At 35.6% G+C, this 60948-nt stretch overlaps 5 protein-coding genes and 4 pseudogenes across 6 annotated transcripts; 5 read left to right on the top strand and 4 right to left on the bottom strand.

Annotated features, from left to right (window-relative positions):
• Positions 1 to 263: 263 nt before the first annotated feature.
• On the top strand, positions 264 to 2360 carry LOC120200886 (annotated as a pseudogene).
• Positions 2361 to 11297: 8937 nt separating this feature from the next.
• LOC120200869 lies at positions 11298 to 13179 on the top strand (annotated as a pseudogene).
• Positions 13180 to 14102: 923 nt separating this feature from the next.
• On the top strand, positions 14103 to 18141 carry LOC120200887 (peroxisomal membrane protein PEX14-like). Of its 2 annotated transcripts, none has more exons than XM_039201620.1 (12): positions 14103 to 14388; positions 14666 to 14907; positions 14990 to 15029; positions 15125 to 15315; positions 15504 to 15693; positions 15808 to 15897; positions 16537 to 16607; positions 16725 to 16767; positions 16864 to 16922; positions 17053 to 17097; positions 17184 to 17252; positions 17481 to 18141. In XM_039201620.1, exons 1-12 carry the CDS (start codon positions 14325 to 14327, stop codon positions 17985 to 17987), a joined length of 1611 nt encoding a protein of 536 aa, XP_039057551.1. In that variant the 5' UTR covers positions 14103 to 14324; the 3' UTR covers positions 17988 to 18141. The 2 variants fall into 2 exon arrangements, with proteins under 2 accessions (XP_039057551.1, XP_039057552.1); XM_039201621.1 differs by having other exon boundaries at positions 14105 to 14388; positions 14669 to 14907.
• Positions 18142 to 19768: 1627 nt separating this feature from the next.
• LOC120200889 lies at positions 19769 to 20405 on the top strand (annotated as a pseudogene).
• A 314-nt stretch (positions 20406 to 20719) lies between these two features.
• LOC120200890 (pantothenate kinase 2-like) lies at positions 20720 to 22933 on the bottom strand. Its single transcript, XM_039201623.1, has 6 exons — positions 22799 to 22933; positions 21973 to 22129; positions 21684 to 21767; positions 21166 to 21360; positions 20945 to 21016; positions 20720 to 20844 (listed from the first exon to the last, which is right to left on the bottom strand). Exons 2-6 carry the CDS (start codon positions 22012 to 22014, stop codon positions 20833 to 20835), a joined length of 405 nt encoding a protein of 134 aa, XP_039057554.1. The 5' UTR covers positions 22015 to 22129; positions 22799 to 22933; the 3' UTR covers positions 20720 to 20832.
• A 5728-nt stretch (positions 22934 to 28661) lies between these two features.
• LOC120200892 (pantothenate kinase 2-like) lies at positions 28662 to 29990 on the bottom strand. The gene is made up of 3 exons (XM_039201624.1): positions 29900 to 29990; positions 29314 to 29396; positions 28662 to 28773 (listed from the first exon to the last, which is right to left on the bottom strand). The coding sequence occupies exons 1-3, from the start codon at positions 29987 to 29989 to the stop codon at positions 28719 to 28721; spliced, it is 228 nt and encodes a 75-aa protein (XP_039057555.1). The 5' UTR covers position 29990; the 3' UTR covers positions 28662 to 28718.
• An 11455-nt stretch (positions 29991 to 41445) lies between these two features.
• On the bottom strand, positions 41446 to 42738 carry LOC120200868 (pantothenate kinase 2-like). Its single transcript, XM_039201606.1, has 4 exons — positions 42564 to 42738; positions 42191 to 42403; positions 41978 to 42036; positions 41446 to 41589 (listed from the first exon to the last, which is right to left on the bottom strand). The coding sequence occupies exons 1-4, from the start codon at positions 42736 to 42738 to the stop codon at positions 41455 to 41457; spliced, it is 582 nt and encodes a 193-aa protein (XP_039057537.1). The 3' UTR covers positions 41446 to 41454.
• A 3060-nt stretch (positions 42739 to 45798) lies between these two features.
• LOC120200867 lies at positions 45799 to 47551 on the top strand (annotated as a pseudogene).
• A 1037-nt stretch (positions 47552 to 48588) lies between these two features.
• Positions 48589 to 52243, bottom strand: LOC120200888 (triose phosphate/phosphate translocator, non-green plastid, chloroplastic-like). The gene is made up of 9 exons (XM_039201622.1): positions 51634 to 52243; positions 51039 to 51161; positions 50789 to 50941; positions 50433 to 50518; positions 50183 to 50267; positions 49893 to 50012; positions 49720 to 49788; positions 48900 to 49029; positions 48589 to 48798 (listed from the first exon to the last, which is right to left on the bottom strand). Exons 1-9 carry the CDS (start codon positions 52027 to 52029, stop codon positions 48728 to 48730), a joined length of 1233 nt encoding a protein of 410 aa, XP_039057553.1. The 5' UTR covers positions 52030 to 52243; the 3' UTR covers positions 48589 to 48727.
• Positions 52244 to 60948: the final 8705 nt, after the last annotated feature.

Below are 60948 nucleotides of genomic sequence, written 5' to 3'. Positions count from 1 at the left end.
CATATGTCCAAGTTAGCATCACATTTTAGCAGTTTTGGAGAAGCAAGCAACCAATGGCCAACCACAAAACTCCATGTGTCACTCGACACGTGTCCTACGTATGTAGGAGCCATGTGGATCCCAACCTGTCTTCTCCTAGTCAACTAGGTAGCAACAGACACTGTCATGTAATGCCACATGTCCCCCAAGATTTTCTCGTTATATTTTGGACTGGATTAACTGAAACACCTCACTAAGTTTTTGACAAGGTTTTTGGATTGTATGCACGTAAAAAGAAACAGAATCCTCTGCTGTTAATGATACAAAGAAAATCCGATCAAATTGACCGCCGGATGTTTTCGTTTCCGGCTGTTAATCCTTGCGAAGCAGTTTCTCCGGTCACCCTTCTCCGTTCCTTAATCATTCTAATATCAGTAGTTACCAATCAAAATCCCTGGCAACTCAAAGAAGAAATGCCCGCGAAACGATTCGACTAGTCGGGATACTTGTCGTGTTTTTCGAGGATATTAACGATCGCGGTTCGGTTGTTTCCGAGTCGGCTGTGCTCTGCTTCTCCGAGCTTCATCTTACTTTACAGAAAATTCGGTTCTTGTTGGAAGATTGCTCGCGAGAAGGAGCAAGGCTATGGATTTTAATGAAGTCGGAGATGGCGGCCACTCAATTTCGAGTGCTAATTAGAAGCGTTGCTACAGTCCTTGATGTTTTGCCATTGGATTCGTTTGATGCTTGTGGCGAAGTGAAGGAATTGGTGGAGTTGGTAGCGAAGCAAGCACGGAAGGCGAAAATCGAGATCGACCCTGATAATGAAAGAGCCGCGAGATGTGTTCTTTCGGTTTTGGATCAGTTTGAGAAGGGAATCGAGCCGGAATTTCAAATATTGAAATGGGTTCTTGATTACCTTGAGATCAGAACCTGGAGCGACTGCAACAAGGAAGTCAAATTCCTTGAAGAACAATGCGTTGAAGGTGAAGAAAGAGAGGTACTATATCTAAGTAGTTTGCTGGGGTTCATGTGTTACTGCCGGGGAAGAATGTTCGATACATTGGATGGTCAAAATGCTGACCAAACAGACGTACGACCGATTCTCAGTTGCTTGAACCCTGAAGACTTCCGGTGTCCGATATCACTGGAACTAATGATCGATCCGGTCACTGTCTCAACTGGACACACATATGATCGGAATTCCATACAAAAATGGTTGAAAGCAGGGCATACCGTTTGTCCCAAAACAGGGGAGAAACTAACAAATACCGAATTGGTCCCCAACGCAAATCTCCGCAAGCTAATCCATCAGTTTTGTTCTGATAATGGGATTTCTCTCGCCAAAACAGTAAAGAAAAGCCGCGACATAACAAGGACGATCGTTCCCGCCAGTCCAGCAGCCGCAGAGGCAATGAAGTTTCTGCCCAAACTCCTAGTGAGAAATCTGATTTCCGGATCGAGTGAGCAGAAAAACAAGGCCGCTTACGAGATTCGCTTGCTTGCAAAATCCAACGTTTATAACAGGTCTTGCTTGATTGAAGCTGGAACCATCCCACCTCTTTTGAACCTCTTGTATTCTTTTAATAAGTCCATACAAGAGAATGGAATTGCAGCTTTGTTGAAGCTTTCAAAGCATGCCAGTGGGAAGAAAATCATGGTCGAAAGTGGGGGATTGAGGTCAATTCTTGCACTTCTTGAGAGGAATGAGTTTGGAAGCAAAGCAAATAGCTGCTGCAACCATATTTTATCTCTCTTCCGTGAAGGCGTACAGGAAACTAATTGGAGAAATGGATGAAACAATCTCAGCACTTGTGGATCTCATCAAGGAAGGTACACCATGTGGGAGAAAGAATGCAGTAGTAGCGCTGTTCGGACTCGCTTTATATCCTGGAAACCGTCAAAGGGTTATTGATGCCGAACCGTCCCATTGCTCCTCGATATCGTCGCTTCGTCACACAAACACGAGCTCGTCACAGATTCGTTGGCACTTCTGGCGACATTGGCCAAGAGTTCGGATGGAACCTCGGCGATTTTCCGGGCATCGTCGTTGCCTCTAATAACAAGGATTTTACGGTCTTCAACATCTCAAGCGGAGAAGGAGCATTGTGTTTCCATCTTACTGTGTTGTTGTAACAACTGCGGCGGCGAGACCATCTCGTTATTGGCGAAGGATGCTTCGGTCATGAGCTCACTGTACTCGGTTACGACGGATGGCACAATTCAGGCAAGCAAAAAAGCTCGTTCACTAATTAAGATTCTTCACAAGTTCCATGAAACAAGTTCATCTGGACAAGGGTGTTGAGCATTTTCACATGAACAATCAGTTCATGTTTGATAGCAGCAATCAAGGATTCTTTTCATTTTTTTCTTCATGTAAATATATAATCATAGTCGTCAGTGTTGGATATATGAACTGCAAAACTACACCGTTAGCACTGACTGGAAATATAAAAAGTAATTAAAGGAACAGATTCGTAAACCGTGTCGTGGTATAACCACTGCCTTAGAAACGAATTCGCCCCGATGTGTGTAATCGCTACAGTAGGCGGACCATCCCCTGAGGTTAACACGGTCGCTCCAAATTCCGTACACCCAAAATCGGAGTGGACTGCCGGTGATATTGCTCTTCTTATCGGAAAGAACACAGAGAGAATATTTAGAAAATACTTGGAGAGTGAATTCTGAATGTTGAGAGTGAATTCTGAATGTTGAGAGTGAGTTGAGAAGCTGAATATAACCCTCTATTTATAGGCTAGAAATAGGGTTAAAATTGTCCATAAAATTTCTGGATTAAATCTCTTCTTTTGTAACAGCTGAAACATCTAGATGAACCTGACTCAAAAATAGTCCAGGTTCATTGCATCATTATTCAACTGTTATAACTCCCGAAATTATATCATGTAACCCCTGGAATTAAATCAAATAACTCTTGTAACTCATGATATTAACAGTTTGTCCCCTCTGTACAAAGCTGAAAATCAGTCCAGATACATCTTAACGTTTTTGATTTAATTTAGGAAAAGTTGTTTAATTTCTGATAACTCTCATAAACCAGTTGTTATCATTTGAATTTAAACAGTCCTCAGCAGCCTATAAATATCAATTGAAATCTTTCACATTTTCTCATTTGTTTCTTTCAAAGAGAAATTCCTCAAGAATTTTCTCTAAAAAGATAGTATCCGCGCGGACGTGTCGAAGACACGTATTACCACGACCACGACCATGAGCCGAGCCGAGCCGTGCCGAGACGAGACGGACGGCGGCGGCGGCGGTGCGCGAGAGTCCCCCTTGTTCTCTTTCACTCAACAAGGAAGTGGGGAATCCAAACCATAAATACTCATTCCCAATAGTATTTCCAATACTATATGGGATTGAGCATTACCAACATTCCCCCACTAATGCGAAAGAATTCTTCTGAAACTCGAAAACAAACTTTCCAGAAGAGCAATAGCGAGATTAGTTGCTTAAGCACTAGTGAACATATCTAGAACTAGTACATAGTGATTATGAGCAATCCTTCTCTTAGATAAGTGAAACTAGTCTGGAACTTTCTAAGATGGGGGTAAACTCATAACACACAACTAACCCCTTCATCCACCTGAGTCCTCGATGTGTAAGATATATATATACAAAAGTATATATTTGGCCATCTTACCTCAGATTCTAGTAAGTGTGCTAGAAAAATGGCCCAACATTTTTCATAGAAGGCGGCTAACCCATCTCACTTACATAGGTTATTTCATCAAGTTTATCTCGATATAAACCACCCTTAACAGGGATATGAAATAATTAAGAGCTTTTATAAAAGCTCAACCTCACAAAGGGTATGGTGACTTTCTTCAAGTTCATTATAAATTAACTACCCAAACTATGGGCTAAGAAGTCATTAAGAATAAATATTCAACCTCATTTATCGGTAAATTCAATAAGTCCTTCTCACTAGAACCATCCAAATACTTGGATTTGAATTTATTAAGAGTTTAACAAACTCAACCTTTCTGTCGGTAAGTTCATCATTTCCTACCCACTCACTCTGGGTTATGAACTTATTAAGAATAGATATTCAGCCAAAATCGGTAAATTCATCAAGTCTTTCTCACTAAGACCACCCAAAGCCTGGGCTATGAATTTATTAAGAACACTCAAGCTCATCTTGGGCATGCACATTATTCGTCATAGGGATAGGCAGTAGGAATGTGCACTATGAGTCTTTTCATGGTTTCGTTTGACCACATGGAACTTAGATAACTAAGTTGGGTATCCACCATGAATTTCTCAACCAATGGGCTTGAGACCCATCCCCCTCGACGAATCTAGGACCAGCTTCTGACTTAACCCTTTGGTAAGCGAATCTGCTAGGTTCCTTTCTGACTTCACATACTCTAAAGAGAGCACTCCATTCTTTATTAAGTGTCTAACTGATTCATGTCTTATGCGAATGTGTCTTTTCTTACCATTGTAAGCTTGGTTCTTAGCCACACATATCGCAGCTTGTGAATCACACAACAATGAAACTGGAGGAGTCGGTCTTCCCCACAACAAAATATCTGCTAACAAGCTTCTGAGCCACTTTGCTTCTTGCGTAGCTAGGTCAAGAGCTATAAAACTCTGACTCCATGGTAGAACGAGCAATACAAGTCTACTTTGATGATTTCCACGAGATTGCTACTCCACCCAAAGTAAAAAACATACCCGCTCGTAGAGCTTACCTCATCATTATCAGAAACCCAGTTGGCATCACAATATCCTTCCAGTACCGCAGGAAAGCCAACAAACTCAAGTTTCCAATCCAAAGTACCCTTAAGATACTTCAGTAAGCGTTTAAGAGCAACCCAGTGTTCACCACTCGGATTATGAGTATATCTACTCAGTCTACTCACAACATAAGCAATATCAGGCCGAGTATAGTTCATTAAGAACATTAAGCTTCCGATTAATTTAGCATATTCAGTTTGGGAAACGCTACTTCCTATTCTTAACAAGATGTATGCTAGGGTCATAAGGATTCGAACAGGGACGACATCAAAACTGTCAAATTTCTTTAGCACTTTCTCTATATAATGTGCTTGACTTAAAGAAAATCCCTTTTCAGTTTTGGTAACTCTGACTCCTAAGATTACATCAACTTCTCCCAAATCTGTCATCTCAAACTTAGTGGACAAGAAACTCTTAACTTTGTTAATGGACTTGATGTTAGAACTGAAAATCAACATGTCATCAACATACAGGCTTATGATGACACATTCACTGTCAAACATCTTCGAATACACATAAGCATCTGAACCATTCACAACAAAACCAAAACTAAGAATAGTTTTATGGAATTTCTCATACCATTGTTTAGGAGCCTGCTTAAGTCCATAAAGTGACTTTTTAAGTCTACAGACTTTCCCTTCCATACCAGGTGCTTTAAAACCTAGTGACTGCTCCATGTAAATCTCCTCATCTAGATCCCCATTCAAGAAAGCAGTCTTAACATCCATTTGATGTACCTGCAACTTTTGAATAGAGGCTAGCGCAAACAATGCATGAATCGTTGAGATTTTTGTAACGGGAGAGTATGTATCAAAGTAGTCTAAACCAAATCTTTGAGTAAACCCTTTGACGACTAACCTTGCCTTGTACCGCTGAATCGAACCATCTGGCCTTAGTTTCTTCCAGAAGACCCATTTATTGGAGATTGGTTTGAATCCCTTAGGCAAGTCAACTAATTCCCAAGTATGATTAGACATTATCGATTCTAGTTCATCATTAACAGTGTTTTTCCAAAAACTAGCATCGATAGATCTTATAGCTTCTTCAAAAGTTTTAGGATCCTCATCTAACAGAAAAATTTGAGCTATAGGATCTTAAATGGAGTCTAAATCATTTATCTCAGAAATAAAGGAAGTAATAAAGTCTGGTCCAAAAGGGGTTTCAACTTTTTGCCTTTTACTTCTTCTATGCTCAAAATCAATTTGTTCAGAAGACCTAGCAGGATTACTAGAAGAAGTTGATGGAATATATTCTATTTGTGTTTCGACATTTAATCTCGGTTCCTTTAAAGGAAAGGTATTTTCAAAGAAAACAATATCTCTTGACTTACAAATAGAATAATCTTGTAAAAGCATGAATCTGTATGCAACACTATTCGTAGCATACCCTATAAACACCGTATCAACGGTTTTAGGTCCGATGGTGGACTTCTTAAAGTCTGGCAAACCCACTTTAGCCAGACACCCCCACACTTTCAGGTATTGTAAATTAGGAGCGTATCCTTTCCACAATTCATATGGGGTGGAATCTAATTTCTTATGAGGAACTCAGTTCAAGATATGAGTTGACGATAGAATGGCTTCCCCCCACATGTTATCAGATAACCCTGAACTTATTAGTAAAGAATTCATCATCTCTTTTAAAGTTCTATTTTTCCTTTCGGCTATACCATTATGTTGAGGAAAATAGGGGGCTGAAGTTTCATGAATTATGTAACATCCTCAATACCGGGTTAGTGACCAAATTGTAAAGTTTCAGAATTTGGTGACTAAAGTATAAGAATGAAATAGTTTAATGATTATTGAATATATATGATGAAGGTTATTTTGTAATTATTAAAAGAAGCTAAGGGTTAAATGGTCATTTGATTAGAAAGATTTTTATCTTTCTTTTAAAAGGTAATATAAACGTGGGAAATGAGAAACATCCAGAGTTCTCTTCTCCTTTCTTCTTCTTCATACGTGGGAGCCAAGCTAAAGGTGAGTTTTCTTGTGGATCAAATTTTTGATGAATTTAAGGTTGCTTATTGATCCTTAGATAATAACTAAGCTTAAGGAAAGCTTAGATTATCTTAAAATTATAAGATGAGGAGTAGATGAAGAATTAAAGAAAGGAAGTAGAAAAGTGAAATCTTGAAGTAGAGTTCATTTCTTAAATTGGAAGTTAAATTTGACTTGTCAATGGTTAAATTAAGAGATTTGGAGTGATAGAATTGGATTTAAAACATATAGAAAATTTGGTATGATTCTTGAATCTCATAAAGAAGATAGGATTTTGAGGTTAAAGATGATTTACATGGATATAAGTTGGTTCAAGTAATGGTAATTGAGTTTAATGTCAAAATAGGGGCTTAGAATAGAAGAATTAAGGGAAGAGTTGATGATTTACGTGCTAAAATGTCAGTTCTGGGGAATGTGCATCGATGCACATTCATTGTGCACCGATGCATCGATGATAAATACCAGAAATTGTTTAAGGTGCATCGATGCACATGCAGTGCATCGATGCATGAATTTAAATAGAAAACATCGAATAGGATTTATGCATCGATTCTTAAGGAGTGCATCGATGCATCCCCATTAAATACAAACATCGAATAGGATTTATGCATCGATGCATGGTGTAGTGCATCGATGCATACCTTCATTAAAAGATGAAATTGGCTTTTCTTTGAGACTAAGGAGTGATAGTTTCGAATATATAATCAGTATACTGATAAGTATTAATGTATATTATGTAGATATAGAATGAAAGCTTGTTCCGGAACAAACTAAGGATTAGGATTGATTCAAACAACGAGGCCCAGGTGAGTGCATATTCAATAGTATATGATGTGCGATGGGAATAAGACTTGCGATGAGTCTATTTCCTGAAGTGTTACATGAATGCATGATTAAAGGCATGAATTGAATATGCATGTATGTATGCTTGATTATATGGATTGATCTGTTCTTTTATGTGTTAGGTGAGAAAGTATAAGTGATTACATAAGAAAGGTTATGAATTATATGAGATATAAACTATGTGATCATAGTAAAATATAATTATATTATTATATGATAAGTGAAATAAGCTAGATAATATTGATCTATAGGATGATGTGAGAATAGTACACTAACTAGGAGATTTGAACATAAATGATAATATCAACATATAAGATAAGCTAGATGGGAAAGATTCATATGTTTAAATAAAACTATAACACAGGGGTTGTATGATAGAAATTTATGAAGCTATATGAGAAGATTATAAGAGTTATATGAAATTGAATTAAGTAAACAGATTAGATTATATACATAAAGAAATAATAGAAGTGAGATGTGTTTATAAGTCTGACATAGATGAATATGAATATGAATTATAAGAGTGCTATATGATTTATATTAGGATAAATCTTGAGAATATATATATATATATATATAGGTAGATATGAAATGAAATAAGTTATATGAATACATAATTATGTGATGAAATGGTGGATTACCTGAACATGTGAATATATATATATATATATATGTCTAAGAGAAGGTATAAGATTAAGTTATAAGAAATGTGACTATAAGTATATGTGCTCTAAGTGATATGACTTATAGGTATTTCTATTATAATGTTACATGATATGTTATGTATGTTAAATGAATTATGTGATGGTATAAGAAATGATATGAAATATATATGTGAAAACAAGTATATGTTATGAGATAAGACCTATGACTATAAACTACGTGAAAGTGTTCTAGGTGTTCTATATTATATGAAGTATATGATCTTATGTGAACAAGATATGATAAGTATGTTTACATGAATAAATGTGATTAGGTGAGAAATGATAGAAATTATACAAGAACATGAGATATGTGACATGTGAATTATATGGAAATGATCTACGTGTAAGTGAACTATGTGACTATGTGATAATATGAAAAGAAGCTATGTGATACGTGATATGTGAAAGTGAATTACATGTTTATGTGAATATTTGAAATGAAATAAATGATAATGCCCATGTTATGTGTCATGAGAGCTAGGGTATAGTTGGCATGCCAGAGTCGAGGGTCTACGCGGTCCTTCGGGACATATGTATATTCTTTGGAACATTTATGAGGTCTTTGAGGCACATACTTGGTCCTTAGTATATGTATATGATTATTAAGGAATAATATGTGATCCTTATGAACATCATTATATGGCACTACGGTGCAATTCTACGCGGTCCTTCGGGATATATATATATTCTGTGGAACATGTGTGAAGTCTTGAAAGACACATACTTGATCCCTAGCATATGTATATGATTCTTAAGGAATTCTATGTGGTCCTTATGGACATTATTATATGGCACTACGGTGCAATTCTACGCGGCACTTCGGTGCAATTATACGAGCTGTGGTGACAGCATTAGTGCACAACCTCTATAGACTCACATATCGATAGTTCTCACATATGTACATGGGCTAATCCAGAGATATGAACAAATATATGTTAGTGGTATGATAAATGTTATAGAAATGTTATGATGTTGTGTGTGTATAGTGTTTGATTGAAAAGGTTAACCATAAAAGTATGTGATTACATGATAAACTGTTAATGATGAATTATGTGTATGTATGTATTTATTGTAATTAATTTGATATGATTTTATATGATACAAAGAATGGATGGAATTGGTATAACATGATAGAACATAACATGCATGTATTGATATATGTTATAAAGTGCATTATAAGTTGTTATGCCTCACTAAGTCTTCGACTTAGCGTGTGATTGTTTCACACGTAGGTTTCAAGAAGAGTAAAGAGGAATGCGGAGCAAGACATGTCAGTTCTCCTTACCAAATGTCAGATCAGAAAATATATGTACTGGTTATAGAGTGTAGTTGGCATGTAGTCTAATGATATAAATTGTATGAACTCTGATATATTTTGTAAACGTTTTGAATAAGTTAAATGTTATCAAAGTTTTTAAATTACTCACTATTTTATACGAATAAATGTTTGAAAAGTCAATGTGACACTTCAGACTCGTATCCGGGTCGGATACGGGTTGGGGGTGTTACAAATTATGCCATTCTTTTCACAAATATCTTTTAAGAAATTAGATCCATATTCACCACCTCTATCAGATCTAACCCGTTTGATTCTCCTATCTAACTTATTTTCAACTTCTAAGAAAGAAGTTTTCAGCTTCATCTTTAGTCCTTAGGAGATAAACTTTTGCATATCTTGAATAATCATCTACAAAAGTTATGTAGTAGTGTTTTCCTCCTTTACTTTCAGTGTTTCTAAAATCTGCTAGATCAATATGAATAAGTTCTAACAACTCAGTCTTTCTATTAGAAACAATCTTAAAGTGAGGTCTAGTATGCTTAGCTTCTACACAAATTTCACATTTGTTAAAGCTAGTTGTGTCTAGTTTAGGAAGAACATTCATATTTATCAATTTCTTTAAAACATGAATATTCACATGTCCTAATCTAGCATGCCACATATCAATGGATTCAACAATATAAGCAGAAGTTGTAGCTTTATTTTCATTAAATTGAGTTTCTATGACAAATAAACCATTGCTTAAAAAACCCTTTCCTAACATAATCACCATTTCGGGAAAGTACAAGTTTATCTGCCTCAAAAACTAACTTAATGCCTGCCTTATTCAGAAGCCCACCACTTATCAAATTTCTACGCAAGGCAGGTATATACAGAACATTATTTAAAGACAGAGTTTTACCAGAGGTCAGCTTGAGTAAAACTTTGCCTTTGCCTAGCACTTCAGAGCTGCTAGAGTTCTCCATGTACACACGTTCACCTACGTTCCCATCCTCGAATTCGGTGAAAAACTCCTTCCTTGCGCAGAAATGCTTTGAAGCGCCAGTGTCAACAACCCATTCCGAACTGTTTTCCACCAGATTGACTTCTGAGACCACCGCAACAATGATCTCATCATCTTCTTCTACAACGTGCATCTGTGGCTTGTTGTCATTCTGGCGGTCTGAGCGGTGTTGGCATTGGTAAGCTTTGTGGCGGGTTCCTTCAGGTTTGGCCTTTCCTGACTTCTTGAAGTTGGTAGCCTTCTGAGGTTTCTTCTTCTTGTCTTGATTCCCACGTTTCATGATCTTCTTAAATTTAGACTCAACCAAGTTAGCTCTAAAAGATAAATTACTCATAGAATTAGTAAGCTTATCTTTTAAACGGCTGGCTTCTTCAATCTTCATATGGCCCACGAGCTCTTCAAGCAAAATTTCTCTCTTCTTATGCTTAAGAGAGCTGCGGTAGTCGGACCAGGACTTGGGCAGCTTCTCAATGAGAACATTGGCTTGCAGCACCTCGCACATTTGCATCCGTTCGGCGATGATGTCAGCGACTAGGTTCTCATAGTCATGGACTTGATCCATTATCGGGCTTGTCATCAGTCATCTGGAATTTGAGCCATTCGCCGACAACGTACTTCTTGATGCCAGCATCGTCCGAACCATACTTTTTATCGAGAGTATCCCATATTGTCTTGGCATTCATTTCTCTAAGGAACATATCAAATAATTTATTTGACATGTGACTGAGCAGATGTCCTCGCACCATTTTCCAACTGATATAAAGGATGAATATATTCGTCTTCCAGCTAATATAAAGGAGTTGGAGAAAGATTCTTTTCTGCTACATGTTCCCAAGAGAAGCTTAGATAGTGATACTGGATAAAGCAAAGCATCCAATGTGAAAATAGCAGCTATTGCAACTCAAGGTGTTTCTGAGCTTATGCCCCCGGATGTTGCCAAGGCATTTTGGGGTTCAGATAAGGCTTCTTCTAAGGTGAGTTTTAAATCTAAACCACTGGATTCGGATAATTAACATTAATATTTAAATAGTATACCAACATTATTCTCATTGGTGTTATCAAAGGCCTTTTTTAGTGGGATAAGCATAACATAACTGAAATACTTCCAGATGTTTGATTCTAACGACTCTTTCAACTTATAAAAAGCCACACATCCTTTTATATGTAGTCGCCATGCTCCCTATTGAGTGCTGTTGAAGTGCTGAGTAGACGTTTTATTACCACTTTGTGCCATTTTAGAAATAGGAGGAAATGCTGATTTGAGGTATATTATATTTTTCTCAAACAATGGATGTTTTGTATAGGTAGATATTTGATAACCAAGTTTGATAAGTATATGACTAACTGTTAATATTATTTTAGGTTTCTAGAGATGTGCGTGAAATCAAACTTGCTGTTAGTCAGGCACCGAGGCAGAGCAGATTATCCGAGTTTACAAATTTAAACCGAATCAGCAGTGACAATGGAAATTTGGACCCATTTGAGGGTGGCTATTCTTATGGTATCTTTTTTTCTTCCCCTGCATACTAAGCATCATTGATAGATACCAGCTGTTTGAACTGCAGGCCTCTATGTCGGTGCATTTGGTCCTTATGGAACTGAAATAGTTCAACTGAGGTGTAAATATGGTTGCTGGAGTGATGCAGATGATGAATCTTCAGATGTTGAGTTCTTTGAGTATGTTGAAGCTGTGAAGCTTACTGGAAATCTCAATGTTCATTTTATTCATATCTTAGATAAATCTATTGATAGCTGTCCAGCTTATTTCTAGTATGAGAGTTTTAATTTTATGTTGTAATGTTGTTGATGGCACATGCCTGCGGTAATCAATATGCTTTTACGATCTTAGGTTACTTTTCGTGCCAAAATTGGAAGAGAGAGCCGCCTCCCAAACCGTGGGTTGTATCCAGATGAGTTAGGAGCGGTAATTGCTCTCGTTTTCTTTCTTTCAGTTTGTAAGTTTCGGTTACTATCTAAATTGTATTACGGTACAAGTTGCCAGTGATTTTCTCACTATGGAAACAAGCAGATCCTATTAAGTTGGAACTCTCGTTTAGTTGTTTACAAAATGTATGAAATCAGGAAGATCAAATAATTTACTTATAGGAATTTTAAAGCTGTATGATATGAAATAAATAGATAGTCATCCCATGACTGCGGAAGCAACTGACCAGGAAATCTTGTTAATCATTCAATCAATCTGTTTTTCTTCTTCTTTCAGTAAACCATTAATGGTACTGTGTCACTCATACAGACGAAAGCATGTGCCTTTTATTGGTTGACATTAATTTGGAATTGTGATTGATGGGGGAAAACTAAAAACACAGGTTGCATGCTGCAAAGGTCAGGGAAGAATAGCAGAATTTGGTTTCCATAATCCACGATGGGTTGAGGGCGAACTTCTCCAACTTAACGGCAAGGTAAGAAAATATTCGGGATTTCGGATTAGATGGGACTTGATGCAATGCAAGTGAAATCATTTTGTTGATTTTGCAATCCCCGTGCATGCAGGGCATTGGAGCGTATGTGAAAGGAGGTGATCTAGATTTCCTTTACATGGTGCCTGAACAAAGTTTCCTTGTGCTATTCAACCGTTTAATATTACCGGGTTGAAATCACCTTAGAATCTGAGGTATTTTGTGACTATGAGGATAATGCTGTCTTGTAGTTTTGGTTAACGGGAAGAGCAGATGGATTCTTTCTCTCTCTCTAAATTGCACCTCTCTTACTCTTTTTGGTGTTGTATGTGTATCAATTTTGCAGATTCATCAAATCTTATTCCTATAGAAACACCACTTTGTATCTGGCATGATAATTAGATTAGTGATGATGCTTGACGTTTCATAGGCTGCCATTATTAATCATTTTTATCCCCACAAATATTATCATTTCATTAACTAAGGTCAACTAGTTCAAAAACGTCTAAAAATCAACAGCTCATGAGATTTGATTAGATATGATCACCATTATAAAACCACCAACATTTCCAGCTCACGCTAATATGAGTCCAACAGCCCGAAAACATTAGTGTATTTCAATTAATATCAAGACATAAACAAAAATACAAAAATGGTTTAAAATATCATTATTTTATACATGAATCAATTTACTTTATTGGTTAAAGGGATAATTATTGTATCTGTCTCGAGTTCGATCATTAAAATCTACAAAGGTATTTGAGTGTTCATTATCAAATGATTTAAAATCTTTAAAACAAATATTACATTGTAATTTAATTAAAATACAAAAATATCACATGTATCCTAAACTCGAAAAAGAAAAAAAAAATAGATATGGTGCTGATTTTTATATTGGCCACGACGCCACTTGATGATGGTGAAGGGAGCGTGATTTTTTCATCTTTTTTTTTTTTTTGGTACATTGTGATTTTTTCATCTAATTGCAAAGGTCATCTCTTTATTTTCCTACCAACTAACATGTACTTTCAGCGAAGCCCATTACACAGGTGAAAATGTTGGCTCATGGTGTTGTTTAGGTTTGAAAGGTATAAAGTTTTCATTGTGTGGCCCCAAAAAACCTTGGATGTAATTAAAGCCATTGAACGGATAAAGGATGAGCAAAATTCCTGATAAGCAGCATCGAAATCAGCAAAAATCCTCTTTTCTGATTCCTTAGTTTTCATCATCAATTGTCAGCAGTCCCATCAACAAGCCTTTACTTCGAGTCTTCACCCTCTTCCTATTTTCCTTTTTTGTTGGTTCAGGTTTTTTTTAGTCTTTCTAACTCAGTGAGCCGCCATGGCTACGACTCAGTCCCCTTCTCCTCCCAATTCCAATGACGATAAGCCCCAAGCAGACTCAGGTTTTATCCCCTTTTTCATTTTTCTAAGTTATTTTATATAGTCTGTAATCTTCGTTGCGTTGACTTTCTACTAACATGGAATTAAACCCAAATCTTTTAGAGGAATTTGCTCACTTATATGCAGCGTCATAAGAAAAAGAAAATTCTGGGTTTTAGATATATGTGAAAACTGGGAACATATTGAAAGGGAAAGTGCGGTATATGTGAAGGGAGCTGAATAATTCTGATTTATTTTAACTTAAAAACAAGTGATTCTAATTTAAGATACCAATTTCAACAGAGGTTGTACACGAAGCAAATCAGGTTCAGCAAGATGTTGGGGCAGAGGCTGCTAAACATAGTGTTCCAGCATCTGTGTTTGTGAACTCCGAACCAATGAGAGAGGACCAGGTTTCGAATGCTGTCAAATTTCTTTCGCACCCCAAAGTTAGGGGTTCTCCTGTTATCTATAGAAGATCATTTCTTGAGAGGAAAGGCCTCACAAAGGAGGAGATAGATGAAGCTTTTCGGCGTGTGCCGGTAATATAATTGTTTTCTTCATTGTCTTGGTATTTTGATTCTGTTGATAACTGTCTATGAAGCACTCATTCATTGGTGACAGGACCCTACTCCTAGTTCACAGCCGGCTAGTTTGAATCAAGGTAATATATTGTATTAGTGAAGTGGGAGTCAAGCCTTTGTTTTCTTATCATTGGGTCACTGATGATATTTTGTTGCTGTATCATAATGGAATCAGATGGGCAAGAGAAGTCTTCGTCTAATGTTCAAACTCAGGCCCCAATTCAAACACCCCAGCCCGTGGCAGTTGCTCCTGCTGGTATTGCATCTTCGGTAACAGTTGCACGGAGGCAGTTTCATTGGAACCATGCTGTTTCTGCTGTAGGATTATTGGCAGCTTCAGGTTGTGGCACAGCTTTATTAATCAAGGTATGGATATCATTTACTGTTTCATTACCCAGAACAAAATACATCTTCTATCAATTAGTATTTGGTAAGATGTGCCATATGTTAATGCTGAATTCTTTCCATCTCTTCAAACTGCTTTTATTCGGCTTCAAGTGCAACCTCATAAACTAGACTTTTCTCACATTCATGTTACTTTTGTTTTGTTTTAGAAAGTTATTATCCCAAAGTTGAAGTTGTGGGTACGTAAAGTCGTGCTGGAAGAAGAAAATGACTATGCCAAGAAAATTGATGCAAAACCAAGTCTGGTAGAGGAGGCTGCAGCTGCAGCAAAAGCAGCAGCGGCTGCAGCTTCTGATGTTGCAAAAGCGAGCCAGGAAATGTTGAACTCCAAAAACGAAGGTGTTGTAAAGGCGTTTTTCATTTTCTGCTGACTGGTTTCATTATGTTTGATTGGTTTTTTGTTCTTGCATAAGTATCTTCTTGATTTACTGAACCTAGTTTGATACCTGCCAGAGAGGAGGCGATTCGAGGAATTTATGAATCTGATGGATGTGCAAATGCAAGAGATGAAGTCAATGAGTAATTCAATAAGAAAATTGGAAGGTACTTTGATATCAGTTTTTGGTGTAGACGAGTCTCGTGAAATATTCATGGAATTTGATTCTTGACCTTTTCCTGTTGTGGCCATGCTTATATCTGCATTGTTGCATATTAAAGGAAGTAATGTTTTATTCAGGTTCTACTTTGACCTTAGTTTATAAACATGGTGTTGGATATTAATTTACCTGTAGATATTGATACCTTGCTTCTTCTATGACCCTAGTTAATATTGGGTGCACTTTATAGAGATGCAAGGAACCCAAAACAATAGCAAAGGTCTCTTAGGAAGTTACAGCTTTGGAAGAAGAAGACACTCCTTGCTATAAATTGATTGATATTAAATTGCTAGATTATATTTGTTTGCTATAGGATATTGCCCCAGCAAGGAACCTAGCTCAATCATTCAGCAAGCTATCTTCTTGTATTAATGGTGCTAAGAGAAAACATTATGATGATTATTAAACGACTTCAGTTGGCATTGGATGACATCCAATGTCATTTAGTTTCATTGGTACCAGTTGCTTATTGTTTCCCAAGAGAATCTTCTAAAATTACTAAAATGAAAAGTTTCTTCAGAAGACAACTCAATTGCGGCTGGTGAGTTGAACATCATTGCTAATTTTGTTGTTTTTTTACTATCAGGACAAGCTAATAGCTCTGGCAGGGCATTTTCTGATCATGATGATCATAGAGTATCGTCCTCAAGTACAAAGGTATGCCGAAACTAGGTTAATTCCGAACATTTCATATCTGTAATGGAAAAAGAAATTCTCTGATCCTAGTTTTAGTTCTACGAGATGAGCTATTACTAAATAAGAATGTCTTTACAGCAATCCTATGCAAACGGCAAGGTGGATGTCAATGTGCAGCCAGGTAATTTTCCTCTGATTAATTTTCTGGACTTGGATGTCTAGCCTGTTCTAAGAATTTGAATTCCAATATCCTATATAACTATTTTTTTTAAAGCAGGGAGATCCTCCACACCACCTGCATCCGCGGAACCGCCTCACCCAAAGTCTTACATGGAGGTAGTAATTTGCTTCATCATTAGATAAATGCTCCTCTGAGTTACGATATTTAACAGTTGCAAAACAAATGCCATATTTCTGGATAGGTTTTGAAGACATTTTTGTAATTGATATTGTAATTATGTTGCAGATTATGGAAATGATCCAAAGAGGGGAGAAACCTTCAAATATCCGAGTAATCCAGTTACCATCTCAAAGCTGATATTTGTTTGTTTATTGCATGCATCAATGTTAACTTTGTTATTCCTGGTTGATATGCAGGAAGTTAATGACATGCCTCCCAACCCTAACCAGCAACTGTCAAATCCTCGCATAGCACCAAGAACTAAGGTCAGTTCTAGAGTTTCTCCTTTATCTTGAGGATTATTTTATCTTGCATTTGTTTCATATAGACTACTAGGATTCCACTTCAATGTGGTTAATTATCTTTGAGAAGTGGGATATTCTAAGTATCATGTTCGACAAGTTTTGGGGGACATAAATATATTTTCCAAATTGGTTACTGATTCTATGTTTGATCTGACTAGTATTTCCCCGTCCCCTTCTCTAAATGAGTAGCCCTGGGAGGCCCAAAATGGCTCCCGCCACCAGGTACTCCAGTCTCAGACAAGTGCTGAAGGCTTGAATCAGAATGGGCGAGACAATGGGTTAAACTATCTGCTGGATGATGAGAGCTCCACACCTTGGTGGCAACGGAAAAATGTCAGAATCACAGAGATTGAAAATGAAGATGAAGTTAAGGCTACTGGACCTTTTGGTGTGAGAACCAATGAACAACCACCACCACTCGTCCAACGTACATGGGTTCCTCCCCAACCACCACCTGTGGCAATGCTGGAAGCAGGTGAAGCCATTTGGCGGCCAAAATCAGCTCCCAAAGAAACAGCTACGCAAGAACAATCAGCTGATGATCAATCGGCAGCTCATCCCTCAGAGGTAACTGATGAGTTACAGAGGATTACAAAGATGTCAGAGTCAGCTGGTGCAGTGGAGATGAATGGAGGCTTTTCGACAGGGAGCTCCGCTGTTAAACAAGAACAGGAAAACAGCTATGGTGAGAACTGAAGCTGGATTCACTTTCCGGTGTAAGTGTGATCTAAAAGTTAGCCCAAGTTATTTGTGTCAGCATCTAAACTATGTATGTCGACCTTTCTCAGTATGACTAGTTCTTTATATACCCCAATAATTATAAATGCATTTCCAGTTCCGTTATGTGCAAGTATCATCTGGTCTTATTAACATTCTTCAACTTTAAGGGTTCTTTTCTCATCGTTTCAAATAATTGGAGATGAAAATAGATGGATTGTACTAGAGGAGAGTTGGCTTGCTGTAACTAACTAATACCTCTTAAATAAACTAGGAGCCGACTCTTGTTTGCCTCTACCAACTCACACCACTAGTTTGGGTAATAAAAGAGGCGCTTCATCCTGCTCATAATAGCTTGGTGGGTTTTGCCTTGGGACTGAATCAAAGTAATCCATTGTTATGGATACCTAGAAGGATATGAGCTGTTTTATGTTTGCTATAACTCACACACCATATTAACAACCTTGAATGGTAAGATACCAATTGATCACAAATTCATTCCTCGAATACATGATACAAAGAATCAATGGTTTTGAAAAGAAACAAAAGATAAGCCCATGGAAACTCCCCAAAATGAATTGCAAAGAGATGGTTGAGTTGCCCACTTCCTGAACAAATATTTCGATTGGGTTTCTGGAAGCCCACTCTTCTACAGACAATCATTTTGTCGCTAAAATAGGCTTTGATCGATGCATCTCCCTAGTATTAAATTCTAGTCCTAATGTCTGCTGCGAGATATAAATGGTACATACAATGATGGTTAAGGATGTGATGTATTTTTAAAATATTACACTTATATATTTTACAATCATGTTTTAATATTAATATATTCTTTTATATGTTATCAATAATCAGTTGGTTTAGTGAGACGAGACATATACTTTAAACAAGATTAGATATTTGAATATTTATGTTTGCAAATAGAATAAATTGGTTGAGAGGGTCACTCTTGCTTTTGCAGTTCCTTATTTAAATTATTTGATCAATAAATCGGATACCAATAATTATATAAATATGCATACATATAAACTTTATTTCTTATAATTTACCATCAATATGAAGGATTTAAAGCATCTCCATTTCTATAATTATCTTGATTTTGATACATTCTCATTCAATGTAAAAGAATTCTTGACATTGGAGATGGTAGAGTTTGATACTTCGCTATTATAACTACGAGTCAAACACTCTAGTAACAAATCACATGATTGTTGGCTCAACTTTCTTTTGATATTTGAGATTGTCGGGGTTTTGTCTTAGGACATCAGAGCTGACTTAAGCAATCTACCAACAGACTGCTGGCTTAACTTGCATTTTGATATGATATTTTGGTTATTTGAAGTATTAGTCAAGTCCTCCTCTACAAACAAGCCAAGTGATTTCTAGCTATTGAGCTCAACTTGATTGAGGATTTATTGAAGTATATTGTGGGTCTAGGGACTTCAGTCCAAGTAATTTTTTTGCGAGTAGCTTGACTTTTTTATTCCCTCGGTGATTGATGAAGCTCCAGGATAGCTGTAATTAGTAATTGCATCAGTTAAATATATGGTTGTGATTTCGGTGCACATGAACTCGGTGATCGTTCATGATCAGTTTCTTTTTTCAATAGAAAACGTCTTTTGTGTGGATAGCAAGATATCAGCTGCATTTATGTTAGCTGTGAGAAGTGCCTTCCTCTGCAAAATAGTGATAAACCTTTCCTTTCCCTTCAGGTGAGCTCTTGTCGGGTAGCACTTAAAGTAGCTAAAGTGAGAGACACCTTACTTAATTGGTTGAAGCAGAAAAATTCTTTCTATCCATATTTTCCTGTAAACCATTGTGTTTGCTGGTGCAAAACAATGAAGTTGGTTGGACTTACAAAAGCAATTTGTGCCCCCCACTCCATTCGTGAAATAATGGGGCCTTTGCAGGCTCGGACGTTTCAGCATGATTTTGTTCCAAGAGATCCCAATGCTAAGCCTAAAAAGTACAAATATCCACAACTTTATGATCCATATGGCCCAAGACCTCCACCCTCGGATAAGATTGTTGAACTGGCAGAGCGAATAGCAGCCTTACCAACAGAAGATCGAAGACAAATTGGTCCTACTCTCACCGAGAGGCTAAGGCACCCAAAAATGCAAACCATTAGGGTTTCACTAAGGCATTTGATGTGAAGTTGGAGAAGTTTGATGCTGCTGCAAAAATCAAGGTTATTAAGGAAGCGAGGGCTTTCACTAATTTGGGTTTGAAAGAGGCCAAGGATCTTGTTGAGAAGGCACCCATCGTACTCAAACAGGGGGTCACCATGGAGGAAGCAAATGATATAATGGAGAAGATTAAGGCAGCTGGAGGAGTTGCTGTCATGGAATGAGCTCTTTTCTTTTCTTTTCTTTTACAAAATATGAGGAAGAAAGAAGTTTGCTTCATGGTCTTTCAATATTCAAGTTATTGTTTTTGAATTTAACGTGTTGTCCTTCATTTTTCAAGCATCAATAAAAGATGAAACTGTTGCAACACCTGGGAAACCATGTTCAGTGCAATCTACATAATGAATAATTTTTGAGTAAGCTGTTGCATGAAAAGATTCATACTAACTGAAAGAATGTGCATTACATCTACAAATGCTGTTTGCAATTCTCTATTCAACGAGATCATAAACTTAAAAACTGACAATGAATATTTATAGACTAATGCCATGGGATTTCATGCTGGTGTTTTTATTTTTCTTGCAACAGCTCTTAAGTTGTTAGCATTGAAGATAAACTGGCAGGTGCAGGTTCACATCGGCAAACACAATCGTACATTTTTCCTTTAATCAGTTTTTCTGCCAACCTCTGATTCTTCACCATGCAAGCTGCAAACAAAGGTATTTGAGTTAAAATTAATAGCCAAGCGAACCTATTTATGCCGTATATTTGATAATTCGAGAGAGATTCAAGATCAGACAACCATGCCTTGAGGGCTTCACATTTAAACCGAGCATTGAAATTGGTATGAAGAGCTCTACCCATCCCTTCTAAGATAACCTGCATGGAGCAAAATGCGTGATCTCTCTTATTTCTTTCAGCATTTCTTAATTCTCAAAACAGAAGAACGAAAAGGTAAGGTGGTGAAAAGGTTTTATCAAGATGAATGTTTCACAGAGTTGAGGTGCATCAGAAAACGAATAACCTACCAAGTCGGCATTTTTTGCTGCTGCAGCTAGCTCAGAGCTGACCTGCCTTAAATCTATGCATTGGCTCCCACAACCATTCTCAACAACCATCAAAGGAACTGAAGAAGAATTTCCTTTCGAACCATCTAATGTGTTGGTCATTGCATCCGCTAGGAGCCCTCCTGCTTCGGCAGCTCGGCGAAGAATGTCACAATGCTGTGTACTAGCAGAATCAGATTATTGTGTTTGAAGCATGACAGTACAAAGTACAACAAAAACTGAAATAAAACCAGAAATTATGCCAGCATTATTCTTTTATCCCGTTAATCCCATCTCTGCTATAAATGTCTTTTATTACCAGTTAAATACATGTTGTACACTAGTTCATCTATAACACAACTTTTACCTGGGAAACCGAGTCCCTCCTTTTTCCAAATTCAATAGAGAATTTTTATGAGATGTTCAACAAAACATACAACTACAAAGGGATGAAATAAACAATGATGCGGAAATGAAGAAAAAGATCAACAAAGGCAAACCTTTGCAGCCTCAGCAACAATATCAGGAAGTTCCATGGCAGTTACATCATTCAGTGCAGGAAGAGAATTTGAAACCAAAACAGCCTGCAGAAACATCACATTATAAGTTAATTCTTCATTTAAATTGTAATTTCCATTTCAGTTTCCAAGTTACAGCATTCCGCGAAGGAGCATCATCATCAGAAAAGCCTGATTATATTGCTCTCACAACACTACTTGAGACAATCTTATTGTGTAAGTAATAATTCAGTCGGAGATCATTCACCAGCAAAGCAAGAGACGAACTTACTTCTGTTCCGCGTTGAAGGAGTTCTCTTGCTAGTGGAAGCATGCCCAAGACAATGTCAACACCTGAGTTATCAACAAAGAGTAAAGCTCTCTTAAGGCATAGGTTTCTTCCCTTCAGATCCTAACATTCGTTCCTTAAAGAGGTCAAAATCATCTACCTGTCTTACATAAAATTAGATTTTTCTTTCATACTTGAATTTCTTACTAGCTCTCGGTTTATAAGAAATTAGCCAAGCATGATATGATTGATCATACTTAGCATGTTTTAAAAAATAATTAAAAAGCACAAAGTAAAAGAAAACGAAACAAAAAAAAACTTTTACTAAAATGAAAGCAAAGTAACAAAAACAAAGCTAAAGAAGAAGATGATCTAAACCATACCTCAAGTAGGGTATTTATAGGCTTCCAAACCCTAAAGATAACAAAGAAATTAAAACAAATTAAAAGATAATTCCTTTTTGAAAATTTAAATCCAAATCCCCTAAAAAGCCTCCACAGATTGTGCTAAGTTGTTTCCAGAATATTCTTCGCACTGACTTGAACTTTCGAGAAACTGCAACGTCAGACCCGAGTCATGGCCAACGTCAAGCCATGTCTCCAGCCATGGCCAGAAAATAAAAAAAGGTGCAGAATACATCCTTTTGGTGTTAATTCCAATAAGTTAACCTCTGCACAGAAAATAAACAACCTAATTCAGTAGTGATATGTTTGTACAAGGAAGAATTTAGCAATAAAAAGGAGTCAATCTCAAACACTAATCACATCTAATAAGGAGTGATATAATGTGAATTAAGATTCAATAGTGATGATTTTTTTGCTCCACTTACGCGCCATGGTCTTTGCATCTTGTTGCAACTCATTCTATAAATTTCAATAATTGTTACTTTATGATAAAGATCAACACAAGCACATGATCCCCAGTCGAATATGTTTGCAGCTAGAACACCTTGAAGGTAAGCAACCTTGTCTCCTGCAACATGAGGAGAAATTCAAAAATCAGTAAAATAGTTGTAAAGTCAGGGCAAGAGAACTGGTAGTGTTCATTATGTGACCCAAACAGAATATCTCAGTTGGAATTTTCATTAAATGGTCACATATCTTGTACCTAAAACATTTCCCAGGTAAGAATGAATAAAATTGAGGTAGTGTTAATTTACTGCATCTGCATAGTAGTTTTGGTTACCCCAAGTCTCTTTAAAAGAGGAAAATATTAAATTCTAGATTACTATACCTCATCAATCAGGTTAAGTTCCAGTAGTAGATAAGGTAAAACAGACAGAGATGCCTCATTTTCCCTGTCATCATTGGGAAAACATTGATAAATGAATGAGGTCCCAAGAAACATTCACATATACACATCTGCATGCATAGACTTGAAAAAAATGTGTCATGAAACAGTATGTAATGTATGGCCACTTCTCCAGGCAAGTATTTGAACAAATCTTCAAAATTTGGCCCTTTACATGTACTCTTGAAAATTGCTTGGAAATTAACAGTGAAGATAGAAAAGGAAAATCACATACTTAATACTGTTGGTATTTTTGGCAAAGTCCCACATTGGTTGTGTATAAGGAGGAGGGAAATTTTTTTGTTATAAATAGAGCCCTCCTCCTCTTAGTTAAGTATCCCACAAATATAAGCATTCTTCTATATTAAAGGCTATTTGTACTCTTTCTCTCTCTTTGTAATATTTCTTCTATTAGTGAAATATTATTTTAGTAGTGTTCGAGGACGTAGGCAAAATTTTGGCCTAACCTCGTTAATTTTGATGTTATCTTTATGTCTATTTAATAGCTATTGTTGGGTATAGTTGTTAATTATTGTCCTATTAAAATTACTTGTCTTGGTAGTTCTGTCTAAGGAGAGTGGGTTTTAAGAGGGACCATTGTGACCCCTTCACTCTTTCCTGGGAATCTACATTGGGGTGATTTTTAGTACAATCGGTTTCATACTAGTCACATAGATAATAGTTTTCAAGGTGAATTTGTTATTATTGGTGGAAATTAACCCGAATTCTACAACAATTGGTATCAGAGCTCTTGGTTTATTTTAGTATGCTCTGTGGTTGCGGCTTAGGCTGATCTTCCACATCAGAAAAAAATTTCTTGGGCTAATTGACATTCCGCATTGACAGCTATTAAATAGAATTTGTAGCAGAAATAATAGACGACTCAAAAACATCTACATCGTCGTCAACAGCTTCTTCATCTTTAATTTTGGCAAGAAATGCTGTGACAAATGTTAGATTTGCAGTGGAGGTTTTTTATGGCACTGGTCATTTCGGCATGTGGAAAAGTGAGGTTCTAGATGTCCTATTTCAGCAGGGTCTAGATATTGCTATTGAAAGAGAGAAATCAGATGATGTTGAGGAGAAAGAATGGAAGAGGATCAATAGATTGACATGTGGTACTATTTGATCATGTCTTTCTAGAGAGCAGAAGTATGCATATTCTAAGGAAACTCTGCAAGTAAATTGTGGAAGGCACTAGAGGAGAAATTTTTGAAGAAAAATAGTCAGAACAGGCTCTACATGAAAAAGAGATTGTTCCGCTTCAACTATGTACCAGGTACCACTATAAATGATCACATTACTAGCTTTAATCAGCTAGTGACTGATCTGATGAATATTGACGTGGCTTTTGAAGACGAAGATCTAGCTCTGATGTTGATGGGATCACTTCCTGATGATTTTGAGTATCTTGAAACTACTCTACTTCATGGGAAGGTTGATGTGTCTTTCAGTGAAGTAACTACTACCTTGTATAGTTATGAATTGAGAAAGAAAGACAAACAAGAAAATATAAGTGTCAAAGCAGAAGCTCTTGTTGTTAGAGGTCGTTCGAAGAGTCAGAATAAAGGAATGAGGGAGAGATCGAAGTCAAAGTCCATATTAAGCAAAGATGAATATACCTTTTGTCGAGAAAAAGGGCACTGGAAAAAAGAATGTCCCAGGCTAAAGAATAAAGGCAAACCTGAAAGGGGAAAGGCTGTCTCAGAATCAAATATGGTCGAGTATGATGATGCATTCAGATTTTGCATTCGCTGCTACGCCATCAACCAGTTGTTCAGTTCATGGCTATTAGATTCAGCTTGTAGCCACCATATGACCCCCAATAGAGAATGATTCTTTGATTTTAAAGAACTAAAAGGTGGAATTGTCTACACAACAAATAATTCCCCTCTTGACACACTTGGGATTGGTTCAATTCATTTGAGGAATCAGGATGGATCAATCAGAACCTTAACAGGTGTCCATTATGTACCAGATTTAATGAGAAATCTCATCTCTGTGGGAACCTTAGAGTTTAAAGGTTTAGAAATGAGGGCAAAAGATGGGATTATGAGGATTATCTCAGGTGCACTGGTGATAATGAAGGGAATCCAGAAAAGAAACAATGTGTATTACTTTTTGGGTAATACAATTGTTGGGACATCAGCAGTGGCAGCTTCTACTGATGAACAGAAATCAGAAGCAACCAGGTTATGGCATATGCGCTTGGGGCATGTTAGTGAAAAATCCTTGAAATTGCTGATAGATCAAGGATTATTGGAGGGTGCTCGGGCTTGCAAATTAACTTTTTGTGAGCATTGCATCAAAGGGAAGAAGACGAGGGTGAAATTTAGAACAACAATCCATGATACCAAAGGTATTTTGGATTATGTTCATTCAGATGTATGGGGGCCTTCCAAGATAACTTCATTGGGAGGAAAACACTATTATGTCACATTTGTTGATGATTTTACCCAGAGAGTTTGGGTGTATACAATGAAGACAAAGGATGAGGTGCTAGGATTTTTCCTTAAATGGAAAAAGATGGTGGAGACTAAAACAGACAGAAAAATCAAAGGTCTCCGTACAGACAATGGTGGAGAGTACAAAAATGATCCATTTCTGAAAGTCTGTGAAGAAGAAGGTATAGTCAAGCACTTCACTGTCAGAAATACACCACAACAAAATGGGGTGGCAGAGCGTATGAACTGGACATTAGTGGAGAAGGTTCGGTGTATGTTGTCTAATGCTGGGTTAGGCAAAGAATTTTGGGCTGAGGCTTTGGTCTATGTTTGTCACCTTGTCAACCGCTTACCATCGACTGCTATTGGTGGTAAAACATAATTAGAGAAATGGTTTGGAGAACCTGCCTCAAATTATGATACCTTACATGTGTTTTGTTCTACTGCATACTACCATGTTAAGGAGTCAAAGCTGGATCCAAGAGTAAAGAAGGTGATCTTTATAGGGATCACCTCTGGTGTGAAAGGCTATCGTATTTGGTGTCCAGAAACAAAGAAAATAATCTTTAGCAGGGATGTTACCTTTGATGAATCTACCATGTTGAGAAAGGTGACTTCAGAAAAATTGTAGCAGACAGATGGAACTCCCAAATAGGTGGAGTTTGAAGGAAGCAAAATTATCCCAGCCAGTAAAGAAACTGATATTGACTCTCCTATGGTAGAAGAAGAGTCAGATGAAGAAGAGGTTCAGACCCAAGAACCTCCACAACGACATGAATCAATTGCACTTAGAAAGGGAAAGAGAACAATTAGACGCAGTTGGATTTGGTAGCGCAGTTGGATTTGGAACTAGTTCAGATGGATGTAAAAACTGTATTTTTACATGGAGACTTGGATGAGGAAATCTACATGACTCAGCTAGATAGATTCAAAGTTGCTGAAAAAGAAGAGATGGTGTGCAAATTAGAAAAATCGCTATACGGATTGAAGCAATCTCCAAGGCAATGGTACAAGCGATTTGACAAGTTTATGATAGGGCAGAAGTACACAAGAAGCAAATATGATCATTGTGTGTATTTACGCAAGCTATAAGACGGATCATATATATATCTTCTTCTTTATGCCGATGATATGCTGATAGCTTCCAGGAGTCAGACAGAAATTGCGAAACTAAAGACTCAATTGAACATGGATTTTGAAATGAAGGATCTTGGTGAAGCGAAGAAGATTCTAGGCATGGAGATATCAAGAGATAAGAAATTGGGGAGGCTTTGTTTGTTTAAAAAAATATCTGAGGAAGGTACTAAAACGTTTTGGCATAAATGAGAAGTCAAAACCAGTTAGTACACCTCTTGCTCCTCATTTCAAGCTCGGTGCATCCATGTCACCTAAGGATGATGCAGAACGAGAATACATGTCAAAGGTTCCGTATGCAAGTGCTGTTGGTAGCTTGATGTATGCAATGGTGTGTACGAGACCTGATATTTCACAGGTAGTTGGGGTTGTGAGCAGGTATATGCATGATCCTGGAAAGGAGCATTGACAAGTTGTGAAATGGATTCTGTGGTATATTCTGGACACCGTAGATGTTGGTTTGGTCTTTCAGCAGGACAAACAAGATGGTTTATGTGTAGTTGGGTATTGTGATTCAGACTATGTAGGTGATTTGGACAAGCGTCGATCAACTACCGGTTATGTGTTTACATTTGTAAAGGCACCAGTCAGTTGGAAGTCCACCTTACAGTCAATAGTGGCTTTGTCTGCTACAGAGGCAGAGTATATGGCAGTTACAGAGGCTGTGAAGGAGGCAATTTAGCTTTAAGGGTTGCTTGGTGAATTGGGAATGGAACAGAAGCACATCAAAGTGCACTGTGACAGTCAGAGTGCTACTCATTTAGCAAAGAACCAGGTTTACCATGCAAGGACGAAGCACATCAATGTTCGATATCACTTTGTACGAGAGATTCTAGAAGAATGTGGAGTCATAATCCAGAAGATTCGGACCACTGAGAATCCTGCTGATATGTTGACAAAAGTGGTAACTGCGGTCATGTTTAAACATTGTTTAGACTTGGTCAATATTGTTACAAATTGAAAGATGAATTTGCAGACACTACTAAAGATTGGATTTTTGAGAGATGTGTGTGGAATTTGCCAAGGTGGAGATTTGTTGGTTTTTTTGGCAAAATCCCACATTGGTTGTGTATAAGGAGGAGGGGAAATTATTTTGTTATAAATAGAGCTCTCCTCCTCCTTAGTTAAGTATCCCACAAATATAATCATTCTTCTATATTAAAGGTTACTTGTACTCTTTCTCTCTCTTAGTAATATTTCCTCTATTAGTGAAATATTATTTTAGTAGTGTTCAAGGACGTAGGTAAAATTTTGGCCTAACCTCGTTAAATTTTGGTGTTCTCTTTATGTCTATTTAATAGCTATTGTCGGGTATAGTTGTTGTTAATTATTGTCCTTTTAAAATTACTTGTCTTGGTAGTTCTGTCTAAGGAGAGTGTTTTAAGAGGGACCATTGTGACCTATCCACTCTTTCATGGGAATCTACCTTGGGGGTGATTTTTAGTACAATCGTTTTCATACTAGTCACCTAGATAATAATTTTCAAGGTGAATTTGTTATTATTGGTGAAAATTAACCCGAATTCCACAACAAATACTTCATAGACCTACCTTGTGTTTGGGGGCAGACTTTAGCTCTTCTCAAGGGAGATCCATAAGCCCCCCAAAGGTTATCGAAGTTGTTAATGCAGTATTGGGCTTATACCCACACCAGTATTAACATTAAAAAGAATATGGTCCACTCCCCATATATTTTTAAAAAAAAATACAAATATATGAAAAATTACTCTTTAAGAAACAAAAACAAAGTAATAAATGGAAAAACAGATACAACCACCCATCTAGTTTAGCTTGCCATTTACCAAGAAAGTTGTACTAAAAATGATTTGATGCTTCTATAAGCATCATGAAACTGAAACTCCCTCAAGCACTATTCTCTTGGTTACAAAAGATTGGTCAATCCCAACTTCCCATAAGCAGTTGGTTCCTCCATCAATCTATTCAAAAGGTTGTAAATGCAAAAGCATCCAAAATTATAAGTTATATTTGTTCCAATCTTTTTCAGTACAACAGAATCTAGAAACAATAATAAACTGCATTTGGGTGGGCAAGTATCACAAGCTTCCAGTAAACATAATTCCTTTAACAACTGTTTACATGTACACAACAAATCATCAAAGCAGAATTCACATTAGCAGTAATAAGTGAATTTCAAATAAAGCCTTCTCCTAATCATGGCAGTTAAATGGATTAGAACATTCCATGGTGCTCTATTTAACTCCGAGGACTTCATCCTGGTAAAGATGGCATTTACATATTTCTCATATGAAAATTACAAAGTGACCTAATTCCCAATTATTGACATTATGTTCTTGTCCAAAGTTCTCTTGTTTTAAACTAATCCTCATAGAAAGGGAAAAAAGAACCTCAGCTACAATAATAATAGTTTACCATCTTTATTGTTTGATTATATGTACCAATTAACAACCAACTTTAAAAGCCAGAAAAAGTTTAAATGTTACAATAGGGTAAGTCACCTAGCCAAATGAGCAGAGAAAGCACGAGCAAAAGCATCACCTCTTCTTTTAGCATCATCAGTTCCACCTTCACTTGCCACAGCCCAACACATTTGCAAACTCTCAGATTATAGAACAAGTTTATAAAAATCCAACTTCAAACTATATAAACTAATTTAATAAGAAAATAATTTTCTTGTTGGACTTCATGCTATTTTAATATGGCCAACTAAGTGAGGAGAACTCTCTTTATTCTTTCTTTCTTTCTTTCTTTCTATCTCTCGTGTTTCTCCCCCTTTAGAAAAAGGGAAGTTCTTTTATATAATCTAAAAGAAAATAAAAAATGAAAAATAGAAGTCATTTCAAGCATTTTTAAATTTTAGATACCCTTAACGCTTTGAATAATATCTAGAATTGCTAGAGAGGATAACAAAAACCTCAGACCTATATACTCACATTCTTACATTAAGTTTTTATTGTTATAACAAAATGCCATCAGCCATTGAAAACAATAAAGTTTTCAGTGAAAATGACTCCTTTCTTAGAACACAATCAGGAAATGCTCTTCCAAGAGCAATACTAGATGCCTCATAGTGTTTATATTTACCTTATCAACAAGGTCTGGCGAGTGCTCAGAAAGTACAGTGAACCAATACCTGAAGTAACATGTATATAAAAAATAAGCCAAAGAAACCATGTTTGCATAATTAGTATTTTGAAATGTAAAAGTTATTTTAATCTTACTTTGCAAGGCACTCTTTGTTGCGCCTAATTTTGACATTGTATATTCGGTGCCTACCCCTTTTTTTCACAATGTACCGAAAGTGCATTTGACTTTCAACAATCTCCCACTTGAAGATTTGATTGGAACAATCATATCTTCACACCATTCTTTCTACCTTGTACCATCATGTTGCTTACGTCTCTGACAGGCCACAAGAGGATCGACACCACGTAAATTTATCAGCGTTGATCGGCTTCTTCATGAAATCTGCTATGTTGTCTTTGGTATGGATCTTCTGTATATCTACCGTCCCTTCTTCCACCTTTTCACGAATGAAATGGTATTGAACTCGTATGTGCTTTGTTCTTGAATGAAATGCTGGATTCCTTGCTAGATGCAGGCGCTTTGACTGTCACAAAACAAAGAGACATGCTTTTGATTGTGCCCAAGCTCCTCCAATAGCATCTTCAACCAAGTTGCTTCTTTACTGGCTTGTGTAGCTGCTACATATTCTGCCTCTGTTGTGGATGTAGCCACAGCTGACTGCAATTTTGAAACCCAGCTTACAACTCCACCAGCAACTTTAAACACATATCCTGTAGTAGATTTGTTTTTATCCAAATCTCCTGCATAATCAGAATCGACATACCCATTGATAAGTAAGTTTGATCCTCTGTAACATAATGCAACATTAGAGGTCCCTTTGATGTATCTCAGGATTGTTGAATTATGTTTCGATATAACAAATTTAAGGCAAAATGGTTTTTGGACTTGAATTGAATTTACAAAATGTTTTTGGACTTAATTGAATTTATTCAAAGTTTTAAAAGGTTTAAAAAATAATTCAAAGTCCATTAAATTCGGATTTCAGCCAAAATGCTAAAGGGTGTCAAAGTGCATCCATGCACCCCTGCAGTGCATCCTTGCAGTGCATCCATGCACATGCACTAGTGCATCCATGCACTCAAACACCGAATGCAATTAGTGCATCGATGCATCCTTCTATGCATCGATGCATCAAGGTTGTGCATCGATGCATCCTGCTGTGCATCCATGCACGAAGGCTGCAACGGCTAGTTTATTTGAATTTAATGAAGGGGTATCGATGCACCATGATAGTGCACGATGCACCATGTTATGGGCAGCCTTTTTGAGTAGAAAATCATCCCCAAACGGCTCCAAAACATCCCCAACGACTATATACAACATCAAACACATTCCAAGCTATAAATACAAGCTAAGGACACTTGAAGAAGCAAGAGAACAACTATCCAAGCAATCAAACACAAGAGAAGAGTTTTTCAAATTTATTTCATCATTCTCTTGTAAATATTTTGTTCTTGTGAGCTCAATCTTGTAAACACCTACCTTAGAGAGGTTTTCTTGTTTACTTATTTTATCCTTTTGTAAAGGGGAAAGGTTCTAGCTTATCCCGTGTAAAAGCTAGGGAAATGTTCTAGTTTATCCCGGAAAAACTAGGGAGTTTAAGGTTATCTCTTTGTCCTCAAAAGAAAGAACAAATTAGTGAATTTGTTGGAAAATCCTTGGTGATGAGCTAAGTTAGTGGACGTAGACTTTGGTTTAGAAAGTCGAACCACTCTAAATCACTGTGCAATTTTCTATCTTTCAATCTCTTTACTCCCTAAACTCAAAAACCGTTCTGACCCCTCTTTACAAACCGTTTCGGTTGTCGGATCGAGCTTTCGAAAATCCTAACAATTGGAATCAGAGCCTAACTCGTTAAGAAGGTTTAACCACCTTGGGACGATCCTCGAAGAAGCTCTACCAATTCTCGACACAACCGAGAAGATGGCTTCCACCTCCTGCCCGTTCCACATGGAAGACTCCCTACCTACCGACAAACCTCCATACTTCAATGGAGTCAACTATCATCATTGGAAGAAATTGATGAAGGTATTCATCCAATCTAATGATCTTGATGCATGAGAGATAATCGAGAACGACTACTCTTCTCTAAAGAAGAATGAGAAGAAGAGGAGTGACAAAGAACAGAAGAAAACTCAACTTAATGCCAAGGCCATGCACATGATGTTGTGTGCATTTGGTCCTGAAATCTATGAAGGAGTTTCTTCATGTTCAAGTGCCAAGGAGCTTTGGAATAAGCTCGAGGAAATCCATGGAAACAAGAGAGAAGAACCAATAAAGGTGATGTCTCTAATGGCTTGTGAAGAGCCCGAGATATCTTTAACTCAAATGAATTTAATTCATATACGTTTGATGAGTTACAAGATGCTTTTAATAGGTTATATTCGGAGTTTGAGACCATGAACTCCAAATATAAGAAAATGATTTCAAATTTGAAAATCGAAAATGATTTTCTTTTGAAAACAAAAATAGATTTTGAAAGCCAAAATGAAATTTTGAAAAATGATTTAGAGCTTTCAAAAATAAAAATTGAAAGTTTTGAAAAAGAAAATTTTGATTTAAAAGTTAAGCTTGAATGCTTAACAAAAGAAAAAGAAATTATTTTAAATAATTCATTTAGTTCAATAATGACAATATGCTCACATTGTCATTATCATGGTCATAATGAACATACTTGTCCTTTGAAGAAAGGAAAATGTTTTAAAATTAGACAAGTGTGGATTCCTAAAGGAACAAGGGGCATTGAAACTAACGTCCAAGGATCCAAAGCAATTTGGATACCAAAATCTACTTAAATGCCTCTTGTAGGTGTGTGGGAGCAATGGTGATGAAAATGATGATATTCAAGATGCTTTATCCACACATGAAAAGGAATGGGTAACCTCTAAGCTTAATGCTTTTAATTTTGGTTATTTGGTTGCTCATTTGATTTTAAGCATGCATGAGTTTTGGTTTTAAATGATTATGCATCATTGTTTTAATCTCATGTATGTTGAAAAGATGATTATGATGAACATTTTAAAGTTATATTAATTTTAAGAATTTTTAGTTCATCATAATAAAATTTTGGTCAAAATTGGTTTTAATGCAAATGATATATCTCTAACAATTGATATCAACTTTTCAAATGTTTTGATTTTATAAATTTTAAAATTTTCGACCTAAATTTAAATGTTTATGCATGTGGTTTAAATGAAAATGATATCTCTCTAACAATTGATATCAAAATTTTCAAATGCATAACATTTTTGGAAAACTTTATGCATGTGCACTTAATTTCAATAATTGATATTGCATAAAGTATTTTAGACTTGGATGTATTGAATTTCATGGGCTACTAACATGTTTGTTATTCTTTATTGAAATTCAATTTTGTTTAAGTGTTAAGATCCTAAAAGCATAATTTTATTTGGAATGCATTTATTGAGGGGGAGCTTTGATTTTTTTAAATGATTTTTAAAATGTCAATTTTACTACTTACTCTCCAAAGTTATTTTGAACTTCAAAGATTGAATTATTTTTGATATATCAAAAAGGGGGAGAAGTTTGGTTTAAAAAATTCAATTTCTTAATGAAAAAGGGGGAGCTTAACATTTTCATATATTTTGATATCATTTTGTTAACAATTGGTATCTTTTTCATTAAACATTTTATTAAGGAGGAGTTTTGCAAAAACAATTTTTCAAATGTTTTGTTATATCAAAAAGGGGGAGATTGTTGAATTATGTTTCGATATAACAAATTTAAGACAAAATGGTTTTTGGACTTGAATTGAATTTCCAAAAATGTTTTTGGACTTAATTGAATTTATTCAAAGTTTTAAAAGGTTTAAAAAATAATTCAAAGTCCATTCAATTCGGATTTGAGCCAAAATGCTAAAGGGTGTCAAAGTGCATCCATGCACCCCTGTAGTGCATCCATGCATCCCTGCAGTGCATCCATGCACCTGTACTAGTGCATCGATGCATCATGCAGTGCATCCATGCACTCAAACACCGAATGCAATTAGTGCATCGATGCTTCCTTCTGTGCATCGATGAATCAAGGCTGTGTATCGATGCATCCTGCTGTGCATCCATGCACAAAGGCTGCAACGGCTAGTAACGACTAGTTTATTTGAATATAATGAAGGGGTATTGATGCACCATGATAGTGCACCGATGCACCATGTTATGGGTAGCCTTTTTGAGTAGAAAAATCATCCCCAAACGGCTCCAAAACATCCCCAACGGCTATATACAACATCAAACACATTCCAAGCTATAAATACAAGCTAAGGACACTTGAAGAAGCAAGAGAACAACTATCCAAGCAATAAAACACAAGAGAAGAGTTTTTCAATCTTATTTAATCATTCTCTTGTAAATATTTTGTTCTTGTGAGCTCAATCTTGTAAACACCTACCTTAGAGAGGTTTTCTTGTTTACTTATTTTATCCTTTTGTAAAGGGGAAAGGTTCTAGCTTATCCCGTGTAAAAGCTAGGGAAAGGTTCTAGTTTAGCCCGTAAAAACTAGGGAGTTGGAAGGTTATCTATTTGTCCTTAAAAGAAAGAACAAAGTAGTGAATTTGTTGGAAAATACTTGGTGAGGAGCTAAGGTAGTGGACGTAGACTTTGGTTTAGAAAGTCGAACCACTCTAAATCACTGTGCAATTTTCTATCTTTCAATCTCCTTACTCCCTAAACTCAAAAACCGTTTCGACCCCTCTTTGCAAACCGTTTCGGTTGTCGAATCGAGCTTCCAAAAATCATAACAATTGGCATCAGAGCCTAACTCGTTATGATGGTTTAACCACCTTGAGACGATTCTCGAAGAAGCTCTACCAATTCCCGACACAACCGAGAAGATGGCTTCCACCTCCGGCCCGTTCCACATGAAGACTCCCTACCAACCGACAAACCTCCATACTTCAATGGAGTCAACTATCATCATTGGAAGAAATTAATGAAGGTATTTATCCAATCCAATGATCTTGATGCATGAGAGATAATCGAGAACGGCTACTCTTCTCTAAAGAAGAATGAGAAGAAGAGGAGTGACAAAGAACGGAAGAAAGCTCAACTTAATGCCAAGGCCATGCACATGTTGTTGTGTGCATTTGGTCCTAAAATCTATGAATGAGTTTCTTCATGTTCAAGTGCCAAGGAGCTTTGGAATAAGCTCGAGGAAATCCATGGAAACAAGAAAGAAGAACCAACAAAGGTGATGTCTCTAATGGCTTGTAAAGAGCCCGAGGTATCTTCTAACTCAAATGAATTTAATTCATATACATTTGATGAGTTACAAGATGCTTTTAATAGGTTATATTCGGAGTTTGAGACCATGAACTCCAAATATAAGAAAATGATTTCAAAATTTAAAATCGAAAATGATTTTCTTTTGAAAACAAAAATAGATTTTGAAAGCCAAAATGAAATTTTGAAAAGGATTTAGAGCTTTCAAAAATAAAAATTGAAAGTTTTGATAAAGAAAATTTTGATTTAAAAGTTAAGCTTGAATGCTTAACAAAAGAAAAAGAAATCATTTTAAATAATTCATTTAGTTCAATAATGAAAATATGCTCACATTGTCATTATCATGGTCATAAGGAACATACTTGTCCTTTGAAGAAAGGAAAACGTTCTAAAATTAGACAAGTGTGGATTCGTAAAGGAACAAGGGGCATTGAAACTAACGTCCAAGGATCCAAAGCAATTTGGATACCAAAATCTACTTAAATGTCTCTTGTAGGTGTGTGGGAGCAATGGTGATGAAAATGATGATATTCAAGATGTTTTATCCACACATGAAAAGGAATGGGTAACCTCTAAGCTTAATTCTTTTAATTTTGGTTATTTGGTTGCTCATTTGATTTTAAGCATGCATAAGTTTTGGGTTTAAATGATTATGCATCATTGTTTTAATCTCATGTATGTTGAAAAGATGATTATGGTGAAAATTTTAAAGTTATATTAATTTTTAAGAATTTTTAGTTCATCATAATAAAATTTTGGTCAAAATTGGTTTTAATGCAAATGATATCTCTCTAACAATTGATATCAACTTTTCAAAAATTTTGATTTTATAAATTTTAAAATTTTCGACCTAAATTTAAATGTTTATGCATGTGGTTTAAATGAAAATTATATCTCTCTAACAATTGTTATCAAAATTTTCAAATGCATAACATTTTTGGAAAACTTTATGCATATGCATTTAATTTCAATAATTGATATTGCATAAAGTATTTTAGACTTGGATGTATTGAATTTCATGTGCTACTAACATGTTTGTTATTCTTTGTTGAAATTCAATTTTGTTTTAGTGTCAAGATCCTAAAAGCATAATTTTATTTGGAATGCATTTATTGAGGGGGAGCTTTGATTTTTTTAAATGATTTTTAAAATGTCAATTTTACTACTTACTCTCCAAAGTTATTTTGAACTTCAAAGATTGAATTATTCTTGATATAACAAAAAGGGGGAGAAGTTTGGTTTAAAAATTCAATTTCTTAATGAAAAAGGGGGAGCTTAACATTTTCATATATTTTGATATCATTTTGTTAACAATTGATATCTTTTTCATTAAACATTTTATTAAGGGGGAGTTTTGCCAAAAACAATTTTTCAAATGTTTTGTTATATCAAAAAGGGGGAGATTGTTGAATTATGTTTCGATATAACAAATTTAAGGCAAAATGGTTTTTGGACTTGAATTGAATTTACAAAATGTTTTTGGACTTATTTGAATTTATTCAAAGTTTTAAAAGGTTTCAAAAATAATTCAAAGTCCATTAAATTCGGATTTGAGCCAAAATGCTAAAGGGTGTCAAAGTGCATCCATGCATCCCTGCAGTGCATCCATGCACCTGTACTAGTGCATCGATGCATCATGCAGTGCATCCATGCACTCAAACACCGAATGCAATTAGTGCATCGATGCCTCATGTTGTGCATCCATGCACGAAGGCTGCAACGACTAGTTTATTTGAATTTAATGAAGGGGTATCGATGCACCATGATAGTGCACCGATGCACCATGTTATGGGCAGCTTTTTTGAGTAGAAAAATCATCCCCAAACGGCTCCAAAACATGCCCAACGGCTATATACAACATAAAACACATTCCAAGCTATAAATACAAGCTAAGGACACTTGAAGAAGCAAGATAACAACTATCCAAGCAATCAAACACAAGAGAATAGTTTTTCAATCTTATTTTATCATTCTCTTGTAAATATTTTGTTCTTGTGAGCTCAACTTGTAAACACCTACCTTAGAGAGGTTTTCTTGTTTACTTATTTTATCTTTTTGTAAAGGGGAAATGTTCTAGCTTATCCCGTGTAAAAGCTAGGGAAAGGTTCTAGTTTAGCCAAGAAAAACTAGGGAGTTGTAAGATTATCTCTTTGTCCTCGAAAGAAAGAACAAATTAGTGAATTTGTTGGAAAATCCTTGGTGAGGAGCTAAGGTAGTGGACGTTGACTTTGGTTTAGAAAGTTGAACCACTCTAAATCACTGTGCAATTTTCTATCTTTCAATCTCCTTACTCCCTAAACTCAAAAACCGTTCCGACCCCTCTTTGCAAACCGTTTCGGTTGTCGAATCGAGCTTCCGAAAATTGCAACAAGGATCCTCTTTACAGTATTCCAATGCTCTTTGTCTGGATTTGCTATGTACCGACTAACCACTCCACTGCTTATGCAATGTCTGGTCTTGTGCATATAATAGTGAACATTAAACTTCTCACTGCCGATGCATACGGTACTCGAGACATCTCCATCCTCTCTTCTTCACTGATAGGACTCATACTGGATGATAACTTGAAGTTAATAGGAAGAGGGGTATAAATTGGATCTTCCTCAAGTAATTCTTTTGTGAAAGCCAAATCTTCCTATTACTTTTGTCTCAGTGATTTGCATCCCTAGAATAATGTTTGTTGATCCCAAGTCCTTCATTTCAAATTCCCTAGCCAATTTTGCCTTCAATTCTTCAATATGATCTTTGTTGGGTCCTGCAACCAACATGTCATCCAAATACATCGGCAATATAACAAAATCGTTATAACCAAACCTCTTGAAATAAGCACAAGAGCCTGCATTAAGTCTGTTGTATCCAAGGCACATAATGAATGAATCAAATCTCTTATACCAACACATTGGCGCCTGCTTTAGACCGTACAAAGATTTATTCAACCTGCAAACCAAGTTCTTCTTTTCTTTTTCTTCAAAACCTTCAAGCTAGAGCATATAAATTTCTTCTTCAAGATTTCCATAAAGAAAAGTTGTTTTAACATCTAGCTGCTCTAGATGTAAGTTAAATGTAGCACGCATTGCCAAGACTACTAGAACGGTTATTAGTCAAACCACAGGAGAAAAGATTTCATTGAAATCAATACCTTCTTTTTGAGCATATCCTTTGACCACCATTCTTGCACGATACCTCTCAACTTGATCGTCACCATTTCGCTTGATTTTGAAGACCCATTTGTTACCAATTGGCTTCCTTCCTTGTGGTAGTGGCATCTGAGTTGTTTATTGCCTCCTGGTATGTTGATGGCTCTCCGTCCTCTGTTAAAAGGCAGTATGCAATATTTCCTTCTATAAAATAATCTCAGTACCAATTGGGACGTATTCTCACACGATCTGATTGACGAGTTGTTGGAGCTTCAGAACTCTCTAGTTCTTGTTCATTATGTACTGGTTTTGCTTTAGAAGAATCTCCTTGTTCAACCTTCTTTTCCACATGTATCTATGTAGTCTCTGACTTTTCAGTGCTACCATCTTCTTCTTTTCTTTGTAGCTTATCTTCTACAAAGATAACATCCCTGCTAATGATCACTTTTTGGGCAGTGGGATCCCACAAGCGATACCTCTTTACTCCATCATCATATCCCAAGAATTTACATTTCCTGGATTTTGGATCCAACTTTGAAATTTCTTGGGAGTTGTACATCATGTACACAATACTTCCAAATACATGGAGGTTTGAATAATCAACTGGTTTACCAGTCCACATCTCCATTGGTGTCTTCAGTTCTATTATAGTTGATGGAGCTTGATTCACCAAATAACAGGCGGTATTAACTGTTTCTGCCCAAAATGATTTTTCTAGGCATGCATCCCTCAACATTGCTCTTGTTCTTTCTAACAAGGTTCTATTCATCCGCTCTGCCACTCCATTTTGTTGAGGAGTGTTTGCCACTGTGAACTGTCTTTTGATGCATTCTTTCCTACAAAAGTCATCAAATTTTTCACTTGTGTATTCTCCTCTATTATTTGTTCTGAAACACTTGATCTTATTTCTATAATCAAGTTTCACCCATGCTTTGAAGTTTTTGAAAGTTGAAAACACATCTGACTTATTCTTAATAGGGTACACCCAACATCTCCTGGAGTAGTTATCAATAAATAAGACAAAGTATTTTGCTCCGCCTAGGGATATAACTGGTGCTTGCCATACGTCAGAGTGAACCAATTCTAGAACACTTTTGCCTCTAGAATTTGACGTGTTGAATTTCAACCGGTGTTGTTTACTTGTTATGCAATGCTCACACAAAGTAAGTGATATATTCGTTAAGCCTGGAAGTAGCTTTTGCTCCACATGGACTTTCATTCATTGTTCTGACATGTGTCTAAGTTTCTGATATCATAGCATTGCAGAATCTGAACTACATGAGGCAACAGAGGCTTCTGCTTCTAGCAAAGTCTCTCTTTTCAATATGTACAAGTTTGCTGCTATATTTTCGCCTTTCATCACCACAAGCGCTCCACGGAACACCTTCATGATTCCTTTTTGTGTTTCAATCTTGCTTGCTTTATTATCCATCAATCCGTGGGATAATAAATTTTTCTTCAGGCCTTTCACGTGCCGCACATCTCGAACAATATTAATTGTTTCATCATACATATTCAATTTGATGGTTCCAACGCCAATGATCTCTAAGGCATGATCATTGTAACTATACACAGATCCTCCTGAGACAGGTTCATAATGATAGAACCATTCTCTTCTTGAGGTCATGTGATATGTTGCTCCCGAATCAATGAGTCATATATCTACAAATCTTTTTTTGCCTTCCACGGTGGTTGGCGCTTCACAACATAGAACATCTCCATCATCTAAAGTGTTTGCGGTATTGTCTTGTGGATTGGAGTTTTTATTTAGACTCCAACAATCCTTCTTCAAGTGACTCTTCTTTCACAGTTGTAGCACTTTAAATTCTTCTTGCTTCTCGACTTCGATCTACCATGTTTGTGACTGCTGCTTTGGCCACGTTCCGTTGATCTCCCTCTCATCATTGTCAACGCTTCTGCTTGTTGCAAATTTACTTGTCTGTCTTCCTAGTTCTTGCACTGATTTTCTTCATGTAGAACAGCAGTTGTAACGTCATCGAAGACTAGACTTGTGACATTATTGTTTGTCAAGTTGATGATGAGTTGATCATACGAATCAGGTAGACTTTGAAGTATAAGTTCAACCCATTCTTGTTCTCCTATTGTACATCTTAAGGATGTAAGATGAGAAAATAAAGTGTTCAACGTGTTTAAGTGCTCCGTCACTGAAGTAGATTCTGGCATCTGGAGAGTGTACAATTTTCTCTTAAGGAAAATTTTATTGTGCAACGATATAGCCTCGTACAATTTGGTGAGATGATCTCATATCTCCTTAGCTGCCTTCTTCTCCTCGATGCTTGACAATACTTCATCTGCTAATGCTAGATGAAAGTTTTTCATAGCATTCTCGTCTATTTCGATCCATTTGTTGTCATCTGTGAAATCCATCGGCCTTTCACTGATAACTGCTAGACAACCGTCTTTCCTTAGGATGGCCTTCATCTTCAATTTCCACAATGAGAAATTTCTCTCATTGAATTTTTCAATATCAAATTTCGTTGTCATAGCTTCTATTACGGATAACTCCCACTATTTCACTATCGTGAATAGTTCTCTGGAACCTTCAAAGAATGGGTAATACCTTCTTACTTTCTTATGTTGGAGGATCCACCTTTTGATGGCAACCAAAAAGACAATAAGTAGATATTACACACTCTAATCTGACTCTGATGCCAATTGTTGCGCCTAATTTTGACATTGTATATTCGGTGCCTACCCCTTTTTTTCACAATGCACCAAAAGTGCATTTGACTTTCAACACTCTTCTTAGGGCTTCTAGAATAATAAGTATTAAGCATCATACTGGAAGTACATACTTACTCTAGCTCTTTGTGATCTGATAGATCAATGGTTATGGGAGTAAACTGGGTAAACAGGCCCTCCTTGGAGAATGAGGAGTGTTGATTGTTTTATACTCTAGTCAAGCTCATGTCTCATTCTCAAGCAGATTGGAAAATGAGGGCAAAAAAAAAGGATAGAAAATACATTTATTATGCTAACACCAGATCCAATATTAACAAGGAGATTGGGGAACAGATCATTGTGGTCAATCAGCACAAACTCTTTGTGACCCTCCGTGTGTTTGAAGCTTCATGATGAATAGCTTGCTCAGTTACATATACCAGATTTACAGACATAAGGATTTCTTTGCATGTTTAGTTAATAGAAGATCAAAATGAAATTATGATGAAGATTTGACCTTAAGTAAGAAATTTTCCCCTGCGACAAGACAATCCATTTCATCTTCTTTCTCGATACTGACCCCGAGCCTTTCTTTAAAGAGGCCTGCAAACTTGTATGCCCAACCCCCTGTGGCCTTCTCAAAAACACAACTTGTTAGAAGTATGCATTCATAAAAGTATAAATTTGAAGCAATTGATGAAACAAGATTGTTAAATATTGGGGAAATGAATGGTCAAGTACTTAGGCCAGGCCAGATAAAGACCTAAACTTAGAATCTATGCGATGGTGTTTTGTACGAAGAGGAAAACAAAAGGAAGCAGCTTAAGAGCAGTCATACACTGCTTCATCGGGATAAAGAAATAAAAAAGCTAAGAACTAGCATAACTTTCATATTGGCGTTTCTTCCAAAGAAAATTACTTCAAAGTTTTAATACAGGATCTTCCTCGACATACAATATAAATCTGTTCCAATTTCCACAAAATTATAATGTAAAAAACTATGAAGTCGTAAGTGCAATTACCTTGATAACTGCATTTTCGTTGGCAGGGGCCTCAGAATTCCAATGATGGGAATCAATTCCTATTCAGAAGAAAATAGAACAGCTGAACATAAATATTGATGAAGGTTGAGAAAGCCAAAAAACTGATGTTATCATCATGTGCAATCTCAAACTTCTAGTAAGACAGAAGATGGATCAATGAAAAATGAAAGGGAAAGAAATAAGAATATATACTGCCACAGTGAAGCTGCTTGGAAGAAATAAAATCCAAGCACTCATTCAGTTTGCTTATTTCAAACTTCACAAAGTGAAGCCACCCACCAAGAACAGGATAACTTCTCCTGTTACCATTTGAAATACCCAATCTTTCCTTGACAGTTTTCTTCCTCGTATACTCAACCGATTGGTCTTCATGTCTTGAAAAATAGACCAACTTAATAAGAGAACCTGAAAAAGAAGATGTTTGAAGTTTTGAACGCACTAAAAGTGGCCACAAATATATTCTTTCTAGGTAACCATTGCTAGTATGCTTAGCAGGAAGAAAAGAACAGAACCAACATGCAGAGCTACCGCTGACACAGTATGAACCTTTAATTCACATCTTAACTCATATCAAAAGAAGTTAAAATGCAGGAATCAAAAGCAGGTAAGAAGGATTTCTCCAAGAAACAGAAAAGAGCAATGCAGGAATCAAGGAAGCATGGCTGCATCTGACAGCACAAGGCAATGCAGTCGTTACCGGAGAAGTTGCTTTCAAGGAAGCATGGCTTGACAGTCGCCATTTTTACTGCAAAGATGATAAAATTAAAACTTATTTTTAAATGAACAGTCTCCATTTTAATTGGTTAGCATTTGACTTGTAATTTATATAGAATTCTACATAACTAATCTATCAAATATAAAATATTGTATAATTATCTCAATAAATAATATTTACTGCAAAGAAAGAATGTAAAAGGGAAGGTTATAAAAACGTGCAGTTAATGGTTAAAAAAGAAAATATTTAAAGGTCATTAATTGTTTTAGTATTTAATTCAAGTTTCCCAATACTTCGCGTTACTGTTTTACATGATTTTCCTACATGCTCACAAGGCTCACATCAAAGGAAGAAGTAATAACTCTTCCAAATGATCCACGTCCAAGCATTGGAAAAGAAGATCAGAACAGAAGCAGACTTACGATGACTTTTTGAATGGGATCCTGATCTTATTTAGTCAAGATGTCTTCTGTATATACGACCGTCTGTCTCTTATCTTTCCAACGGTTCTTGAATCGCATCAATCCGATATCGGGAACTCAAGATATGACTATTTTACCGAAGACGGTGCATGCAGAAAATCCTATACGGGATTATACGGATTTTTGTAAATATTACGAATTTCAATATTTTTATTGATTATTTGTAATATAACTTAATATAGGATGATTATCTTTTAGGATTAGATTTATTATTTTATTAGGAATTAAGGTGGGATAAAAATATTATTTTTAATTATTATTATTTTATTAGAAATTAGTTAAGACATGTTTAGTTTATTATTATTTTATTCATTAATTATTTAGGACCTTTAGAACTCAGCCCCTATATAAAGGAGGCTTCATTCAACTTTGCAATTCAAAATTTCTTTGATTAATAATACAACGAGAGTTCGTTTTTGCAAGTGTTGATTGCCTTGTGCCTTCGAAGTTTCTTCTCCTGGAGTTCTTTCAAGTTCTTGTGAGGGAGATTAATCTTCACACTCCAATTTGCCTTTTCATTGTGACTAGGAGGGTTGGTTAGAGCCATATTATCGTGTTTGCCTTTTCATTGCGACTAGGAGGGCTCGATAGGACATTATCTATCGATTTTCCACATATCCATCTACGCCATCAATCATCTTTACCGTTCACTTTCATAAGGGAGATCTTTTGATTTCTTGGTTATTTTTCTTTATTTTCAATTCCTTTATTTTTTATTTATCTTGTTTTAATCTTATTTCTTATATTGTTTCCAGCACAAAAAAGAAACCCTAAAGAACCCTAAATATTGCCGCCACCTTCCTCATTCATCCCTTATTGTTCTTCATCGAGTCTAGATCTTTTCTAGGTTTGATTTTTCAACAAGAGCAACGTTCATCAATCCGCCACCGCTTCCCTATCAATGGGTATCAGATTTGGGCCGATTCTTGGAAAGAAGCAAACAATCTTGCTTGTTCTTGCACACAAAACTGTCAAGGTATCCCAACGGAGCTAGTCTAGAGAAGATTCATCGTTTCAGGTTCTTTTTATTTAATTTTAATTTAGATTCAAATCCTTCTAGTTAGTTTGCTATTTTTTACAAAAAAAATCCAAAATTTCAAAAAAAATTACAAACGAAGGTATTTAGGGCTGATTTTCTCCAGATATCATATTCATCCTAATATAAATCTCCAGTCCAAAATTCACCCAAATCGGAGTTCATTAGAGCCTTCAAATACATTCTTCAAGTTTCATCGGCAAATTCGATCTAGGATCTTGTCGAATTTCTTGAAAATGATACATGCACCAGAGTCCATAATACATGCTTCTTTGGACTAATGTTTCTACTCGAACCTATTAGAAGAACAAAGTCTTGAAGATTCAAAGCATATCTATTCGATAAGTATAATGTGAATGAATCATTAAACGATTCTAATGTTGCTCTCTTTAATGTTTCAGATTCGAGGTCGAATCTTTTTGAAGAAAGGGAGGATGATACATGCATCACAAGGCTCACATCAAAGGAAGAAGTAATGACTCTTCCAAATGATTCACTCGTCCAAGCATTGAAAAAGAAGATCAGAACAGAAGCAGACTTACGATGACTTTTTGAATGGGATCATGATCTTATTTATTCAAGATGTCTTCTGAAGATACGACTGTCTGTCTCTTATCTTTCCAACGGTTCTTTAATCGCATCAATCCGATATCGAGAACTCATGATATGGCTATTTTACTGAAGACGGTGCATGCAGAAAATCCTATATGGGATTAATACGAGATTTTGTAAATATTACGAATTTTCAATATTTTTATTGATTATTTGTAATATAACTTAATATAGGATGATGCATTATCTTTTAGGATTAGATTTATTATTTTATTAGGAATTAAGGTTGGGATAAAATATTATTTTTAATTATTATTATTTTATTAGAAATTAGAGTTAAGACATGTTTAGTTTATTATTATTTTATTCATTAATTATTTAGGACCTTTAGAACTCAGCCCCTATATAAAGGAGGCTTCATTCAACTTTGCAATTCAAAATTTCTTTGATTAATAATACAACGAGAGTTCGTTTTTGCAAGTGTTGATTGCCTTGTGCCTTCGAAGTTTCTTCTCCTGGAGTTCTTTCAAGTTCTTGTAAGGGAGATTAATCTTCACACTCCAATTTGCCTTTTCATTGTGACTAGGAGGGTTGGTTAGAGCCATATTATCGTGTTTGCCTTTTCATTGCGACTAGGAGGGCTCGATAGGACATTATCTATCGATTTTCCACATATCCATCCACGCCATCAATCATCTTTACCGTTCACTTTCATAAGAGAGATCTTTTGATTTCTTGGTTATTTTTCTTTATTTTCAATTCCTTAATTTTTTATTTATCTTGTTTTAATCTTATTTCTTATCTTGTTTCCAGCACAAAAAAGAAACTCTAAAAAACTCTAGCTATTGCCGCCACCTTCCCCATTCATCCCTTATTGTTCTTCATCGAGTCTAGATCTTTTCTAGATTTGATTCTTCAACAAGAACAACGTTCATCAATCCGTCACCGCTTCCCTATCACTTATGAAGGAACCCAAAGCTAACAAGACACGGCCAATACGTAAAGAAAGTCCTGGATGGAGTTTGATCCGGAAAACATGTCCCCTCAAGGCCAGCAGCCGATGTTGTTGTCTGACAACTGTCTAAAACCCTTTGAAGGCCCATCTTCATCCTCCAAGGATTATTATCTGCAAGACTTTGACCATTTAGATCATGGTTACGTCAACGGCACATCGTCTTCAAACCATGTTTTCCTATACGATGCATTCCCTTACAGTTGCTCCGTGAACAATGCCGATTTGTCCGAGTGTAAGCCGTTGGCTGCTGCGGGACATGGACAGCTTATGGACAACTTGGGGTGTGTGAACCTCTTTCAACAGAGGAACTCGAGCAGTGACGTTATTATGCCCTTTGATTTTTTGGTGGTGGATGAAAGTGGTTACTACAACAACAAGAAGAGGGTATTGGCTAATTGGAAAGGTCGTAGGAAGTCAAATTTAGTGAAGGGACAATGGACAATGGAAGAAGACAGGTTATATAAATGGATTTTTGTTTCTCTCCATTTTTTTTGTTGTTGATCCATGAAATCTTATGGCATGCATGAACAGGGTGTTGATTCAGTTGGTTGAACAGTATGGAGTGAGGAAATGGTCTCATATTGCTCAGATGTTGCCTGGACGAATAGGAAAGCAATGCAGAGAGAGATGGCACAATCATCTAAGGCCACACATCAAGGTTTAACAATATTAATTAGAGAAAATCGCCTCAATGACCAAAAATACCTTATAATATACGATTTTAACCAACTTTTTTTGGATTTGCCAAAATGACCAACAAAATCACAATGCGATCTCTAATTCGCAACGCGATCTCCAGTATCGCAAATTCGCGTTGTATTTCGCGTTGCGATAGTTGAAAATCGCGTTGCGATTTTCCTTTTTGCGTTGCGATAGTCTACAGTGTCGTTGTGATTTTCCATTTCGCGTTGCGATAGTGTACAGTATCGTTGCGATTTTCCATCTCGCGTTGCGAGAGTGTACTGTACACTCTCGCAACGCGAGATGGAAAATCGCAACGACACTGTAGACTATCGCAACGCGATATGGAAAATCGCAACGACACTGTAGACTATCGCAACGCGAAATGGAAAATCGCAATGACACTGTAGACTATCGCAACGCGATTTTCAACTATCGCAACGCGAAACGCAACGCGAAATGCAACGCGAATTTGCGATACTGAAAATCGCGTTGCGAATTACAGATCGCATTGCGATTTTGTTGGTCATTTTGGCAAATCCAAAAAAAATTGGTTAAAATCGTATATTATAAGGCATTTTTGGTCACTGAGGCGATTTTCTCTATTAATTATGACCTTGTGAGTGCATGCATGCATGTATTGATGTACATATTGTTGATTGGTGCAGGGTGTGGAGGAGGAGGACAAGGTGCTAATACAGTCCCATATGGAAATAGGAAACAAATGGGCGGAAATTGCCAAGAGGTTCCCAGGAAGAACAGAAAACTCCATCAAAAACCACTGGAATGCAACCAAAAGAAGGCAATTTCCAAAGAGGAAATGTCGTTCCAGAGGCTCCATCTTGCAGGAATAAATCAAGAGCTTAAACTTGGAGTCCACCCCAAAAATATCTAGCACTGAGAGGTGCGCTCAACCCAAAACACTGACCGTTTGTTCCCACAATATGAATTCTCCTTTGATGAGAAACTGCTTCAAGACAGCTGCACTATTGACTCTCTGCTTCATCAAATACCCACTGCTGACCAGGAGCTGGACTTGGTGGAAATGATCTCACCCCATCGTCAATTCTAATACTATTTCTTGGATGGAGAAGAAATATGTATGTCATGATATGCCAGAAGAAGACGTACAAATAAAGGAAGAGAGGCCATGCTCTCTATTAATTAATATCTTTAAAACAGACCACACTATATACAAGAAACAGTTGCTATCAACAACCGTAAACTAAAACAAATTTTAACCCTTCTAATCAACTACTAACAGCTTTACCAATGGTGCAGTACAATAACAACTAACCTGTCATCAAATACTATCTGCACTCATTAAAACCACAACACAACAATACTAAGACCACCTATATTCATGACACTCTACAGCTATGGTCAAATTGTTTATAAAACAAATAAATGCATATAAACTTCAGTTCATGCGAGGCAATTCAACCATCATCTCTACTTTAATAATAAAACACGAATTTGTGATTATTTATTTAATATGTTTTTTTTACTTTAGTAATATGATATATTGTGATTAACTGGTAAGACATGAAATTCATTATACTGTTAATATATCAAATATTTCCTCATGAAAAATTAATTAAATTAGTTTCATGAAAAAAAGTTCACATTTATTTTACCTTTAAAAAATCACATTTATTTTTATACCGTTAATAATCGAAGTATTTCAAGGTGAGAAAGCTTTCACATTGAAAAACCATTTTTTTTTTCTTTTGCATCATTTATCAAAACTCTCAACTTTGATTATTCGCTTTTAGTTTCTAATTGAAAAACCATAGCTTTGCTTCACTTATGGTTTTTTCGTTATGGACCGCAAAGACCAGATGAGTCGGCCCTTGGCTGAGCTGTAAAGGATATCCAACAACAGAATTTAAACATGAAAAGCCAAGTCATAACGCGGTTATAAAGTCAATGGTGGAGTGACCATAAAAATTCAATGTATAAAGTTCAATTATTAAGTTTAAAAGTTTTAAAATACAATGAGTAAAATATGATGGTAAAATTCAGTTATTAAATTTGTAATTTACCCTTCTTTAAAAGTAAAAGGACATCTTGAAAGCAACTATAAGAACCAGCTTATCTGAATGGCAATGACTCTTCGAATAAAGTTCATGTGTCAAAACAATCAGCAAATCCAAACACGTAAACAAAAACCAAAATTATGTTCTGCCTAAACTACAAACAAGTCCTTCAATCTAGAGCATTAAACTCGTATTTATAGGCAAAACCATTATGCTGCCTTTGCCTTGATGCGCTTCACCCTAGAATACAGGAAAACTCCAGCAAGAGCAATTCCGGTGCCTGTAAAAAATCATCATAATAAGATCCATTAACGAGGCACGGAAAACAAAACTCTAAACAGAAACAATTTTCGATAATTTATTATCAGAATGAAAATTTACCAAGTGCATTGATCGGTGAGACAGGTGTCTTAAAGAAAATAACAGAGCTGACAATAACCACCACCCGCTTCACACAGTTGCCCACAGAATGAGTAACAGGGGATACCCTTTGCAGTATCATATATGAAACCTGCATTTCATAGTTTTAGATCAAACACTAATCACCTTTGCATTGAGCATTACTGCACTAAATAATAGATTTAAGGCTGCATTTAGAACGGTTTGACATAACTTACATTACTTTCATAAAGGAGGAGAATAAAAGGAAAAGACAATTCAGACATTCAACATAACCACTGCACTTCCTTAGATCCATCATTTTCTCAATCTCTCTTAAGCCAAATACTTCAATATGGTTCGTCAATAAATTTGATTATGCCGAAATTAAATTACTGAATCACATAGATCAATAGAGTTCAATTTCAAGATCAATAATATTCAAAAAGTTAATCAAAGTAACTTTTAGGCATAAAATTTTATATATGTATCAAACTGTGAATCTTTGTTAGGACTTTCAGTAAAGATGTCCATTTAAATAAGTCATCAAAACATATACAAAGTTTTTGAAATTTCATATATATATATATATATATATATATATATATATATCCCATGATATTTCAATCCATGAATTTTGTTTTCCAAATTTAATTTACTTCATTATGTTCAACAAGAAACCTCCCAAACTTGACCTAATAAATCTCATGCCTTGTCCCATTTTTAGTTCATTCTTCACACTTGCATCACTATGAAGTGATTTTGAATCCATGCATTTGATTCTTAAGGATCATGAAAAACCATCAACAGCAAAAATTCTCACCTGCTGATAGGCGTGGAAGGAAAGAGCAGCAAGCAAAGATCTTACAGCAACTTCTTTAACATTCAAACCCTGTTAGACAAGATAAAAGTGCAGCACATTACAAGGAAATGGAGAGAATTTTCAAAAGTGAAATCAGGGCACCTGTAGCAACTCAGCTCATCAAGAACACTCACCGCAGATTGCAAGTAGGCAGGGGTAAATTTTATGCCTTCCATGAAGATAGCCACAGGGGCTAGCAAGAAAAAGGACATAATTGTTATTATTGAGAAGAGGGTAATGTTGTCCATAGAATCCTGTCACATAATAACTGCTTGTTATGTGTCAATACGAAAGTCAACTCCAAAATTAGATTTTCAATACAGAGAGATCACTCTGCAGCGAATCAATCAGGGAGACAGAATTTACACTCCAATAAATGTTATCACCATAGTGTCCGATAACAGAGATCAAAAAGTAAAATTACCTCTTTCTTAACCATAACTTTTTTGCTAAGAACGTTACGGGATTGATTTGTTAAATTGGAAGCCATTGCACTCCAAAATCCAGCCCTTTATAGGTAAAAAAGAAGAAGGTTATATTAGAATGATATAAAGTAACCAGGTCAAGTATTTGCTATCAAGATATCTGCATCAAAATCAGAAATGGAACGCAAGAAAAAGAAAACTTTCTGAAGTTTTATAAAGATAGTACATGCTAGCATGTACAATTCTTACCAATTGAATGAGGCCTCTGTAACAGATGCAAGTACAACTCCTCCTACAATAGGTACAAGAGAACCAACTACCCAAGGAGTTGGCAGCTGTAACAGCAAAATATCATACTCAAGTTAGAGTCAACATGAAATTGAATTATTAGTCCCAAAAAAATGAAAGAAATTGCATCAGTTTTCACACAAAAAGAATTTCAAATAGGCACAATAATCGCTCTTGCAAAGAAAACATCACTGTGAAAAACTTCAAGAGATATTAAAGAAATAAAAGAGGAAACTCGAAAAAGAATTTATAGATAAACTATAATTATGAAAACGTGAACAAAAAATAATAATAATAATAACTAAACAAGAAATCACCTCTCCTAAAAGCATTGCAGACAGCACAACTGAGAAGAATGGCTCCATAGCTTTAATTGTGTGAGTGAAAGAAACGGCCACTTTTCCTAGACTCATATTCGTAAAGAGGTTGCCCAAGGTATGCACCACTGCAAGTGGCAGAATTACTGCTAGCTGTGAATGAACAATTCAAAAATTAGTATCAAACCAGAAAGGAATCAACAATCCCAATAGATTCACTATTTGCGCCAAAATGTTTTTTTCTTAATACCTGTGCACCAGTGATTTTCGGCCTCTTATACAAGTTTAAAGTCCACATCAGGGCAACAAGTACAGTCCCAACAGCAAACTGAATGACAGTGACAGTTACAGGGTAATGGTAGACCTTAAGAACCTGTTAACAAAGAAACAGATTCAATAACAGTTCATTCTCTTAAATTATACTCTAAGATTCCGTCTTGTTTATCGAATATTGATGTTTGAGATTCACACTGTAATTCTTAAAAATGAACAAATAACCAGCATGCACCACTAGTTTCCCACATCATTAAGATATATTACAGTTACATATATTTTCTCCAAAACAGTTTACTCTCTTCTTCTTTTTTCGTTAATTCTTCAAAATATTATTTGCGCCTTGCAACCATTTGCAACTTTTTTTCCTTTGATTCTGAAGACTTCGCTGAACATTAATGTCCTTTTACAGTTTTATTTGTAAGAAAATCGCTGAAATATTTCTCCAATAACCTGGTTTCTAAACGGAAGTCAGTTAAAATAACAAAGAAAATTGAAACGAGACATTAGATCTTAAAACAAGAAACAGGAAACCGAAGATTTTTAGAAAGAACAATGAAAGAGAGTGAAACCTGTTTGTTGTAGATGTTGAAGTAGATGTTAAAGAGGTACCACAATCCAAACAACAATCCAAGCTCCAATGTCTTCGCCAAGCTACCTGACTTCTCGCCTTCACCGGCACTCTCCGCCGCCGTGGCACTAACTTCGAAGCGATCCGGTCCTGAATCGGAAGGAACAAGGTTCCAAGGCCTGAGCGACAAGGATGAGGAGGAAGAGAGAGGCCAGGATCGATTAGGCAAAGAACTGGCGGAAACGGCATGGGTTGAAGCAAAACGATCGTGGCGTTTGGTAACGGAGGAGGAACAGGAAACGCGAATAGGATCAAATCCAGCAGTAGAAGCGAATTTACGCGGTTTCAGAGAAGGAATCGAACAAGGAGAGGACAGAGAAAACGCCGCAGTTTGCATTGCTGATTTGATTTGACGAAAGAGGAAATCTGCGGAAACAAATGAGAAAGGGATTTAGAATGGAAATGGAGAAGAGCTTTGATGAATCCGTCGAGAAAAGAGAGAGGGAGGGAGTGTGGTTGGTGGGAAAAGTGAGGCGGCTTGCTTTACTTCCCTCAGCCCTCGCACTCGCAGTCTTTCAGATTACAGAATATGTTTTACTAATAAACGTATTTAATTCATCCAAATATATATATAAAAGCATTATGAACGAGAAAAGGATATATATTAATTTTAGGTAAACTACAGCGAATACTATTTAACTTTAGTTTGTGTACTATATTATAACTAGATTTTAAAATGTTTTATTTTTTCATGTGTACTGTAGTTTGTGTAGTAATTTTTATTAAATTTTAAAATATTTTAATTTTAGACATTAGATTTTAGCTTGCATATCAATTTGATTATATTAAAAATTATTGACTCTTTTAATTATCGTTATCAGTTAATCATCGTTCGTCATTAGTAATCATTCGTGATAAGATAAATATTAAAATATTTTTATTTTACTCCTCTTTATTCTCATAATGATGTTTCACAACACCCGCTCAAAATTAATGAAAATTTATCTAAAGGTTCAACGCTCTAATAATTCGTTCTCCTTCAATGATTGTCCGATTAAATTACTTTGAGATATATTTTTCGTCTTCTCAAAAGAATATTTCTTGTGTTTACATATATATATATATATATATGAATTTTTTGTGTTTACTTTTTCTTTTTGAGTTTTAAAGATATTAAAAAGAAATCTAAACGAATGAAATTATAGAGAATAAATAAACGAGTTCATTGATGTCTATGATAGTCGTAAAAAATATTGAAAATGATCATTTTCATCCACAATTTAAAATGAATAAAAAATGTGATAAGATAAAATTAAAAAATATATTTTTAACTTTCATGTCAAGATCATGTAAACACTCAATTATCACGTCATTATGTTGTTAATAGTTTAATTACATGATGTTCTAATTGAATTCGAAACAAAAAATAAAATGTTTTAAAATTTAATGATAAAATTAATATACAATATAAAATCTCATGATATTTGATGTAATTTACTATAAAATTAGTTTCTGTTTTGATTAATTAATTAATATTATCTTTAAATTGTATTTAATATTATTTTTTGATTTTATTTTAATCATCTATCGTTAAAAAATTAATGATGATGCAAACATACCACTCATTAAATAATGTCACATCAATATTGAAAACAATAATAAGAAATGTTGTGTTAGTACCACATTTAATTTTTTAAAGGTCAATGATCAAAATAGTACCACATTTGTACCACAATAATAGTTAGATGACCAAAGGATAAACTAAATAATAAGTGGGTGATCAGATAGATAATTTACCCATATGTATATATTAAAAAGCAAAATATGTAAAAGCCTACGGATATTCTAATGTTTGGCTGAAATTCGTTTTCTTCGCATACCGAAATTAGTTTAAATAAATTTTAGTACTTTTTCGTTCATTTTTTATTAAATTTTTTGAAGAACTAAACTATTTTTTAATATTTTAAATATGTTTTTAAATTATAATAATTTAAAATATTTTGATTTCTTATTATATTAATTAATTATTTCACGTTATCTGAATCATTAATATAATCTAAATACATTCTAAAATAATTTCAAACACCTATATAATGCATTTTCTTTCCATTGAGAAGATTGGGATTCTTCATAGATATTATGTCAAAAGAAAAAGAATTCTTCATAGATATTGGAACTCTATTTAGAGAAACATCTCAAAGTCTTCAAAACTTTTTATAACTATTAATGACTTATGATATGGTTGTATGAATTATCTTATAGCATCTTTTAAACAATTTCTACTTAGGGAGGAGAAAGGAAATTTTGCTACCAATAGGTATTGAACCCTATAGGAGAGAAGAGAGGTGCCAATTAAGAACTTTTAACCATTTGTTTTAAAGATTGTTGAAAATTGTCTTGTACTAGTATTCATCAAATTCATCAACGTTTAACTCATGATATGGCTCTCTCTCTCTCTCGACCCTCCCTCTGAGGAAGAGTGTCATGGCCTTTAGTCTCGTGGGAAACCATGTGTCATCATCCTAAACGTGTGGGTGGTCTTGGCTTCCATGATTTTAGAGTGTTTGATATAGCCATGCTTGGGAAGAATATTTGGAGATGTATCACGAACTCAGATAGTCTGGTTGCTCGGGTTCTTGCTACAAAGTATTTTTTATCGGGAAACATATTGATGCATTCACTATAGCAAAACTGGCTTTTTGCGGTGTTTTTTATGACCTATAGAGGCGTTTATAACGTCGCAAAAAAACATGTGGTGATATGACAAACGTCACAAAAAGCGCCGCTGAAAATAACATCGCTAAAGTTCGCGACGTTTGGTAAGAAAAAATGCCGCAATAGGTGTTTATATTTACAAACGCCGCAATAGGTGTGGAGGTTTAGCGGCATTTTTTCCACAAACGCTGCAATAGGTGTTTATATTTAGCGGCATTTTTCTCAAAAACGACGCAATAGGTTGTGAGATTTAGCGGCGTTTTTCTCACAAATGCCGCAATAGGTTGTGATATTTAACGACATTTTTCTCACAAATGCCGCAATAGGTGTTGATATTTAACGGCGTTTTCCCACAAACGCCATAAAATGCTTATGTATATAGTGGTGTTTTCTTAAACGCCTCAAAAGGTTAAGATATTTTGCGGCATTTTTTAATACAAGCGCCGCTAAAGGTGTATGGTATACAACGACCTTTTTGTTACAAACGTCGCTAAAGAACACAAATTTTAAACAATTTAAATATTTTATTCGATTACCCCAAATCTATTTTTTTCAACATGTTCCATTATCCAACAAGCATGACATCAATAACATCAAACTCTATATCCATAACAAGCAACATCAAATCCAATATAATAAATAAAAGTTTTCATTAACGTAATATCAGTTCAGTTAAACATGGTTCAGTAATATTAACATAAAGTACTCAACATAAATGACACTATGATGGTGAATTTTGAGGTTGTGTTTTCTGTAACATCTGCATCATATCATTAAGTCGTTTTTCAAATTCTTCACATCTCTGCTGATATGCTGTTTCTCTCTGTGCTGCCAATGCTTCTCTCTACTTCCGCTGCTGCTCTCTCTGCTTCCCTTGGTTCATTTCTGACTTTCATGTTAGCCATTTGTTGATCCATCTCAGCCAACTTTTGTTTTAAACGATTAACTTCTAATTAGGAAGATTGAGACTGTGATGACATGTACTGTGATGAAATACATCCAAAATATTTGGTGGGAGTAACGAATGATCCTTGACATCACACCCGACCATATCTTTCAGGACCTAAATCGTCATTAATAGCTTGGTTTTTAATGTCATCACAAGACCTTGACTTGAAGCAGTAACATGATACTTCGCCCTTTTCTCCCTCAATTTTTGCTAATAATAAAGTGAATAATTAATTCAAATAAAAAATGTCATGGTACAAATATAAATAAAGTCATTTAAATTTAAAACCTTATCCAATAAACGTACCATAATTTTTGCAGCTTCAGCAATCATATGAGTGTCATCCTTCTTTGTATATGTCATGTCGAAGAGTTGGATTCAGCCAACTTTAGAACCAGATGTATTTTCCTACAATGTATCATAATATAATTACTTTGAGTTAGTATGTTCATGGAATACAAATAAGTATGTGAATAATCTATAATACCTCCTCATTAGCTATACAAGTAAAGCTCTTCGATCCAGCCGTGTGCGTAAACTTTTGTTGTTGCCTACTAGCAACACCAATATGCTCTCAGTCCTACAATGTCAAACAACCACTTTTAATGATGATTTATAATTCGTTCAAATTATTTTTGAAAAATACATCATACTTGTCCTTTTTGTGAACTCTAAAATCTGACTGCATCTTCCCATTGGTACCTGAGCATTCCAGGTGGGACTGTTTGTAGCTTCTCTTCAAGGCTGAGATCATTCTTGAAGTATCTCTTCTTTAATGAGCTTTTGTGGTCTCTCCATCTCTTCCCTAACGCTTGCTTCACATAATCGTCAGAGACCTCTAAAGAAAATTTCTCCTATACAACAAATAAGTGTGTAACATAAGTATAAATTAGTATTAAATTGTTAAAGAGTATCTATTACAATGACATTATTACATTAACAAAATCTAACGCCTGATTTTTGTTACTATTAGGCATTTCACGCCATGACTTATAATTGATCGGTAACAGATTCACATTACGTCCAACTATGCCTAAGTAACCAGATAGAAGACGTGCTTCTGGGCCAATAGGTTGATCGACATCGTTTCTTGAAACTTTGACATGGTGCCCAGGAGGATGTTGGTATAATTCCTTCAACATTGTACGTCCTCTAGTCTTGCGCGTTCCAGCATTTTCAACTATATAAGAAATTATTAAATGTAAGTTTTGAAAATGAACAAACTAATAAATAAAGTTTCAAAGATTACCTTGAATTTCTACATCTTCTTCAACAGTTTCAGGAACTTCAGAAGACTCAACTGCATTCAATTCCTCGTTATTTCTTTATTCATGGTCTTCAGAACCTCGAACAATCCGCAAATCACTTATTTTTCTCCTCGGCATGATATCTGTAATAAACAAACATTTGTAATAAGAAAACGAATTAATTAATAAATATATTGAACAAAAACATGTTAAAAGTTATAACATTATAAATAAATAAATGAAGATATAAAAGCGTACAACATTCGTATGTAATGTCAGTTGTCATAAATATCTTAATCAACGTCCTCCTGAACCCATTGAAATTGTGTTGTATTAGTGATAGTTTCATCTAAGTTTTGTGGTAGTAGAGGTAAACATTATGATCTTGTTTCAGTGTCATCTCTATTTCCATCCCTAATGTCTATCAAGTCTCTAGAGTATTAAGGAGCACAACATACCAACCGTCATCCATTGGATCGTGACAGTAAAATTATTTTTCACTTGAGATGAAAATACATATGGTTCATCCATCAATCGTTGACCAGTGTGAATTAATCGAGAGAATTCCACCATTGTAAACCCGAATTTATCTCTTTTTATGCTTATGTTTACATCAACCCAGTCACACCGAAACAACACAACCTTTCATTTTCCATAATAATCTAACTCAATAATGTTCGTAAGATTTCTATAATAATCGATCTATCCCTTCTACGGATTATTGTCCCTGACACTAGCATAACTTGTAGTTGATGAAATAACTATGACTCCACAATTTTATGTCATCCTTAATCTTTCATGAGATTTCATGTGGAACCTTAACCCATTAATGAGGAAGGCATTATATCTTTTAACTATTCTATTCGGACTTTGAGAAAGTCATTTAACATCTTCACTAACTTCTCTCCCATTCCAAACCTATTACACATGAATGGTGAATTAATTTGCATTGATTTCGATATAAAAAGCAATACATATATTATTTATAAGTTTGTGGAATGATTTAGTTGCTTGCCGTCTGACCTAACCATTCATAAAAAGTTTCTGTGAATAACTTATGTATCTCTCGCTGATGTAATCTTCAGGAGCGTGCACGAGATCTCAAGACTTCTTTAAACTCACTATAAAGTATATTATGTCGTTAAAAATGATAAATATAAAAGATTAAGAGATTTCATTAGGATTGGGTCCGAAAGACTTACGTACGAAAGGGATCTATTGAATCGTGATGGAAAAGAACATATCGGTGTGGTTGTACCCAAGACGTGTCATCTAAGTGTGCAATTTCAACTTTCCCTAATGGTTGACCATAACTTCCAAACAAATAATGTTGAGGTAATTTGTTAGTACTTAACATATCATTTCTATTTGGTCTATTCCATCTTGTTTCAACATCTTCCAAATATCTAGAGCAAAATGTCATACATTCCTCTACCAAATACCCTTCAGCAATTTATCCTTCCGGATAACGCTTATTACGACAGTAAGACTTCAACTTGCCCAATAACCTATACACAAAACAACATACTACGTAAATACATTTTATTAAAAGGTATAATCAGTAGTAATTTGAAACATATAATTTAATTAACTCCTCTCTATATGATACATCCATCGATAGAAAACTGGTCCACCAACTCTTGCTTCGTGAGGAAGATGAATTAGCAGATGCACCATAATTGTGAAGAATGAAGGCGAAAATATCTTCTCCAAGTTGTACAAAGTCAAGGCGACTCGATCTTGTAGTTTATCAAGTTCTTCAACTATCAAGTTCTTCAACCATCATAACTTTCCCATAGATGGCTTTCATTATATTAGAAAGTTCAATGATATAAGATGTCACCTTACTCGAAATGCAACTACGAACAGCTACTGGCAGTAAATCTTGTATTAATATGTGATAATCATGTGACTTTAAACCATAAAGTCTTCGATCTTTAACACTGACACATCGAGAAATGTTTGATGCATACCCATATGGGACCTTTATATCCTTCAACACCGTGTAAAACATTTCATTTTCTTTCTTCGAAAGAGAAAAAATAGAAGGCGACAAGAAATATTTTCCATTCGGATGTAATTGCGGATAAAGATCATGTCGAATTCCCATATCCACTAAGTCAAGTCGACTCTTAAGATTATCTTTAGATTTTCTGCCATCATTCAGAATGGTCCCGATAATATTCTCACAAACATTCTTCTCAATATGCATTACATCAAGATTATGTCTCAAAATCTGCTTCGTCCAATAAGACAACTCGAAGAATATACTCATCTTTTTCCACAAGTCTACCTCATTTGGATCATCCTCTTCATCAGACTCATCATCACTCTGTTGGACAACTTCAAGCTCTTCAATTACATGCTTTTCCTTTTTCTTTGATCATGTATTAGTTGGTTATCTTTTCATAAGTAAAAGTGATGTTTTTCAACATAGAGAATATATGAGAGTCGGTTGTTTGATCAGGAGAATTTTGAAACTCTTCATCACCATCAAACATATTCTTTTGACATCTAAATATATGATTATCAAGTAACCACCGACGATGTCCCATATAAGAGAACTTCTTTCCATTAACCAACCACTTCGAATATGCTTGTGCAACACAACAAGGACAAGCATAACGACCTTTGGTACTCCAACCAGATAAATTTGTATATGCAGGAAAATCATTAATTATCCATAATAAAGTCGTGTATAAATTAAAGTTCTTCTTCGTCAACACATCGTACGTTTCGACCCCTTCCCATAACTGTTTCAACTCTGCAATTAGCGGCTGCATGTAAATATAATATCATTTCCGGGGCCTTTCTCACCAGGGATTATCATGGATAAGATGAAAGATTATTGTTTCATACAAATCCAGGGAGGCAAATTAAATGGAACAAGTATAACATGCCAAGTACTATACGAGGTACTCATGATTTTGAATGGATTAAACCCATCACTTGTAAGACGGAGCCTGACATTTTGAGGATCTCTCGCAAAACTTGGATACTTGTTATCAAATGACTTCCAAGCTAAAGAATCCGTAGGATGCCGTAATAATCCATCATCGGTTCTGTCATCATGATGCCACCTCATAGACTCAGCAGTCTTAGAGGACATAAACAATCTTTGTAGCCTAGGTATGAGAGGAAAATATCGCAGAATGTTGACCGATTTCTTTCTTGATCGTGCTTGAGCTTCATCCTCAGTAACATTTTCTGCCTCCTAGTCATCCATCGAGATTTTTCGCATACATGACAAGACTCTCAATTTTTTCAATCACCCCAATACAACATACAATCATTCGGACAACTATGAATTTTATCATATCCAATACCCAAATTTTTTTATCATTTTCTTCATATCTTTGCATGATTGAGGGGTTTTTGCAAAAGGAAACACTTCTCCTAGTAACTCTAACAATTGCGTAAATGAGTTACCAGTCCACCCTCCCAGGCATTTTAAGTGGAAAAGACGAATGCAGAAAGAAAGCTTTGAAAACTTTGATCCCTCATAAAGTTGTTCATTCATTTCATTCAGCAACTTGTAAAACTTTGCCGCTTCTCTATTTGGCTTTTCATCACATCCAATTATTCCCATCTCACTGAAATCATTAACACCATTATGACAATAATTTTCTGTAACATACAGTTGATGATTGTGATATTAAATGCATCTCGTAATATCCCTTCCATGTCTTCTTCTCTAAAAGTTGGATGGTGAGAAGGAGCAAGATAAGTCAAATAACTCATGGAAGCAGATCTATCTGATACAAACTCTCCATGAAAGATCCATTTTTTATACCCCTGAATAAATCCAAAAACAACTAGATGCTCGTACACAACTTCACGAATGTGCCAATTAATGTTCACACAATTCTTACAAGGGCAAAGAATCATACTCTCTTGGCTTTCATTCACAAAAGCTAAATTCAGAAAGTTTTCAACTCCATTTCGATATTCGACGCTTACCCTTGAGAAATCCATCCAACTCTTATCCAATTCATATTTCTGGAGTTTCAATTTCAAATGTTAATTGCTAATATTATAGATAAATTTAGAACCTAAACATAAGCATTAAACTATCAGATATAGTCCATAATAATATTTGCATAGTATAGAAATAATCACTACTAGATTTTAGAACTTTTAAATTGATAAACAATTTATTATAAGATAATAACTATACTCCTTCGTGTTATTTTCAACATTCTAGGATCTAGTACTTTATATTAGTCTTAGACAACTAACTCATGTCTCATTTTGAATGACGCCTAAAATATTTTTTTTCAATTGGTATAGATACCCCTATTTAAATAATGATATGCAATCTTAAGTATCAATATCACTCCTATATTTATCAAGGTTCACCTAGAGTATTAGAAGGAGTCATTTTTATGCTAGTCATGATACAACA

Source organism: Hibiscus syriacus, unplaced genomic scaffold (genome assembly GCF_006381635.1).
Source record: "Hibiscus syriacus cultivar Baekdansim isolate YM2019G1 unplaced genomic scaffold, ASM638163v2 tig00006613_pilon, whole genome shotgun sequence".
In the NCBI taxonomy this organism is placed as follows: domain Eukaryota; kingdom Viridiplantae; phylum Streptophyta; class Magnoliopsida; order Malvales; family Malvaceae; genus Hibiscus; species Hibiscus syriacus.
This window is presented reverse-complemented; position numbering and strand designations above follow the sequence as displayed.

Bases quoted from the DNA above. Each gene is read 5' to 3' on its own strand.
- LOC120200887 (XM_039201620.1), top strand. From the start codon at position 14,325: ATGGCTACGACTCAGTCCCCTTCTCCTCCCAATTCCAATGACGATAAG. The intron at 14,908-14,989 runs GTAATATAATTG...CATTGGTGACAG, and splicing joins AAGCTTTTCGGCGTGTGCCG to GACCCTACTCCTAGTTCACA. The intron at 16,608-16,724 runs GTATGCCGAAAC...ATGTCTTTACAG, and splicing joins TATCGTCCTCAAGTACAAAG to CAATCCTATGCAAACGGCAA.
- LOC120200888 (XM_039201622.1), bottom strand. From the start codon at position 52,029: ATGCAAACTGCGGCGTTTTCTCTGTCCTCTCCTTGTTCGATTCCTTCT. The intron at 51,162-51,633 runs GTTTCACTCTCT...CTTTGTTAACAG, and splicing joins TCAACATCTACAACAAACAG to GTTCTTAAGGTCTACCATTA. The intron at 48,799-48,899 runs GTAAATTTTCAT...GATTTTTTACAG, and splicing joins CTCACCGATCAATGCACTTG to GCACCGGAATTGCTCTTGCT.
- LOC120200890 (XM_039201623.1), bottom strand. From the start codon at position 22,014: ATGCTTCCACTAGCAAGAGAACTCCTTCAACGCGGAACAGAA. The intron at 21,361-21,683 runs GTTTGCCTTTGT...GCTAGTACACAG, and splicing joins TTGTTGCTGAGGCTGCAAAG to CATTGTGACATTCTTCGCCG. The intron at 21,017-21,165 runs GTAGGTTATTCG...TGCTCCATGCAG, and splicing joins CAGCAAAAAATGCCGACTTG to GTTATCTTAGAAGGGATGGG.
- LOC120200868 (XM_039201606.1), bottom strand. From the start codon at position 42,738: ATGGCGACTGTCAAGCCATGCTTCCTTGAAAGCAACTTCTCCGGTAAC. The intron at 42,404-42,563 runs GTTAAGATGTGA...CTTCTTTTTCAG, and splicing joins TTTAACTTCTTTTGATATGA to GTTCTCTTATTAAGTTGGTC. The intron at 42,037-42,190 runs GTATATATTCTT...TCTTCTGAATAG, and splicing joins CAAGCAGCTTCACTGTGGCA to GAATTGATTCCCATCATTGG.
- LOC120200892 (XM_039201624.1), bottom strand. From the start codon at position 29,989: ATGGTTTCTTTGGCTTATTTTTTATATACATGTTACTTCAGGTATTGG. The intron at 29,397-29,899 runs GTAAATATAAAC...CAAATGTGTTGG, and splicing joins CGCCAGACCTTGTTGATAAG to GCTGTGGCAAGTGAAGGTGG. The intron at 28,774-29,313 runs GTGACTTACCCT...CCTTTTGAATAG, and splicing joins TTCTCTGCTCATTTGGCTAG to ATTGATGGAGGAACCAACTG.